At 43.0% G+C, this 72,089-nt stretch overlaps 1 protein-coding gene across 1 annotated transcript; it reads right to left on the reverse strand.

Annotated features, from left to right (window-relative positions):
* Nucleotides 1–2,462: 2,462 nt before the first annotated feature.
* On the reverse strand, nucleotides 2,463–32,543 carry LOC121277790 (tudor domain-containing protein 6-like). Its single transcript, XM_041187426.1, has 4 exons — nucleotides 25,886–32,543; nucleotides 17,203–17,295; nucleotides 13,729–13,812; nucleotides 2,463–2,782 (listed from the first exon to the last, which is right to left on the reverse strand). Exons 1-4 carry the CDS (start codon nucleotides 32,541–32,543, stop codon nucleotides 2,463–2,465), a joined length of 7,155 nt encoding a protein of 2,384 aa, XP_041043360.1.
* Between the last annotated feature and the right edge of the window lie 39,546 nt (nucleotides 32,544–72,089).

Below are 72,089 nucleotides of genomic sequence, written 5' to 3' on the forward strand. Positions count from 1 at the left end.
TGTCACGGCAAATTGTCACTCATTTCAATTTTTATTCTTTCATGAGACATGGGTGTTGCTGGCCAGCATTTGTTGCCCATCCCTAATTACCCTTGATAGCAGTTAAGAGTCAACCACTTGTGTGTCTGGAGTAACATGTAGGCCTGACAAAGGTAAGGACAACAGCTTTCCTACCCTAAAGAACATTAGTAAACCAGATGGCTTTTTACAACAATCGATGTGCCATTACTGAGACTAGCTTAGAATTCCAGATTTTCTTTTATTATCGATTAAATTTAGATTCCATGGTAGGATTTGAACTCAGGTCCCCTGAGCATTAGTCTAGTGATATTACTACTTCAACACCACCACCTCCCCACTGAATCCTTTATGCCATAGAAATAAAATTCAAATTGTACCTTATCACACAAGCTTGTCAAACAAACCTTGCCCCACAAATTGTCTTTTTGCCTGTTGCAAAGGAAAAACGTGGAATTGTTTGCATCTATTGCTGCTTTTATATCTACAACACAAGCACGGAGTTCATAAGCAAAGATGACTTACCAACTGTTGAGTATGTACTAAATATGTTTAAGTGTTTACTTGGTAACTTCACCTCGTAACCATGGCATCTTACTATTTAATTGGAGTACCCCCCCACTGTTATATCTTTCACCTGAAGTGTCTCAGCTTACTGGAACTTTTGACTTGTGTTACCACCATCAAGGCCTTACTGCCTACAAATGGCACAGCAGAAGGAAAAAGGGATTGAGGAAAAGGGCCACTTGGAATCACATGTATCGCTTTAGTGTAGATAATCTCCCTTCATTCTTGATACATATTAGTAGCAGAGCACTAAACACTACGAAAATCAACATTACTGCTATTCAACTAGAATGTCTTAGCCTATAAAACCAGCCTTCACCACCGAGATTTCTTTTTAGCCATTCATGCTTCTCATATCAGTAGTCTATGCCATGGAAGAAATTCAAAACTAAAAAAAAAATGAAGTGAACATGCTTTAAATGAAACATTTGGTGCAATGCTCAAAATCAAAGCTACATGATGTACTAAGTAAAACAAAATAAATTTTAATCACAAAATTTAAAAGATTGTTTAGAATTGTCAAGAACCTTGACAGAATGACAACTAAGTAGGAAATTACATGTGGAGTTAATATGGTTTGTATAGTGGTCACAGGAAATTTCAAGTATATAACTGAGAAAACAAACGTTCATAATTTGGTCTTGGCTATCAAAATAGGTCATTGTGAAAATGGAGAATACAAATGAGAAACAATAATCCAGTGATCTGATCTTCAAGGACACGAATTATTACACAACAGATTATGAAAAATAAAGTAGTAAGCAACTTCTAGCATAAGAACAAAAAAAAAAACAAGAAATAGGAGCAGGAGCAGACCCATATGGTCAACTTTTCAAAATTTAATGAGCCCTCACAAAAATGTCTGCATAAACAAGCTTTTATTTGTCATTTCAATTGAACACATTTTAAACAGGCTGCAGTGTACATAAAAGTATTTTGATGACTACTACTTTTGGAAACATCCTGTTTGGTTCTAGGATGTAGTTATAGTTGACTCACATTATAATCCATAATTTAAAGTTTGTGAAAGGACCTTTTCCAGGAACCATGGGTGATTACATTTTTGGCTGTAACATACATACAGAAACAATTCTAAGGCATTGACATTCTTGCATACTGATCAGGTTTCAGCAAGATTCACTACAATGTTTGCTTAATAGGTTTATCAAATTTTACAACTTCAAGTATCTATGTTCACCATTACAGATGAAACATGGTCATTTTCTAACTGACTGGTACCAGCAGTAACCTTTTGATTCAAATTCTATCCAACAGGCCACACACCTGTCAATAAGACTCTTTCTACTGCACCATTCCCCCCCACCACCAACCCCCACCCCCAATGAAATTTAGGCATCTTCATGCAGACTATGAAAAAAAACTGGGTTTTGCCAAGTCAATTGAATGCAAGTTTGAATTCTAAACTTAAACCTCCCTTAGACTGAAATACTGCAACATCTCAAAATAAAAATGATCATTTATCTCTTTTAGGCACCTGATCAACCATAAACATGCTATATTAGTTTCTGTATTTTACAGCTTGGGGTTTGATTCCAGAGACGAAGCATTCTTTTCCAATATAGCTTTAAAATCAGTTGGACAATGCAAGGGGCTAAACGAAATGCTCATTTTCTAGTATTTGTAGCCATAGTATTTTTAACAAAAATCTTCATGAGCAGGAATAACCAGTATATTTCTTTACAAATCTTCCTTAAAGACTTCTGATGACACTATTGAAGGGAATCCACAGATTCTGCTGTAGGTGTGCCCTCTACAGCGATGCAGATATTAGTTTCTACATTTTTATTTGACAAATTTTCAAACTTGCTTAATTTTTCTGATGCTGAAAATGCAACAAAAGGCATCGGTTGGTGTTTTTAGTTTTGATCTATTTGTTTAAGAAATGCAACTTCTGATTCGGTAGAAGGTAGCACAGCATCAGTAACTTTGATACTGGCACCGTGGATCAATTGTTCTTTATCTAATGCAACACTATCGACAGCCGTTGCTGCCACATGTGAATGTAGCATCTGACCATCTTCTTCCTCACAATGAACTTCAGAACCAACAATTTCCTTCTGGGAGACATCAGCACTGATATTTGGATAGTTTGACCCACTGCTCTGGTGTTCATTCTCACTTCGAACTTCCATACAAGTTATATCACTATTAGCCTGAAGTATCAATAAGGGTGATCCTATTAAAAGAAAAAATATAAGCAACACAAGGTATTGGAAAAAGTCAGAACTTTACTTTTCTAGTCAACGAGGCATTTATGGGATTGCGTGCACAGCAACGGAGCTGTGAAAAAAAAAACTATTACACTGATAAAGGCCACAAACTCGATAGTGGATAACAATATGGTGTAGAAGGACACTGGCACTTGATCAAATCCCAGTTTGAATTGTTCAACCTCTGGCCTCAAATTACTCAAGTACAATTGGGTAAGCTAAAAAAATGCTGGAGAGTCAAATATATTGGGTTATAAATTTAGCAACCAGCTACATTCAAGATACCCTGCAAGCGCCTGTAAACAATGATAAAGAATGCTCTAAAACAGCCTAGTTACAGTTCCAAGTTTAAGGAAAAGCATATCTAGATTACTAGCAAACCTGATTCCTATAATCAGGTCAACTCAAACCCTCAATGTAGATTTTCTCTCTGTAGTGGATTAAGACCTGAAGGAAATCCACTATATTATGGTATTTTACAATCATTAATTGTTTGAGGCGGTTTATGATAATACTGCATCTCATCATGGTCTGAGAGATTATTTACTCCCTGCAGTTACCTAAACAGTTGTGCCAACTTGGAAGGGTGCAGATGAGTGAAAACAGCTAGAGGTTGTGTATTTTAACAAAAAATGGCAAATTAAATTAAATGCACAGAAAACCATGTAAAGCTTGCAATGGAATCTAACAGATTAAATGAAATCTCAAAATAAGGCTTTACTTATCTTCAGCTAACAGGCCAGAATGCAGAAAGCATTTTGAGAACCAAGACAATGGTCAAAGCTGGATTGGATATAATCTGTTCCTGACTGCAGCTTCGTTGTGCACTCAAAATAAAAGTAAAACCCACCATGAGGCAGGAAGCTGCTGCTTCAGGTAGAGACAGTCAATCTCAATCCAATAAGGACCAAAGTAGGGCAAATGAACACTTTAAAAATATGTAGGAAATGAGATTAATTCATTTGGCATAAGTGTTACTTCATACACACACAAAAAAGGTAGCCACCCAATAGGGAGAAGTTAGTTTTCCATGCATAAAGTTTTTTCCACTCCCAGCTTTGTCAGGCAGGCCTGAGCTGAATGAGCTCGACTGGGCCTGTATACATACCTAAGTCAAGAATGTTTCAGGCCCTGAACATGTGAGCAAGGGAATATTACCGTGATTAAGCTTGGTATAGTTATATTTGTGTAATCTCTCCTAAAATTATGATTGTGTCAAATCAATTTTATAACAATTAGCGTTGATGTTCCTTCAGACTGCAAATAAGTTAGATTGTCTGTTATCAGTAAATGCCTCATCATCGTGTTGAACTATCCAGTGCAAATTGCCAGAAAATAAAGCAAAAATCACTGATTCCAGCAGAGACAACCTTGTTGTTAAAACCAGGACATTGCAGCCTTTAGCTTGACTGCATGCCCAGGGACAGGGTCCCAGAGGAGTTAGGAAATCAGTTTTAAAGTAAAACTACATGACCCATAGTGGAAAAGCATGCATAGTCATTTATTTTTCTTTGCATGTTCATTATTATCATACAAGTTTTGATAGGAAATAAATGAATCTTATAACTTTTCTGTATACCCACCTGATATGAATCATTATACTGCTTTATTTCCTTTCAAATCTCGACTCACCAAGAGTTTGTTCAAGTATGCTTTTGGAGAAATTGAAGAAATATGTGTGCAAAAGACACAAATATCTGGTCCATATCACAAACAGTGCTACTGGTTTTATTTCATAAGAGTAACCACTGAAAAAGCAAACAATTCACCCATCAGGACCATTTCTTCTAAGACGTCTTTACAAATTCAACCATTCACTTACACAAATCGATTGCAGAGGAAAGTAGTTATTTCAAAAGGAGAACTTCCCTAAAAATAAAAACTCTGGGGTGTCAATTCAGCTCATCTGTATGCTTTTCCAAAGTCACAACAGAATTGCAACTTTTTTCTTGCAGAGTACTTAATCTATGCCTATATCACCCCATGACCTTCAACATTTTCTAAGTGAGGTACTATGTTACAAAGCAGGAACAAATGTCACTTCCTTCCCAAGGGAGACTGCCTGACTGGAATCTATATAACTCGCGTGGTGGTCACCCAAACACTGGAATCCCTTGGCAGTAATCCCCCTAGTTAGAACCCAGGAATGAAACGTCAGCACAACAGATACAATTTAACTTCCATTTCCTTTTTCAGCAAACAAATAATTTTCCCTCTTAAAGTTAAATAAAACTAAAGAAAAGCACATTACTCACTCTGGTAAACTGGCTGTTTAAAAAAGCACTTTACAGTCTTCCGGACTTAATATTGAGTTCAACAATATCAGATCATAAACTCTCCCCTCCATCCCCACCCCCTTTCCAATCCCCCCTTTTCCAAGAATTTATAATTTTTTTTACAACTATATTTTTCTTTTTCCTATTTTTAAATTTATTTCGATCTATTGTTTCATCTCCACTTTTTAGCCCATTTCGATCCCTTCCCCCCCACCCCACCCGCACTAGGGCCATCTGCCACTAGGATGTCCTGCTTACTTCCCTTAATGTCCCCTTTAGCACATCCTTTGGATATCACCACCGCCAACACCCCTTTGTCCTTTTGTCTATGACATCTTTGGCAATCTCTTCTTGGCCTCCACCTATCACTGGCCCCCTATCGAGCTCTCCTGTCCCACCCCCATCTACCAGCTTATATTTCATTTAATTTCTATATGTCTTAGTTCTGATGAAGGGTCATACGGACTTGAAACATCAACTGTATCCCTCTCCGCAGATGCTGTCAGACCTGCTGAGTTTTTCCAGGTATTTTTGTTTTTGTTCTAGTTTAAAAAAACTTGGAACTACAGTAAAATATAGTGAGGTTTACCAGATAGGACTTTAATTTTGTCCAAAACTAGTCCACTAAAGACAATGCTTGGAATTCAGGGCTGCAATTGATACCTCAAGATTCAATTGACATCAGTGACTAGGTAGTCCGAGTATCCTGCCTTTATGCAGTTGGCCCGCACTGCCTTATGATTATTTGGATGGCAGAATTGCGGCGATAGTTAGATTCTGTCTTGTTGGAGATGGTCATTGCAGGGGACTTGTGGTGTGAATGTTACTTGCCTGTCATCAGCTCAAGCCTGGATATTATCCAGGTCTTGTGCTTTTGGACATGGAGGGCTTCAGTATCCGAGTTGCGAATGGTGCTGAACATTGGGCAATCACCTGCGAACACCCTAACTTCTGACCTTATGATGGATGGAAAGCATTTATAAATTTACAATGAAATTGCATCAAACTCACCCAGGCTCCTCAGGCAGCACCTTCCAAACCACTACCGTCTAGAAGAACAAAAGCAGCAGATACATGGGATCACCACCAACTGGAAGATCCCCTCCAAGCCACTCACCATCCTGGTTTGGAAATATATTGCTGTTCCTTCACTGTTGCTGGGTCAAAATCAACATCACAGGGGCTGCAGCAGCAGAAGGCGGCAACTCACCACCATCTTCTCAAGGGCAGTTAGGGATGGGCAATAAATGCTGCCCTAGCCAGTGATACCACATCACAAGTGAATTGAGAAAAAAAATTAACATCTCCAGAATTACACTTTAGTTCTGAAATTTTTGGCTTTGGGCCAAACAAATATACACAAGGTATATGAAAAATTATGTTTTTAGGCCAAAGATCACTTTTACACAGGGATCAACTTTTATACAGGAACTTTTTTTTAAAAAGTGACGCTAGCATATGTTGGTATTCCGAAGGATTTTTGCGCCCTTGGATACAAATCAAAGTAAACGACAAGCAATTAGGAAGACAAATAAAAACAAAGAGGAGTAGGCCATACAGTCCTTCAAGCCTGCTCTGCCATTCAAGGAGATTATGGCTTATCTTCTACTTCAACATCATTTTCCTGAACTATCCCCATATCCCTTTGTTTTTAAAATGTAGAAATCTATCGATCTCAATCTTGGGCGTACTCAATGACTGAGCTTCCATAGCCCTCGGGGAGAATTCCAAAGATTCACCACTCTCGGATTGAAGAAATTCCCCCTCATCCCAGTTCTAAATAGCCTACCTCTTATTCTGAGACTATGTCCCCTGGTTTTCAACGCCTGCCCCTCCCCACCCCCAACCAGCCAAGGGAAACATCCTTCCTGCATCTTCCCTGCCAGGCCCTGTAAGAATTTTGTATGTTTAAATGAGATCACTTTTCATTCTTCTAAACTCCAGAGAATAAAGGCCCAGTCTATTTGATCTTTCCTCATAGGTTAATCCCTCCATCCCAGGAATTAATTTCATGAACCTTTGTTGCATTCTCTCTATGGCAGGTATATCTTTCCTTAGGTAAGGAGACCAAAACTCCAGGTGCGGCCTCACCAAGGCTCTATATAACTGCAGTAAGACATCTTCACTCCTATACTGAAAACCTCTTGTAATAAAGGCCAACACACCATTTGCCTTATTGCTGGCTACACCTGTATGTTAGCTTTCAGCAACTCATGAACAAGGACAGCCAAGTCTCTTTGAAATTCAACACTTAAGAATAATCTATTCTGCTTTCCTATCAAAGTGAATAACCTTTTTCTGCATCGTACTCCATCTGCCAAATTTTTCCCTCTCGCTTAGCCTCTCCAAATCCCCTTGAAGCACCTTTGCATCCTCCTCACAAGTGTGAGAGGTGGTATGTTAGCCTTTATTGCATGAGAGAAGTGAAGAACTCTTACTACAATTATATAGGGCTTTCATGAAGCCACAGATGGAATATTGGTGTAGAGCTTTGTTCACCATACCCAAAGATTGCTGCTTTAGAAGTGGTCGAGCAAATTCACTAGAATAACTGAACAAATAAAAAGAAAAGTTAAATTCTCTACAAGAGAATGAAAACTGCTAACTATTTAGAAGGCTGCAGGAATGGGGGAAACCAAGCTGACTGAAGGCCTTCTTCATGACAGAGTTCATCTGACCTCAACACTGAAGTTGCATGTTTCATTCACGTATTTTCTTAAGAGCAACCTTAGCCCAACTCAATGTTTTGCATTCAGTAAAGTCCAAATACAGAATTCCTAGTTTCACAGTGCTGCAACACAATTTTTTATGCATGAAGAAAGGTAAGATAAGAGGTAATGTTGCCGTATCATTTATTTAGATACTAAATTAATCTGTTGCCTGTTGGTAATTTCCCCAAGTTAATTGTGTTTAGCAATACGCTAACTTGGAAGACAACTGGTTTTATTAATGTGTTTAGGTAGACTAACGCCCAACCTAGAACAAAACTTGCTAACTTCTGCTCATTATAATGACAATTCTAACATGCACGTCGACAAAATTCAGGTCTATTGTCATATCAAAAAGATTCCATCAAGCATGGGTTCAAGCATCCCACCTGCCAGTAAGAGCAAATTACATCAGCAACAGTGAAATTGCTGGAGACGGCAGGGAAATTCCCAAATCGTACTGCTTCTCAGATCACATTTCAGTTTTTAAAAAAAATTTCTCACAGGATATGGGCATCACTGGCTAGGTCAGTATTTTTGTTGTCCATCCCTAATTGCCCTTGAGGTGGTGGTGGTGGTGAGCTGCCTTCTTAAACTGCTGCAGTCCATGTGGTGTAGGTACACCCATAGTGCTATTAAGGAGGGAGTTCCAGGATTTTGACTCAGTGACAATGAAGGGACAGTGATATAGTTCCATGCCAGGATGGTGTGTGGCTTGGAGGGGAACCTGCAGGTGGTGATGTTTCCATGCATCTATTGCCCTGGTCCGTCTAGGTGGTTGGGGTTGTGGGTTTGGAAGGTGCTAGCGAAGCAAGATTCTCAACATAGATTTGATTATCAGCATCTGGGACAATAGGCCTGCTGCATGATATTGCAGATTCCAAACAGAAGCCACAAAGTCACCAGCAAGAGAAGCAAGATGCTCTGCTGTTGTCCAGTCTTCCCAAGATTTCAACATTCCCAGAATAGTCAGTGGACAAGAAGGAGAGTTGGATGCAGGAACCCATTTCAGACATCCACGATAGAGATTCCAGCTGAGATTTAATGGTCAAGAATTCCAAACCTTTTAGAATGTGGCAAAAAAATTATGAAACATTCTTTGAACTGCCATCTACAGGGTAAACATTCAAATGCTTTAGCCATATTTATTTTTCTACTGCTATAAAGATCTCAATCCTAGATAGCTAGTATCAACGGTACCTCATCTCCAAACCTTTCCAAAACAGGACAGTCTTAACACTAAACCTGGCACAGTTTCTAAATTAACTAGATTTATTTCCTGAAGTTAAAATTTGCTGACTGGTCAGAAAAATCACAACAGTTTAGAGTTCATAAATTGCTCCAGCAATAGCTTTGGTTTCCATTTCATCTAGGACTATTTTGGCTCTCATGCTCATACTTGACTGCATCTCAGGCCACAAATTAAGTGACTCATTAGCCTTTGAACAGCCTGGAATGCACAATAGTTACATTTTTCTTCTGACAGTTCCATTTCCAAGATGCATTAGCCATGTATGCATGGTGCTCACTTCATCCTAAAACTATGCATTAGCCATCTTCTAGAAACCAGGTATGCTGGTTGGAAATTTTAGACATCCCCCAGATTTACACCTTACACAGAATAGATTACCAGAGGCTAGTTCTGCATCTATTTGCCTCCATACAATATCATGGAATGCATCTTGAGTTATGACCTAGAATGTTGAACCTCAGAAGTGCTCTGCGATGATATGGAAGTATGCACCTTGGGAGGATTCTTGAGCACTTTGAGCTGAAATCAATACTTAAGCAAGGTTAACATAATGGGATCAGAACCACCTTGCTACTAACAGAAAAGCTAGGTCATCAAATAATAAACTCAAATCATCTGCACTCGTATGTATTTGAAGCTTATTTAATCTGCATTCAACAATCTAGTATACATGTCGTCAGGTCTGGACTAATCCATGGCAGCATCCATGTCAACACCCATCTAAGGCTTCTGAGATCCTAATCTAGGATCAGAACTGTTTTTGATTGGGGCCAGTGTGAAATGGGAAAAGAAGGATAATAAGTTATACACAGAAGTGTGCATGATGAAAGAGAATACGAAGAGTTTAGGAGAGAAGTCAAAAAGCAATTAGCAATTCAATTAGGAACTATGACAAATTATCAAGGTACATCAAACAAAATATTTACAGACCCAAAAGGAAGGTTGCGATGGGAATAGGGCCATTAAGGGATAAACAGGATGATACCACAAGGTAATGACAAAGAAATGGCAGAAACATTAAGTCATTATTTTGCTTTTTTAGTGATAAAACAAGTAGACATGGCATTGAATGGTGAAATAAATAATGATACACATGCAGTTAAACACAAACATAGAAAAATAGATCATTCGGCCCTTCGAGTCTGCTCCGCCATTCAATATGATCATGGCTGATCCTCAACATCACACTCCCACTCTCTCCCCATACCTCTTGATGCTTTAGGAGTCTAGAAATCTATTCAGAAATCACCTATATTCAGTGACTTGGCCTCCACAGCCTTCTGTGGTAGAGAATTCTTCAGGTTCACCACTCTGAGGGAAGAAGTTTCTCATCTCAGTCCTAAATGGCCTACCTCGTATCCCAAGATTGTGATCCCTTGTTCTAGAACCCCCAGCCAGAGGAAAAATCATCCCTCCATCCAGAACTGCCAGAATTTTATACGTTTCAATGAGATCCCCCCTCATTCTTCTAAATTCCAGTGAATACAGACCTAATCAGCCCAATCTCTCCTCATATGTGATAAACCTGCCATCCAGTAATCAGTCTGGTGAATCTTTGCTGCAGTCTCTATGAATTCTCTGTTTCTTAGTAAGACCAAAGCTGCACACACTGCTCCAGATGTGGTTTCACCAAGGCCCTGTATAGCTGCAGCAAGACATCCTTGCTCCTGTACTCAAGTCCTATTGTAAATGAAGGCCAACATCCATTTGCCTTAACTGCTTGCTGCACCTGCATGCTTGCTTTCAGTGATTGGTGTAAAATGGCATCTCTGACACTGCATTACACCCTCAGTGGTGCACTGGACTATCAGCTTAGATGGCATGCCAAAGTCCCTGACATGAGTCTTGAACTCACAGCCTTCTGACTTTTGGAGGCATGAATGCTATCCACTGAGCTATGCCTGGCACATTAAAGAAAAGGGGATGCACAAATAAACTAAAACTCAAAAGAGGTTAAAGCCCCTGGTCTGGATGAATTTCATCCACATATTTTAAAACATCTGGGGATTTAAGGGGGATAGGAAACTAGAAAGTCAGCTTAACACTGGCTGTAGGAAAATAATTGAGTAGAACAGAAGAACACCTAGAAATGAGAAATAATGAATTGTTAATTAGCATGGATTTTAAAAAGAGACAATCTTGCTCGACCACCCATACTAAATTTTTTGAGGAGATAACAGAGCGAGAACACTGTAATGCAGAAGATGTAATTTATCTTCAAAAGGCTTTCAATGGGGTGCCTCATAATAAACTAATGGCCAAGGTCAGAGAACGTGGATTCAGGGACAAGTGGTAAATGGATCTGGCATCAAAACAATAACCAGGGAGTAGGAGTAAAGGCCAGTTATTCAGAGTGGCAGAAAATAGAAGGTGATATTCCACATTTGGACTTCGGAAACAAAAGCAATTTCTACATTTGCGGATGACACCAAATTTGAAGGTATGGGGTGGGTCGGGTAGGGAGTCAGTCAGTGCTGAGGACTGTTAAAAAAAAACTACAGGACATTAATAAACTTGCAGGATGAGAAATAATTGTCAAACCAAGTTTAACACATATAAATGGTGAAGTAGTACATTTTGGTAGAGAAAATGCCGTGCCCTTGGACAAGCTGTTCCAGCACAGCTACAACACTGGCGTCCACGCAGCAATGTGAAAAAAAATCACCCAGGGTAGGTCCTGTCCACAAAACGCAGGACAAATCCAACCTGGTCAGTTACAACCCCATCATTCAACTCTCAATCATCAAAGTGATGGAAGGGGTTGTTAACACTGTTATAAAGCAGCACTCGTACAGAAATAACCTGCTCACTGACGTTCAGTTTGAGTTCTGATACAGCCACTCAGCTCATTACAGCCTTGGTCCAAACACGGACAAAAGAGCTGAACTCCAGAGGTGAGTTGAGAATGACTGCCCTTGACATCAAAGCCACACTTGACCAAGTGTGGCATCAAGGGGCCCTAGAAAAACTGAAGTCAATGGGAATCAGGAGGAAAACTCCAGTGGTTGGAGTCATACCTAGCACAAAAGGAAGATGTTTGTGGTTGTTGGAGGTCAATTATCTCAGTCCCAGGATATCGCTGCAAGAGCTCCTCAGAGTAGTGAGCCAAGCCAACCATTTTCAGCTGCTTCATCAATGACATTCCGTCCATCTTAAGGTCAAAAATGAGGATGTTCGCAGAAGACCGCACAACATTCAACACCACTTATAACTCCTCAGATACTGAAGCAGTCCGTGCTCAAATGCAGCAAGACCCAGACAATATTCAGGCTTGGGCTGAAAAGTGGCAAGTAACATTCGCACCACACGTGCTGGGCAATGACCATCGCCAACAAGAGAATCTAAACATCTCCCCCTGATGTTCAATGGCATTACCATCACTGAATCCCCAACTATCAACATCCTGGGGGGTTACCATTGACTGGAAACTTAACAGCATCAGCCATATAACCATACACACTGATTACAAGAACAGGCCAGAAGCTGGGAATTCTAGAGTAACTCACCTCCTGACCCCCCAAAGCTTGCCCACCATCTACAAGGCACAAGTCAGGATTTGATGGAATATTCTCCAATTGCCTAATGAATGCAGATTCAACACTCAAGAAGCTCAACACCATCCAAGCCAAAGCAGTCCACTTGCCTGGCACCTCATCCATGACCGTTAACATTCACTCCGTCCATCACTGATACATCATGGCAGCATTGTGCACCATAAACAAGATGCACTACAGCAATTCAGCAAGGCTCCTTCAACAGCACCTTTCCAAACCCATGACCTTTACCAGCAAGAATGACAAGGGCAGCAGATACATGGGGACACTACCACATACAAGTTCCCCTACAAGCCACACACCATCCTGACTTACATTGCCTTTCCTTCAATGTCACAAAATTCTGGAACTCCCTACCTAAAAACTCTGGGTGTTCCTACAAACACATGGTCGGCAGTGGTTCAAGAAAGCACCCACCACTTTCTCAAGGGCAATCAGGGACGGGCAATAAATGCTGATCTAGCCAGTGATGCTGCATTGCATGAAGAAATAAAAAAGGTTACTTATTACTTGCAAGGTGCAAGTCTAGGTGAGGCAAAGGAACAATGAGATCTTGGAGTGCAAATACAACCAATCCATAAAAGTTGCACCACAAGTTAGCATGGCCATAAAATATGCAAACCCAGCACCAGGCTTTATTCCTTTCGGGATAGAATTGAAATAGGGAAGTTATACTCCACCACAGTTCTGGTCGCCATATTATATAAAAGACATAGAGGCACTAAAAAGGGTGCAGAGAAGATTCACACTGACGATACCAGAAAACTATATTTGAAAATCACATTCGATGCCGCACCATAACAGGATCCAGGATCAAAATTGCTTAATTTCCCCTCCAAACACGATGGGTCATAACATGTGCAAGGTAGGAGAAGAGGGATTATGGTAAAGTGTACCAAAGGTGGAATAGAATCACAATGAATGAAAATGTCTTTTAAAGTTGAGGCTGCATGGGCTCAAGTACATCAAGAATATGTTACACATCATACAATTTGTTTGCAAAGAAAATAATGCTTTGTAAAACTGTACGTGGTTTGGTGACAAGTTACATTTAAGTGCAACAACATAATGCTCAAATACACTAATACTAAGCTGCAGAAACAATTTCAAAACCTTACGTACCTTTTTCCGTGCCAGTAATTGTATCTTTCAAAGAAATGTTTTCTTCTTTCCCAGAATCTCTTTCAGTCATAGCTATCTGTAATCCTGAGGGAAAAACATTAAAAAGTACCATCCACTCATTAAATCTAACCAACTAGTACCCAAAAGGTCAAAAGGTGCAATGTGCAAAAGTCGGACTTTTTTTTTTTAATTTTACATCTGCAGAGGGGACAGGTGAAGCTGACTGCCTGTCATTTATATAACTCCTCTGATTTTTGCTCCAGTTCTATATAAAAAAAATAGACCAACATAATGGACAATGTCTCACTGTAACAAATTCAGAAATACATAATAAAATTATTTTCACTTGTAAGGTCTTCCATTGATCAAGTGAATTAGACTCTATGTTACTCAAGTTCACGATTTATATTTGGACTAATATTTGCATTTAAAGCATATCATTTTTTCTCATCTTACAACAAGCAAGTTATCTTAAAGAATAAAGGCAAACCTGTTAGTCTGGTCAGATACTTTTAAACATGTACCCTCAAAAGTTCCCAATTGTGCAATGTACAGGTTATTGCAAATAGTAGCTTTGAAGAGGTTTTCCAGGGATCAATGTTCCTTAGAATCTCGCCAACTTGGTCACCATGAAGCCCTTAATTTATCCTGAAAATGTGCCTCTCAGCAAAATATTGAGCAATGAATTTATGTTTTCAACCACTTTGGCAAATTTGTCTGAAAATTAGTCACACCAATGTGCATGTTCCAGGACTCAAGCTTCTGTTTGATTTTCATCATTTGGTTTTGATTTATTGATAGTGACACGACAGAATGTGGTCCATTTTTAGATATATTAAATTTTAAATACTTTTGAGTGGGGGGGGGGGGGGGGGGGGGGGGTGGAGAGAAAGAGGGCAAGAAAAAAAACGAAACTAGACTAACTTTTCTTCATGAATTAACTAGTCTACTGACAAGTTGGAGACTGGTGCCTGCAAAATAAAAAATGAACCACCTAGTCATATTTAAACGCCATTGCATATTATCAGAAGATTTATTGGAAAAAATTATTTTCATGTCAAATGCCTCATGTTGAAAGCTTACCATTAACCCTTAAAAGGGAAAGAAAAAAAGGTTAAGCAGCACCAAAATCAATATCACCAGGTTTGTTAAGACTGATTAGTAGACATCTCCTGTTCTATTATGTCTGTACGCTCAATGCCATTTTTCAGCAACCCTGCTGATAAGCCAAATACAAGACCCCTACTTTTCATAATCCTTAAACTATTCCATCCGCGAAACCCTGGTTCACTCTTCAGTCCCCCAATAATCTCTCTATCCTTTGGAAGGTTTCAATGGAAGCACAGGAGATGCAACATCTGCCCTTTCACCTCTTCACTGTCCAATGCTCCAAACATTCCAAGTGCAGCAGGAATTACTTCTTTGAAGTTATAGCATACTGCATGTGCTGCTCAAGATCCTATATTTTGGGGAGACCACAGGCCTTCACCAAGTCATTGTAACTTAGTTACAAGTCGATTTGGATAAGAGATATTCAAACAAACTAAATTCTGAGATGCAAAGGGGAGAAGTGGCAAGAGCCTGAAATAAACGTGATGCATTTGACTGAGCACCCAGTTAGTGCAAAGGGGCTAATGTTGTATTTGAAAAAGTAATGAGAATATCTGAGGCTGAGCAGCTGACAAATTTTTTTCTGTTTTGTTGGTTAATTACAAGATTTATTTGCAAAGTTAATTTTTTAAACTCAAGCTGTTCTGCTCACAGCCACACAATTAATTGCTTGGTAGGAGAAAATGCAACTTTGCTATATGTGCACAATATATAAGTGTGAGGAAAAGTATAGAACAATTTATTCAGCCACAAAGCAACTAAGTGCACATGTTCTACACCCCCCCAACTCTCTCAAAAAAAATCTAAGTTGCCTGTAAATGCGTTGCTCATTTTTATTTTAATCAGGTTCCACGGTAATGGAAATGATTCATTCCTTCCAGATTATGGAATGATTGATGCCAGTGTGAACCTACGTTAATTTAGCAATTTTCTATGCTGAGACCAAGAGCTACTTGTAATAAGTACTGCAAGTGCACAAGACAAAAAGACAACTTCATGACGAACTGCACGTAGAAGAAAGGAGGTTCACAATAACAGCAGATATTCAGTGTCAATTATGTTTATCTTGGAACATTTTTCCAGTAGAGCCAGACAACACAGATGATCAGTAACATGTTTGTTATTCGGGAAGTCAGGGGGCTGGTGGGGGAAAGAAAAAAAGGAAGAATAGTCTTAAGCAGGGTCTGTTCCCTCTACAACACCCTGGTTCACCCATCATTTCCAACACCCTTCTTCCCTTTCATCTGCCACCTTTCTATACAAGCACAGGAAATACAGCACCTGCTCTTTTGTCCTCCCTTCTCCCTGCCCAAAGTACCAAACGTCTTCCACGTGAAGCAGCAAATTACTTTCAACTTACAGTATATGGTATTCGCTGTTCTTTGTCATCTCCCATACAATGAAGAAACCAAACACAGGTTGGGTGACGGCACTGCACCACACTTTTGTTCAGTGTTCCGTCTGCAAGTGTTACCAAGTTCCCAGTTGCCTGCCATTTTACTTCTCCACCTTACTCCCATTCCGATGTTCTAATGAAGCCCATTACAAACAGCACCTCATCTTTCAACTGAACACTTTAGTCTTCTGGGCTCAAATGAGTCCAATAACTTGAGATCATAAAATCAGTTTTTTTCTGATGGTATTTTTCCTTTTGTTTCTTTTTCAGTTACCTTGCGTTTAGAAGGCAGCTATCCTACCATTCACATCTCCTCTAGATACATCTTTTGTTTCTTTACTTGTCCCAAAACCATTCCCTTCGACCTCACACCATGAAATCTTTTGTCAATTTAATCTCTCCTGCCCTCTACACTATCTTTCCCTTTGTTCTGCTGCCTACACAGCCCACTTTCATCTCCTTTAAACCTACTACATTTCTAAATTTTTGCAGTTCCTACATTAACATTGTTTCTCTCTCCACAGATGCTGCCTGACTACTGAATATCTCCAGCATTTTCAGTTTTTATTTCAGATTTCCAGAATCTGCAGTATTTTGCTTTTGTAACATTTCTATCAACTCGTTTGAGTTATAGCACAAGATGTAAGTGTGTGTCAGAACATAATCTGGCTGCTGCATTTGAAAACAAGATGTGGAATAATTCAGAGCTAGATAATAAATACTAAAGTTGCATGACTAAAAAAATATCAACATAGTATTATGCAACAAAGCAGTACAGAAGGACTCCGAACACATCAGGCATGAACTGAAGATGAAAAAGAACCAAAACAGTTTAGACACCATATAGGAAATATAAACAATCCTACTCTTAAGTGCCTTAAACAAAATAACTTTGGAATGTAAGTCGGCAGATTAAGTTTATTTCCATAGTTTTGTTGAGGGTGCAAAGAACAACATTAACCATATACCTTTATTCATAACACCACTAAGAGGACTTGTAGCACAGGGAAGAATTTTACTTTCATCTTCTTCTGGGCAGATATTCAACGTAGCAGTTGGAACTATGGAGTAAGCAAGTGAAAAAAAGTTAAGATAATGCTATTGACATACTATATAACACAAAAACAAACATGAAATACATAATCTACAGAACAAAGTAGTAACGTGCAGCATAATGCCACCAATCTATACTGGTTAAGATTAAGCTGGACTAGATCCTTTCAGGTTAATGATTACTCAGTTTTAATTCCTTTTTGAAACAAAAACAGCCAACTGTAAGAGGAAAATAAGCTGGAAATAATCTTGGCTTATCTTTCAGGCTAGGTCGAAGAATGGCTTATAATTACAGCAGGACCCAAGTGTCAGAAACAGTAATGGGCCAAAATGCACAAGATCTGCCTGGTTGGTTCTGTGAAGCTAATGGACCTTAGATAAAATGGCTTGATCTCTGTGGGGAAGAGAAGTTGCTAAAATACATTTTTTTTGTACACACACTACTCAATGATAGTTTCAAGCAGTTTCATACTTGGAACACACCCAAAAAACATTTGCAGTCAACTTAGTATTGTTATTGCAACAATATCTCTAAATACAGGAGACCTAGTTATTCTTTCACTGAAGACTTAGAAGAATCAAAACATCTCTCAGGAAAAAGCTACTGTAAGCTGTTTATGTGTAACAACAGGTCTAGGACCATAAATACAAATGTTGTCAAAAGTCTGGCCTTGTGACTTGTTTTGGTCATTAAATATCAAAGTCCAATTGGGAAGTGCTTTTTCCTGAATCTTTATATCTAATGGCCTCAGTATTAAATCAAGGAATACAGACTATACTTCACTGAAATAAAAACAAAAAAACTGCGGATGCTGGAAATCCAAAACAAAAACAGAATTACCTGGAAAAACTCAGCAGGTCCGGCAGCATCGGCGGAGAAGAAGAGTTGACGTTTCGAGTCCTCATGACCCTTCAGCAGAACTGAGTAATGTTAGCAGAGGGGTGAAATATAAGATGGTTTAAGGTGGGTGGAGGGGGGTGATGTGGTTGTAGGGACAAGCAAGCAGTGATAGGAGCAGATAATCAAAAGATGTCACAGACAAAAGAACACAGAGGTGTTGAAGTTGGTGATATTATCTAAACGAATGTGCTAATTAAGAATGGATGGTAGGGCACTCAAAGTACAGCTCTAGTGGGGGTTTGGGGGGACATAAAAGATTTAAAAATAATGGAAATAGGTGGGAAAAGAAAAATCTATATAAATTATTGGAAAAAACAAAAGAAAGAGGAAAGAAACAGAAAGGGGGTAGGGATGGAGGAGGGAATTCAAGATCTAAAGCTGTTGAACTCAATATTCAGTCCGGAAGGCTGTAAAGGGCCTAGTTGGAAGATGAGGTGCTGTTCCTCCAGTTTGCATTGGGCTTCACTGGAACAATGCAGCAAGCCAAGATCAGACATGTGGGCAAGAGCGCAGGGTGGAGTGTTAAAATGGCAAGTGACAGGGAGATTTGGGTCATTCATGCAGACAGACCGCAGGTGTTCTGCAAAGCGGTTGCCCAGTTTACGTTTGGTCTCTCCAATGTAGAGGAGACCGCATTGGGAGCAACGAATGCAGTAGACTAAGTTGGGGGAAATGCAAGTGAAATGCTGCTTCACTTGAAAGGAGTGTTTGGGCACTTGGACGGTGAGGAGAGAGGAAGTGAAGGGGCAGGTGTTGCATCTTTTGCATGGGCATGGGGAGGTGCCATAGGTGGGGTTTGCGGAGCAGGGGGTGATGGAGGAGTGGACCAGGGTGTCCCGGAGGGAACGATCCATACGGAATGCCGCCGGGGGGGGGGGGGGGGGGGGGGGGGGGGGTGGGTGGGTGTGTGTGTGTGTGTGTGTGTGTGTGTGTGTGTGTGTGTGAAGGGAACATGTGTTTGGTGGTGGCATCATGCTGGAGTTGGCGGAAATGGCGGAGGATCATCCTTTGAAAACGGAGGCTGGTGGGGTGATAAGTGAGGACAAGGGGGACCCTATCATGTTGCTGGGAGGGAGGAGAAGGCATGAGGGCGGATGCACGGGAGATGAGCCGGATACAGTTGAGGGCCCTGTCAACGACCGTGGGTGGAAAACCTTGGTTAAGGAAGAAAGAGGACATGTCAGAGGAACTGTTTTTGAAGGTAGCATCATCAGAACAGATGCGACGGAGGCGAAGGAACTGAGAGAATGGGAGGGAGTCCTTACAGGAAGCGGGGTGTGAGGAGCTGTAGTCGAGGTAGCTGTGGGAGTCGGTAGGCTTGTAATGGACATAGGTAGACAGTCTATCACCAGAGATTGAGACAGAGAGGTCAAGGAAGGGAAGTGTCAGAGATGGACCACGTGAAAATGATGGAGGGGTGGAGATTGGAAGCAAAATTAATACATTTTTCCAAGTCCCGACGAGAGCATGAAGCAGCACTGAAGTAATCATCGATGTACCGGAGAAAGAGTTGTGGAAGGGGGCCCGAGTAGGACTGGAACAAGGAATGTTCCACATACCCCATAAAGAGACAGGCATAGCTGGGGCCCATGTGGGTACCCATAGCCACAACTTTTATTTGGAGGAAGTGAAAGGAGTTGAAGGAGAAATTGTTCAGTGTGAGAACAAGTTCAGCCAGACGGAGGAGAGTAGTAGTGGATGGGGATTGTTGGGGCCTCTGTTCGAGGAAGAAGCTAAGGGCCCTCAGACCCTTAGGGGATGGAGGTGTAGAGGGATTGGACGTCCATGGTGAAGAGGAAGCGGTTGGGGCCAGGGAACTGGAAATTGTTGATGTGACGTAAAGTGTCAGAGGAATCACGGATGTAGGTGGGAAGGGACTGGACAAGGGGAGAGAGAAGGGATTCAAGATAACGAGAAATGAGTTCTATGGGGCAGGAGCAAGCTGACACGATCGGTCTACCAGGACAGTTCTGTTTGTGGATTTTGGGTAGGAGGTAGAAGCGGGCCGTCCGAGGTGGACGACTATCAGGTTGGAAACTGTGGGAGGAAGATCTCCAGAGGAGATGAGGTCAGTGACAGTCCTGGAAACAATGGCTTGATGTTCAGTGGTGGGGTCATGGTCCAGGGAGAGATAGGAGGAAGTGTCTGCGAGTTGACACTCAGCCTCCACGAGGTAGAGGTCAGTGCGCCAGACAACAACAGCACCACCCTTGTCAGCAGGTTTGATGACAATGTTGGGGTTGGACCTGAGAGAATGGAGTGCAGTGAGTTCAGAGAGTCTCATCCGATGCCTCAACAAGAAACTTTTTCTCTTTCTCTCAAGTGCTAAGGAACACAACCTCCAACAACTCATCGACACCAACACCCATCTAGGACACTCCACCCCTGCCTGTTCCTCCGGCCCCACCCAATCTTCCAATCCCAGCCCCAGCTGTGTATTCACTATACCCCCCCAACTTTCCCCTCTCCGACGCTGAACGTTCAGTGCTCAGCAAAGGACTTAGTTTCATACCCTTACGCCCTCATCTCAAAGAATTTTGGGCTCGGCACAATGCTGAACTCTTCTTCCGCCGACTTCTTCTCCGGGCTCACTTCTTGGGCAGGAGTCCTCTCCCCATTCAATGGATCGTTTCACCCACCTCCAATATTCTCCCTCCACCTGGACCCCTCCCTCTGGATTCTTACCTTCTCTCTATCTTTTCATTGAGAACTGTCAGCGCGACATTAGTCGTCTCAATTTCTCTGCTCCTCTCATCCATTCTAATTTGTCTCTCTCTGAACTTACTGCACTCCGTTCTCTCAGGTCCAACCCCAACATTGTCATCAAACCCACTGACAAGTGTGGTGCTGTTGTTGTCTGGCACACTGACCTCTATCTCGCGGAAGCTGAGCATCAACTCGCAGACACTTCCTCCTACCTCTTCCTGGACCATGACCCCACCACTGAACATCAAGCCATTGCTTCCAGGACCGTCACTGATGTCATCTCCTCTGGAGATCTTCCTCCTACAGCTTCCAACCTGATAGTCACCCAACCTCGGACGGCCTGCTTCTACCTCCTACCCAAAATCCACAAACAGAACTGTCCCGCTAGACCGATTGTGTCAGCTTGCTCCTGCCCCACAGAACTCATTTCTCATTATCTTGACTCCCTTCTCTCTCCCCTTGTCCAGTCCCTTCCCACCTACATCCGTGATTCCTCTGACACTTTACGTCACATCAACAATTTCCAGTTCCCTGGCCCCAACCGCTTCCTCTTCACCATGGACGTCCAATCCCTCTACACCTCCATCCCCCACCAGGATGGTCTGAGGGCCCTTAGCTTCTTCCTCGAACAGAGGCTCGAACAATCCCTATCCACCACTACTCTCCTCCATCTGGCTGAACTTGTTCTCACACTGAACAATTTCTCCTTCAACTCCTCTCACTTCCTCCAAATAAAAGGTGTGGCTATGGGTACCCACATATGCCCCAGCTATGCCTGTCTCTTTATGGGGTATGTGGAACATTCCTTGTTCCAGTCCTACTCCGGCCCCCTTCCACAACTCTTTCTCCGGTACATCGATGATTACTTCAGTGCTGCTTCATGCTCTCGTCGGGACTTGGAAAAATTTATTAATTTTGCTTCCAATCTCCACCCCTCCATCATTTTCACGTGGTCCATCTCTGACACTTCCCTTCCTTGACCTTTCTGTCTCAATCTCTGGTGGCAGACTATCCACCAATATCCATTACAAGCCTACCGACTCCCACAGCTACCTCGACTACAGCTCCTCACACCCCACTTCCTGTAAGGAAGCCATCCCATTCTCTCAGTTCCTTCGCTTCCGTCGCATCTGTTCTGATGATGCTACCTTCAAAAACAGTTCCTCTGACATGTCCTCCTTCTTCCTTAACCAAGGTTTTCCACCCACGGTCGTTAACAGGGCCCTCAACCATGTCCGGCCCATCTCCCGCGCATCAGCCCTCACGCCTTCTCCTCCCTCCCAGAAACATGATAGGGTCCCCCTTGTCCTCACTTATCACCCCCCAGCCCCCCACCAGCCTCTGCTTTCAAAGAATCATCCTCCGCCAACTCCAGCATGCCACCACCAAACACATCTTCCCTTCACCCCCCCTATTGGCATTCCACAGGGATCGTTCCCTCCGGGACACCCTGGTCCATTCCTCCATCACCCCCTACTCCTCAACCCCCAACTATGGCACCTCCCTATGCCCACACAAAAGATGCAACATCTGCCCCTTCACTTCTTCTCTCCTCACCGTCCAAGGGCCCAAACACTCCTTTCCAGTGACGCAGCATTTCACTTGCATTTCCCCCAACTTAGTCTACTGCATTCGTTGCTCCCAATGTGGTCTCCTCTACATTGGAGAGACCAAACGTAAACTGGGCAACCGCTTTGCAGAACACCTGCGGTCTGTCTGCAAGAACGACCCAAACCTCCCTGTCGCTTGCCATTTTAACACTCCACCCTGCGCTCTTGCCAACATGTCTGTCCTTGGCTTGCTGCATTGTTCCAGTGAAGCCCAACGCAAACTGGAGAACAGCACCTCATCTTCCGACTAGGCCCTTTACAGCCTTCAATACTGAATATTGAATTCAACAACTTTAGATCTTGAATTTCCTCCTCCATCCCCACACCCTTTCTGTTTCTTCCCCCCTTCCTTTTGTTTTTTTACAATAATTTATATAGATTTTTCTTTTCCCACCTATTTCCATTATTTTTAAATCTTTTATGCCCCCACTAGAGCTGTACTTTGAGTGCCCTACCATCCGTTCTTAATTAGCACATTTGTTTAGATAATATCACCAACTTCAATACCTCTGTGTTCTTTTGTCTGACATCTTTTGATTATCTGCTCCTATCACTGCTTGCTTGCCCCTACAACCACACCACCCCCTCCACTTCTCTCCTCCTACACCCCCCCACCCACCTTAAACCAGCTTATATTTCACCCCTCTCCTTGGATTCACCCAGTTCTGTTGAAGGGTCATGAGGACTCGAAACGCCAACTCTTTTCTTCTCCGCTGATGCTGCCAGACCTGAGTTTTTTCCAGGTAATACTCCACTGACATCTGCCCATTATAATTTCAAAATCTATCCTCAGAGAAAACAGCTTCCTAACTACCAATTTTGTTCTAATAAAGTTCTTGTTAGGATTCAAATTTCATAGCACTCTACAAAATGCTCCTTCCTAGAGTCTCAGCTTATGCAGTGGCATGTCCATTGCAGTTAGATTGTATAGAAACTCTGGAAAGTATAAACTGTTAACTTTTTCATCTGTCGAATTGACACTGAGGTATTCTATTAATTCAACTTTTTTAGTTAAATCTAGCAAATCTTCACATTTTTAAATGCAAAGAACTTTCAATTAATGAGTTGCATTAAATACAACAATGGTTTCACTAAATAGGAAATCAACACAATTTGACTCCTTATAAAAATAATTCTCCAGTATTTCAATTGAATCTCCCATTTTTCTATCCCCTAGTTTAAGAAGCCAATCTGCAAACTTCTTCACCGGGTGTTACCAGTGTGTTCTTTAATTTGAATTTCCTCATTTGTGGCCATATTGCTTTCGCTGATACAACTTCTACAGCAAATATATCGTCTCAACACTTGGTGCCCCCTTATAAGATTACTTCCATGAGAAAATATGCAATAAGGCCAATCATCCCCTTTAGTTTGCATTGTTCCTAACTAGGGAAGACACAAATGGTTTACATCTATTATTCATCACTCGAGTCTTTCAAATATCCCAAAGTACCTCACCTAGAAGCAATTATCTGGTCACTTCTGAGAGATAAAGTGACAATATTGTGCACAGCAAGTTTTCACAAACAGTAGAAAGCTTTATAAGTTGCAGTTAGCAACCACTTTCCTGGAACAATATTTTGACAAATTTGGATTTCAACATAATTTAACTGACCAAGCAAAAAGTACGGACAAAGGCTGCGTATCTTCATAGATATTTAATATTCTCAACAGGAAATTGCTACTTTTACAAAAGGGAGAGCAGTTGGCCCAGCTTATTGCTACAGAACCAATATAGGCAGAGCAAAATGTTTCTAATATGACAACCTGATGACCTTGAAAGTTACTAGGTCTCCAATACTTACTGAGGCAGGGTGTGGAGAGGAACGATATGGCAGTTTTCTGAATGCAATGGAATTAATTTTTTGTAAAAAAAGATTCCCTGCTTGTTTGATAAAGAAATGTGCCACAAAAGACCTAAGCCCAACAGAAGAAAAGTCCAATGGTTGGAGGCAGTAGGTGTGGAGATCACAAAGGATGGGGGAACCCTGAAGTCATCTGATGGATCCACCCGTCTCACCTACCTTTATCAGCAGAATTACCAAGGCCTAGAAAACTTAGAAAACTCAGCCACACGGATTATAATAGAACACCTGATAAAGTGAAAAAACACAGCCTCCTCAATAAGGAGGTTTCAACAATTGACCAGCATCCTAAAAGCAGATTCGTCTCAGATTTAACATTTTAAGTTTCCCATCCGTTTTGAGGCATTAGTGTTATCCCGATACCCTCTTCATATTTACATCTACCATTCATAAATCTCATCTACTTCTAGTAAAATGATTGGTCGAGATTTGCACTGTGCAGCCATATGATGGCCAAATGAAAGGAAGAAAGGTGAATTGAGTGAGAGATTGGGAATAAAGGACAAGGGAGGGAGAGAGAAAAAGATACTGAAAAAATACAGAGAAATTGAGCAAAGTAAAATGGCTTAAGTCATCAAAGCTGAAGGGAATTTCAAATATCAGTTTGAATTCAAGTGAATTACATTTGGTAAACATACAGATAGTTGAAGATCTTTTAGCAAATTAGAAAGGGTGGATGGGAAGAAAAGCACTGAAGGGGTGAAGGGAAGGGGGAAAAATTGAGTGTTATGAAAATTTTAACATTAAGGGCTGAAATGATGTCTGATTACTGAATACATTTGGTTTGAATACAATTGAAGATCTACAAGATATTAAATTACAGATTACAATTAGTAATGCAGAGGATTACATAGCACACATGGCAGAAACAGGTATTAAGCCCAATGTCAGAGCGCAAAAATAGATTAGAAGCATGATTTCATCCATCATGTATTTCACCTGAAGCTTAAGAGTGTGCTCAATTTTCCCAATGATTGAATAGTTATAATCCATTCTACGCATTCAATGACTGTAAAAGTATATCATAAGCTTAGACCAGTCTATACGCTGGTACATGGTAAATACTTACAGCTACACAAACGGGTAGTGCAAACATTTTTCCCCACATATTAAATGCAAGTTCATGAGAACATTCAGGAATCAGACTTCAAGAGCAATGGAATTTGTGCTACATAGATCAAGCAATAGCCAAACCACAAATTATACCAAGTAGTAATGAGATGTTAACACAGGTGTCAGTTACAGGTTCTGCAAGTTGGTGGGAGTTTTAAATTACGTTAAAATAGTTGCAACACCATCACACTGAAATAGTCCAATTCCCTTGTATTCACCAGCAAATACATCTTCTGCAACATAAGAAAAGCAGCAAAACTTGGAACTAGAAAACCAGTATTCATGGCACCCAGGGAGTGTCATATTATTTTGTAATCAAGTCTTATTTATATTTTAAAACGTGCATTTTAAATTCAATTTAAACCTGTAATGATTAGGATCTTAACACAAAGGTCTTACCCACCCCTCTCAAACTGTTCCTCTGTTTCACTGCTGTTCACCTGAGCTTCTGATAAGTTTTGATCTTCATAGTAGTCATCATCGTCGTCGTCATGGGAGATGAGAATACGGGTCATGGAATCATCACCAATCTCCTCTGTAAAAGGCTGATCCTGTTGGCATTTAAAAATCTCTTCATACAAATCAATAGTCTGCACAGATTCCTGCAAATATTCACTTGTTTTCAGTGTCCCTCGAGCTTCTTCAAGATCTGCATCTTCAGTCTGGTTGCTTAAAGAGTATTGATCCATACCAGCCTGTGTTGTAGGCATTCCTTCATCTGAAGCAGACTTAGCATCTTCAAATTTGTCAACCACAACAGTCTCAATGGTATCTTCAGTGGAAATTGTAGACAATGCAGCAAGCTGATGGGTCTTTAACGTATTTAGTATATGTACTTCATTATCTATACCATCCACTACTGGAGACAGCTGAATACTCGGAAGGTTAATTATGCATTTGTTATTCTCTTCTGGTATATTTACAGCTGGGCTTTTAAGATGCATCACTTCCTCATTATGCAATTTACACAAATTGACAAAGTTTTCTGCATTTGGTACTTCAGACGTTATGTTTGAAGTTATAGGCTCCAGCAATAGTTTATCTTCTAGATTTAAGCCACCAGGGCTAGACATTATATGGGTTAACTGACCAGTACTTAATGAATTATCACATAACTGACTGCTTTCATCATGTTTATCAGTATGCGGATTCCAGAAATTTCTCACTATATCATTGATTATACCATTAACATACTGAATTTGGACATACAATAAAGGCGGTAAACTGCCGTTTTTGCATTCATTTGCTACCACAGTAACTTTTAACAACTGATCTGAAAGATTAAGGAGAGCATCCACAGCACCATCTTTCCAAGAACCATTAGATAAATCATATCCTGAAAGGCAACACAGAAAAGACTGTGTGGGAATCTTCAGTAGCTCTTTGGGCATCTTTTTAACTTGTTCTATTCCAACATCATCTTCATTCCCATAGTCAACATATTGCAGAGTAAGCATGTTTCCATTTATCTTTTTCACTTCAGCTCTGTACCATTGCCCATCTTCACAATATTTACAAAAACAACTGTCACCAACTGAAATGTCAGATAGTAATTCCCTGTTGGTAACACCAAGCACTCCAACTTCTTTCATTTTTTTACATAAGATGTGAACTTCAGGGGATGAATACTGACACCAAAAATAACTAGGACTTTCCGCTGCAGTGATATACCCTTCAATGGTTTGCCCCACTAAAGGGAGTTTCTTGATGTATCGCCCATAACTGGCTACGTCAGGTACACACACATTCAGTTTTTCAATACCCAATCCTGAAGCAGTTAGTCTGTTTCTCACGATGTTATCCAAGTGGTCATATATAACCACTTCCAGTACATTATCTTCAGAAACACTAATTACTTTTACAGTTACAGTTTTGTACAAAACCAAAGTTTCAAAGAGTTCAATTGCTTCTTTAGACCAGATATTTCCATCAATTGGAAACAAGCCATGCAACTTACATTCATAACTTAATGTAAATGCAGGAGTTACCTCAATTATATCTTCACTGTTTACTTCTTCCTTAATGCCTTCCTTCAGAAAAAGTACCTCAATAACTTCATTACAAACCTGCACAATTTCACATGTAGTCCAGTTATTATGGGCTTTACTTTTCGCCATACAAAGATTGCCAGCCTTTGGAGTCAAATCATCTTTGGACTGTAAATCATTGGAGTCATCTTCCATTTTCTCAAGTGACTCAATAAAAATGCCATCACTTGTAGTTTTAAACTGACACCAAAACTGCTGAGGAGACTTTACTGCAAAGACATATGCGTTGAACTTTGAAGCAGGTCTTACATCAATTACAGGATATTCAGTTGGTTGCTGAGAATATTGCGTACCACTGCTAAATTCAAAGTTATTCAGCAAATTGGCCATTGATCCCATGTCATCATAAAGATGAACCTCCCACAGTTGCCCACATCGTTGCATAAATTCACATGTTATTCCAGTTTTACTTGTTCTCTTCACGAATTCAGATACAGCTTCTTTACTGCTTTCTCTGGAACTCGAATTCTGAAATCCTGCAAGAAAGCATGGTATGCTAAGTCGGTGGACTTCTAAGAAATCTTTAGAAAGAGGAAAAACTTTTGATGCATCGACTGTTGCAGTATTACCATAATCTATATATTCCACAGAAACCAAGTCATCACAAATTTGAGTTACAACAGCTCTGTACTGAGAACCATCTTCAGGAAACTCTGCACAGACTACATCACCTATCTGAAAATTTCCAACTTTTCTGTCATTTGTATTACATGTGTTCAACTTTTCTTCCATCGCAGTTACTTTATCTTCATTTTGGAGAAGCTGAACAAAAAAGTGTGATAGATTGATAACATGTGAAACAGATACCTCACTTTTAAAACCACGATTCAATGCCATCAGAGGGAGATCTGTCAGTTTAGGCCAAGGTGTAGTTAGGTTAGTGTTTTTTTTACTAGGATTTTCAACCCAATTGCCATCCAACTTGTGATCTACAATTTCCATACTGGATTTGAAATCTGAAGATTCTTTTATATTCTTTGTACATATTTTGTTTTGAACACATTTCTTTAGCCCAACCTCGTCAGTCTGTGAAACAACCTCAGTTCTATTCTTCCACCTGTCCTCTTTGCAAGTAGACACAGTTATCTTCTCAGTTTCACGATTATCACCTTGGTCCTCAACTATACGTCTTTTGAGAGGCAGTGGCTCATGATCACTCTTTGCCACGTAAGGGGTGCATGACTTTTCATTTTTATTTTTTTGCCTTCCTGCACTTCCATTTGTTTTTGTTTCACTGGTACTCTGCAAGCATATCTGTTCCTTAATCTTTGCATTAATTTGCATGTTTCCATCATATAGTTCAACAATCAGTTTTCCATCAGTCTCTTTTGCTACAACTACAGCTTTTAAAGGCTTATCCATAACAGCTTTTTTAAACCAGATAATAATGTCAAGGGATAAATCAACTGGTATATCAGACAACCCACATTTAATTGCTTGCATTGGTAGAAATTTAACATCTTTTGCACTGTTAGGTATTGGAAGCAAGTCATCTTTATCAATATCTAATTTGTTGCCATAGTCCACAAAAGAGACCCGAATTCGGTCTTGTATGGGCCATGCCAAAGCACGATACCACCGGTTATCAGTATATTTTGCAAGACAAATGGGATCTACACCCTGTGAAAAAGTATAGCCCTGCATTTTGGAAGACAGTTTATTAACCTTGTCTGCAAGTTTATCTAGAATGCCCAGGTTTCTACCAAGCAGACAGTAGAATTTTGTTGGGCTTGCTACATGGCTCACATACATTTCTTCTTCGCTACCAATTTTCACATCATGAGTTGAATAGTAATAGGTATAAAGACTTACTGATGGGGCAAGGACACTAGGCGATCCTACAAATTTGGCTAAGCCTCGCTCTATAAGTAACTGGCAAGCACTCTGAAAAGGAGTGTTCAAATCCACAACATTACACAGACCTTTGCCTTCTACAACAGTCAATGCATACACTGTGCATTTGAGTTCCATATATAAGCTTAAGGCATTATCAATAAATTCCTGGAAGGCAGCAATTGAATCTTCATTCCACATGAACGGATCAGGACCCATGGGTTGAATTATGTTATAAAGACTGCACCTAAACGCCTGACCTTTGAAAAGAAGAAACTCTGGTTTTATTAGACGCAGGTCACTTATGGGCACTCTCTCTCTATTTCCATAATCGATATATAATACATCCACTTCCATTGCAGTCACTTTTCCAAGGATCAGTGCTCTGTACCACTTTCCATCTTCGGAGTACCTTACAATGCAAGCAGGTTGACCAGGCTGAAAATTATCTTCATGTGTGTTATAATATTCCTGTATTTTACTCATGAGTATCTTCAATTCATGTGTATTTTTAGTCATTTGACACCAAAAGTCACCAGGTTCATCAATGTAAGAAACTTGTACATCCACAGTGCTTCCCACTTTAAGATATTCTTGCTTATAGGGAGACTCTGTAATTACAGATTCCATCATTTCTGTTCTATCATTACATTCAAATTCTCCCTGACTAGAAAATAATGCAGTCAGAGAATCACTTAAGCCCACTGTTGGTGTACCACAGTACTCGGTAAATGGTTTAATTTTTTCAGGAGTCACTGGTCTTTGCTCCAATTTGTCTTTTTTGCTTCTATGTGAGTGAACAATTTCTTCAGAAGAATGTGAAATATGTAAATGGCCCAATAAATCCAAATTCTTTGAATTGAAATTTGAGACTTTAAATTCTTTGCGATCAGCATAACCTGCCAACAAGATTAACTTATTCACACTGGGTTCTCCTTCATCTTCCACATCTAGCAGTTCAATCAAGTATTTGTCCATTTCCTTCTCTAAAACGTGAACCACAAGATGTTTTTCGAACACTGCCTTTTCAAAATAGGTAATAGCTTCTCTACTCCAAGTCCCCTCTTTGGGTGCGAGGTCAGCAAGGGAGCACTTCACTGCTAAGGCAGGCAATTTTCTATATTCTGGAAGTAATGCCTTAACATCATGCCAGTCCACAACTTCCATGTTTCCATAATCAATGAAAAATACCCTGAAGTTGCCATCAAGAATCTCAGTAATAACAGCTCTATAAAATAAGTTATCAGCCCTGAATTTAGCACAGCATAACAAACCCGGCTCGGGCTTCTTTACTAATCCTTCATTTCGACTCAAGTTTCCATATTTTTTGGCAATGCTGTTCATGAGTTTTTCAAACTCGCTCGCCGTCTCCATGGTTCGGATCCAAAACTCTGAAGGATCTTTCACAAATTCAACTAGGACATCATAAAATGCATTCAGTTTCAGATTCGCGTTCTTCAGCAGAGAGATGCGATCCTTGGGTTTGGCGGAGGGCCCTTCGGGCCGCCTGTCCCCGATGAGGTAGTCGCCGCCGCACTGAAGCGCGTTGAGCTTCTGGCCATCCGCCCTCGGCCGACCCTCCTCGCCGTAACCCGACAGCAGGCTCTCAGCCTGGGCGTTGAAAGCCGCGTTGACGGTGGAGCCATCCTCCTGGTACAGGGTCACGTAGTAGACGTTCTCCACCGAGTTGTAGAACTCCACCTTGGCCTGCAGCACCCGGCGCAGGATCAGCGACTTGAGCAGCTCGACGTGCCGCGCCGACCAACCGCGGCCGTAGTCGGAGGCATCGCGGAGCGCGAAGGGGTAGGTGACCACGGGCATCTTGAAGTAGCCGGGGCTGAGCTTGCGGACGACGCGGGCCGGCACCACCTCGCGGTCGCCGTAGTCAACGTAGAAGACCTCGAGCACGCCGTCGGCCAGGGTCTGCTGGATGAGCGCGCGGTACCAGCGGCCGTCGGCGCTCTTGGCGGCGCAGGGCGAGCCGAGCCTGCGCGGAGCCTCGAGCGCGCGGCTGTTGTCATAGTAACGGTGCATGCTGTCGTGCAGCCGCTCAAGCTCCGGGCAGTGGCACCGCAGTTGGCAGAAGAAGCGGTCGGGGTAGCGCACGTGGGTCACCCGCACCGTCACCGTCTCGTCCACTTGCAGCAGCGGGTAGAAGTAGTTGAGGCTGTAGCCCGCCTCGCCGGGAGGCGGCAGGCCCAAGGTCGAAGCCGCTTCGCCCCCGGAGGAGGAGGAGGAGCAGCCGCCGCCGCCGGCCAGCGGCGCCGGGGCGCGCTCTTTCCTGAAGGAGGCGGAGACGGCGGCAGCGGCGGCGGCGCAGGGCCGGGAGGTGGACATCTCCACCATCAGCCGGAAGGCGCTCCGGTCGATGGCCCTGGCCAGACCCAGTTCGCACAGCTGCCGCGAGACGCGGGCCACCTCCACCAGCACCAGGCGGTTGGGCAGCACGGCCTCCACCTGCGTCTCCAGGGTCCGCCCTTGCAGGGCGCGGAAGAAGGAGAGCGCCCCCGGCGGCCAGGAGGCCGCGCCGCCCCGCTGCTTACCGCCGTCCTCGCCGTCCTCCGGTACCTTGTCTTGCTCCGCATCCTCCCGCTCCTCCACTTCCTCGACGGCGGCGGCGTTGCAGCTGCTGCCGCTGCCGCCACCGGCTCCGGGCCCAGTTGCCGGCACCAAGTTGGCCAGGATGCAGCAGACCACCTCAGGTGGCAGCTGGAACAGGTCCTTCTTGCCTCGGTCCAGGCTGCGGGCTCGGACTGGCAGCGCACGCCCCTCGTCCAGGGTGAAGACAGTATAATCGTCGCCGACGCGGCTCAGCACGCGGGCCCGGTGCCACTCGCCGCCCATGTCCACCAGGCATCGTTCGTTGGCCTCCAGGGGAGGGACCGGCACGCTGCGCCCGGCCCCGCCTGCTCCGCCGACCAGCCGGGCCGCCTTGGCCCAGCTCTGTATGTCGCTGTGCAGCCTCTGGTACTCGGGCTGCCTTTCCCGCTGCTGGAAGCGGCCCCACAGCCTGACCAGCACGGAGCCGGACCGGGGCGGGTCCACCCGGGTCACCCGGAAAGCGAGGCAGACGCCCGTGGGCGGCAACCCGGCGGTCGAGCACATCGTGATGCGACCGCGGCGCACGGCTCCTTCTGCCGTCTCCTTCAGGTGTTTTTCTTCACAAACAGGCAGCCCCATTCACGAGCCGGAGGCCGTTAGTGTTTTGAATTCGATTGGAATCCCCCATCATGGCGGCAACAATCCAGCGGCTCTTTCAAAAGTGGCGGCGGAACACGTTTCAGTTAACCCCGCCCCCTTGCTTAACGCGGTCCTTACCGCGCATGCGCCAGATGGCTCAGCTCATTTGGCGCAGCGGGCGGGCGGAGGGAGGGAGCGAAAGGGAGAGTTGAAACGATTCTTTTTAAAGCTGTTAAGATTTAATTTTCTTCTGTCATTTTTTTGAGCTGAGTGATATTACTAATTATCCGCGCGTTTAGTTTCATCTTTTCTGAAGACCGACTCGATTGGAACAGCTGCCCCTGTCCTTTCAGCAGTTGGGCTGTGCTCGGATGCCGATGTATCACGTGCTCTTGTTCCGCACATGCGCAACAGAACATGAGTTCTGTCGCGAGATCTCTTGACATCTTGGTTTGTGTGTGTATCTGGAAGTGTCTCATTGGAAAAATGTCATATGTTGCAATGAAACAATCAATCGCGGTTGTTTTTTTTGTAACAAGGTGACTTTTTTGAGTGTCTATTCACTTTTTGTCGCCTGTCTTCTATTTCTTATTCTTAAAACAGGTTTCAGTGCTGCAACTTGGTGCAAATTGATACTTATGTCAAGATTTGTTAAAACACTGGAGCAGTATGTTGAATACATATCACATCCAAAGGCAATATGCTTCCATGCTCTAGAATCTTTCCTAGCGTCACGAGGATATCTGTCATTTAAACCAGTCCATGTAAAGCAGATGATTGACCCCTTTATCACTTTCCCAAGTGGAAAAGACATAGAACTTTTACTGGCTGGCTGAAAGGTTTCCCAAGTGTAGGCAGTGAACCCATAGCGCCATCAAACATGCAAGAACAGGAAAGGATACCATGTAGGAATTATATATACGTGGTATATAATTGTAAGCTAGGGGGAGCCTCTGATACTTTTATGTTCATGATGCTTCATTTACTTGAGGGTTATAAACAATTAATGACTTTACAGTCATGGTTGATGACTCCATTTACAAATTTCCACACCTGATTAATAAAATTAAGAATATCTACTAAGTTTGCCTCTCCATGCTTCCCTTCAGTGACCAAAGTATCGTTTCCCTTTGTGCCCTTGGGGTGTAACTGCTTCATGGAAAATGTGGGTGTAGGAAAACAACTTTGGTATAGAAACATAGAAAATAGGAGGAGGAGTAGGCCATTCAGCCCTTTTAGCCTGTTCTGCCATTCATTATGATCATGGCTGATCATCCAACTCAATAGCCTGCTCCCGTGTTCTCCCCATATCCCTTGATCCCTTTTGCCCCAAGAGCTACATCTAACTCCTTGAAAACATACAATGTTTTGGCCTCAACTACTTTCTGTGGTAGCGAATTCCACAGGCTCACTACTCTCTGGGTGAAGAAATTTCTCCTCATCTCAGTCCTAAATGGTCTACCCCGTATCCTCAGAATGTGACCCCTGGTTATGGACTCCCCATCATCAGGAACATCCTTCCTGCATCTACCCTCTCTAGTCCTGTTAGAATTTTATAGGTTTCTATGAGATTCCCCCCCCCCCTCATTCCTCTGAACTCCGAATATAATCCTAACTGACTCAATCTCTCCTCATATGTCAGTCCCGCCATCCCAGGAATCAGTCTGGTAAACCTTCACTGCACTCCTTCTATAGCAAGAACATCCCACCTCAGATAAGGAGACCAAAATTGCACACAATATTCCAGGGGTGGTCTCACCAAGGCCCTGTATAATTGCAGCAAGACATCCCTGCTCCTGTACTCGAATTCTCTCGCTATGAAGGCCAACAAACCATTCGCCTTCTTTACCGACTGCTGCACCTTCATGCTTACCTTCAGCCGACTGCTGTATGGAGGACACCCAGGTCTCGTTGCATATTCCCCTCTCAATTTATAGCCATTCAGATAATAATCTGCCTTCCTGTTTTTGCCACCAAAGTGGATAACCTCACATTTATCCACATTATATTGCATCTGTCATGCATTTGCCCACTCACTCAGCTTGTCCAAATCATAATGAAGTATCTCTGCATCCTCCTCACAGCTCACCCTCCCACCCAGCTTTGTGTCATCTGCAAATTTGGAGTTATTCCATTTAGTTCCCTTATCTAAATCATTAATACAAATTGTGAATAACTGGGGTCCCAGCACCGATCCCTGTGGTACCCCACTAGTCACTGCCTGCCATTCAGAAAAAGACCCGTGTATTCCTACTCTTTGTTTCCTGTCTGCCAAACAGTTTTCTATCCATCTCAATACTATCCCCAATCCCATGCACTTTAATTTTACATGCTAATCTCTTATGTGGGACTTTGTCGAAACCCTTCTGAAAGTCCAAATAAACCACATCCACTGGCTCCCCCTCATCAACTCTAATAGTTACATTCTCAAAAAATTCCCGTAGATTTGTCAAGCATTTTTGTAAATCCATGCTGACTCTGTCTGATTCTGCCACTGTTTTCCAAGTGCTCAGCTATTAAATCTTTTATAATGGACTCTAGAATTTTCCCCACTACTGACTTCAGGCTGATTGGTCTATAATTCCCTGCTTTCTCTCTACCTCCCTTTTGAAATAGTGGGGTTACATTAGCTGCCCTCCAATCTGTAGGAACTGTTCCAGAGTCTATAGAATCTTGGAAAATGACCACTAATCCATCCACTATTCCTAAGACCCTGGGATGTAGATTATCAGGCCCTGGTGATTTATCGGCCTTCAATGCCAACAATTTCTCCAGCACCATTTCCCTACTAATACTGATTTCTTTTCAGTACCTCCCTCTCACCAAACCCTGTGTTCCCCAACATTTCTGGTATGTTATTTGTGTCCTCCTTTGTGAAGACAGAACCAAAGTATCAGGTTGCAGTTGTCCTTTCTGGCCATTTTGGAGACGTTGGGGCATTGCACCTTAGGGTGAAGATGCATGGGTTCTCCCTGTAACAGCTGGAGCCACATTCAACAAGACAATAGCTTCCCATTCTCAGATCCTTCTCACTCTTAGATACTTCCCTTAGATACTTGGGTGGAGTGGGAAGATGTCAGCCACCTTCAGAGAAAGCCACCTTATCTGGTCTTTCTCTTGCATCATTGCTGTTGGTGGGCACCCATCTGATGTACAGCAATTTACAGAGAGTAATCATAGAGTGCTGTTACCACAAATCTACAAGTGAGTAACCAAGGAGTGTTCCCACTCTAGGTTAAGCTTGCTGCCAATGTTATTTCTAAACAATGTCAGTTCATCAAACCCTGCAGTGATGGACTCCTGCAAGTGGGTATCAATACCACTAGTCACAAGGCTAGTGAGAGAATACTATTGCTCACCCATTGCTTTAGGACTGGAAGATCAAATGCGGTAGCTTTCTCTGAACATGGAAGTACCTGAGAGTGGGAAGTTGTAATGTTCTCTATGGCTCCAGTCATTGCACAAACAGCCCATGAACCTGCACCCTAAGGTTCAAGGCCACCACCACGCCAAAAAGTGAAGCTGTAATTTTCTCCGTGCTGTTCTGTACTTTTTGAAAGCCTGTCAGATATGACTGAAGTTAAGTCAGTGATGCAGTGCTATACATTCTTCACAAGTTGCTGCAGGCTGTATACAACAGACCAAAATAAAGTGGTAGGGAAACTACTGGAAAAAAATTCTGAGGGACAGGATTAATCTCCACTTGGACAGGCAGGGATTAATCAGGGATACTTAGCATGGCTTTGTCAGCAGGAGATCATGTCTAACAAGTTTGATTGAATTTTTCGAGGAGGTGACTAGTTGTGTAGCTGAGGATAGTGCAGTTGTTGTAGTCTACATGGACTTCAGTAAGGCTTTTGACAAGGTCCTGTATGGGAGAATAGTCAAGAATGGTTCATAGGATCCAGGGCAATATGGAAAATTGGATCCAAAATTGGCTTTGTGGCAGGAGGCAGAGGGTGATGGTCAAAGGTTGTTTTTGCAATTGGAAGCCGTTGACGAGTGGTGTACCACAGGGATCAGTGCTGGGACCCTTACTGTTTGTAGTGCACATTAATGATTTAGACATGAATATAGGAAGTATGATCAATAAGTTTGCAGACGACATGAAAATTGGCAGTGTCATAAATGTTGAGGAGAAAAGCCTTAGCTTACAGGACGATATCGATGGGCTGGTAAGATGGGTAGAGCAGTGGCAAATGGAATTTAATCCTGAGAAGTTTAACGTGATGCATTTTGGGAGGATTAGCACGGTAAGGGAATACACAATGAATGGCAAGACCCTAGGAAGTACAGGGGATCAGAGGGACCTTGGCGTACATGCCCATAGATCCCTGAAGGCAGCAGCACAGGTAGATAAGGTGGTTATGAAGGCATATTGGATACTTGCCTTTATTAGCCGAGGCATAGAATATAAGAGCAGGGAGGTTATGTTGGACCTGTATAAAATGCTAGTTAGGCCACAGCTGGAGTACTGTGTGTAGTTCTGGTCACTATACTATAGGAAGAATGTGGTTGCACTGGAGAGGGTGCAGAGGAGATTCACCAGGATGTTGCCTGGCCTGGAACATTTCAGCTATGAAGAGAGACTGGATAGGCTAGGGTTGTTTTCCTTAGAGCAAAGAAGGCTGAGGGGGGACCTAATAGAGGTATTCAAAATTATGAGGGGCATAGGTAGAGTAGATAGGAAGAAACTTTTCCCCTTAGCAGAGGTGTCAATAACCTGGGGGCATCGATTTAAGAGGCAGGAGGTTTAGAGGGGATTTGAGGAAACAATTTTCACCCAGAGGGTGGTTGGAATCTGGAACTCACTGCCTGAGAGGGTGGTAGAGACATGAACCCTCACAACATTTAAGAAGTATTTAGATGAGCACTTGAAACGCCATAGCATACAGAGCTATGAGCCAAGTACTAGAAAATGGGATTAGAATAGATAACAAAAACAGAATTACCTGGAAAAACTCAGCAGGTCTGGCAGCATCGGCGGAGAAGGAGAATAGATAGGTGCTTGACGCCAGCAAGGACATGTTGGAGCACAAGGCCTTTTTCTGTGCTGTATGACTCTGACTCTAAAATAGAAAGTGGAAATGCCTGCTCTTGCATGAATTACAGCCTCAAGTCAGATCCAGTAGGATACTAATTCTTTGCCAGTAGGGCAGAACCATATTGTGTCATGTAACCCTTCTCTGATCTTTCTTCCTTTCTTGCAATTCCATTTGCAGCTCCTCACATGTGGATTATGTAATGTGCCATTCTTATACTCATGACTTATACTGCCTGTCTTGCTCGAGTCTATGCTGGTGTTTTGGGCAAACGGTGGGCAAGAGGCAACTTGCGCTGAAGTGTAAGGATTAAGTGGTGTCACTTCCTTTCCTCCCTTCATTTGAAAAGACCCTGAAGAAATCAAAAAGGAATACGATTTACAATGTATCCCCCGGACAATGGCTGTAGAAATAGGTAATATATACATAATATAGGTCATTATAAATGTCTTGCAACTGCTTTGCAAATGTAGGTCCTGGTGTTACTGTATCAAAGATCATAACAAATGGAATATACTTGATGAGTTGTGGGACTACCTCTCCCACTTTCTTTCGCCAATTCCTTTGATAGATTCCCAGCCAAAAAGTATGAACACCATCTCCTCAATCTCTGTCAGTGTTTCTAGTATGATTGGCCTACCTGTCCTTGTTTTCTCTTGATGGTTATGAGCTGCCCTGTTCTGTAAGCAGATAACAAGTTCCTGTGACTGTGTCCAAGTCAGGTGCATCCTTGTGCCAGATCTTTTCAAATGAACTTTTTCTTACCAATATTAATTTGCAAAAGAACCAACAAGTGCTATGTGCGTGCTATCATTATTCACCACCACAATTATGCATTGTGACTTACTTTCAATAATGGAGTGTTCCAAGAAGGTTACATACACTACAGGTTTATGCAGAATATCTATCGGAGAGTGCAGGAGGTGAACATTAACAGTAAATCTATGCTGTACAAAGGAAAATCATGCATAGCCTATATACAAAGGTGTTTATACTTAGTTTGGTAATTGTACCATTAAACTTCTTCACCATTTACTCCTCAGTGTGGTGAACCTGAGAGGTTAGATTAACTCAACCAGCCATTATAACTTGCATCTGGAATTGCTGAAACAATCTTTTTTTTTCTCTCTGGAGGGTAACTTCAGTGCTTTCCTTCACTTCCTGCATCATCAGTAAATCTGGTGGTACATGTTCTGACCTGAAGATAGGTGTACGGAGAACTGCCTTGTCCGAGCTCCTATGCACTCTCTCCTGAGGACTACACATATCGGAGGAGGTGGTCGTGTAGGGGTTCCCCTTTTCCCTCAGAAACCCTCCCCACACTCAAGTTTATGACACCAGGTTCACAAGTGTATGGCTTGAACAGAATAACCAGCAAGACAAGTTTCTTTTGATAATTCACAATTGCTTTATTGAATCACCCACAACCCCACAATACAAAACCCCAAAATTTAAAATAATCCGTTCCCAGTACGCGACACAAAGTCACTGCAACTCGGGCTTAAACTTACAAAAATGTTAACTCCACACAAAGGCCCCACAACTCAGTTTAAACTAACAAAAACACAGGCAAAACACCACGTCTTGTCCTAAAACCTTAAGAAAAAATCCCTCAGACCAATATCACCAAGTTACAAGTCACCAAGGTACCGGCAAAAAAACACCAAATTTTTGCTCCAAACCTTCACAAAATTTTCGGACCAATATCACTACGATTTGGCTGAAACTTACAATCCCCAACACGGCTGGTCTGTCCAGTGTAGGCCTGAGTCAAGGTGACCAAACTTGACCCCTCTTCTGACTGCAGCTCAAAGCCTTCAGGCCAATATCACCACGATATGGCTGAAAACACTTACAATCCCCAATATGGCTGGTCTGCCCATTGTAGAATGTAGGCCTGAGTCAAGGTGACCAACCCTGACCCTCCTGCAGCCCAGACACTCAGATTTTCTCTTCTTTTATAATAGTTTAATTCTGGCATGTCAAAACATATTTCCTGTTGTTTCAATGTCCATTTAGTTGATTCCATGCAAAGTCCAGACAAACATTATCAGCTCCTGCTGGTTGAAACAATATTGCGTTTTCTATGGAAGATGTATCCAGATGAATATCATCAGTTCTCATTGTATGAGCAATTCTCCTGCTGCTTGAAATGGCACAGTAACAGCACCTGGCTCCAAAGTTAATGAGGGTTTGTCGAAGGGTCATGAGGACACGAAACGTCAACTCTTTTCTTCTCCGCCGATGCTGCCAGACCTGCTGAGTTTTTCCAGGTAATTCTGTTTTTGTTTTGTTATTAATGAGGGTTTGAATGACCCTAATCCAATCCTGTGGTGCAGGCCTTAGTTGCGTAATTCTTTGAGTGTATTGTATTGATGATATATCCTTTGTGGGTAATCAGACTTCTTGGTTGCATTAGTCAATGTCCAAACCCTTTTCATGAGTCACTGTGTTTTTACTAAATGTCCAAATTAACCCATTGCTACCCAGCCCTGTACTGCTGACTGCAGCTTGGCTTTTTGTAATTTATAGTTCCAATTAAGAGGCCAAAACATGGCTGTGGGTTTGAAATTATGTTCCATAAATTTCCTAGTTGGAGGGGATTCCAATCCTACAATGGGTAGGGTAATGCTGTACACAGTATCTGCAGGGTATGAGAACAAGTGCAGAAGAAGATGGCAAACCTTATGAAAACTAGCAAAGTAATACTAGCGTCAATCGTGCAACCTGGATATCTTTGCCTGTTAAAGTATTGAGGGAATAAGAGGAGGTGAATTCTCAAATCTTCCCAACATCAGGGCTATCTTGTTCAATGTACACAGACACAGATATAATATTTCATTGAACTTTAAAGAAGTGTGAAGTGTTACAATTTGGAAAGACCAATGAGGAGGCCACATGCACATTTGAGTGGGATAGAGGAACAGAGTGATCTGGGGATACAGACGCAAAAGTCACTAAAAGCAATTGCACAGGCTAATAATGCCATATGTATATTAAAATATATATATATAATATATATATATGTGTATGTATATATAAAAAAACAACCAAAGCACTGGGGTTTATTTATGGAGGATAGACTTGAAAAGCAGAGAATTTATTTTAATCTTGTATAGAACCTTGGTTAAATCATACTTGAAGAGCTGTGAACTGTTCTGGTCACTTTAAAATAAAAAAAATATAGAGGCACTGGAGAAGGTGCAAAAAACATTTACTAGAATGATACCAGAACTGAGAGGTTACACCTATCAGGAAAGATTGAACAGATTGGAACTCTTTTCTGTAAAAAAGATGTGACTGAGGGGTGACCTATAAGATGTAGAGAAGATATTTCCACTTTTGTGGTAGACCAGTCATAGGAACCTTGAATATATCACTAATGAATCCAATAGCGAATTCAGGAGAAACTTCTTTACCCAGAGAATGGTTAGAATGTGGAATTTGCTACTACTTGGAGTAGTTTAGATGACTAGCATTTTATGAGAAGCTAGATTAATACATGGGGCAGAATTTAACGGGTGGTGGGGTTTCCGAAGAGTTGGTAGGGTATGCATCCCTGCTGATGCCAGATCTCCAGCAGCCATTTAATGCTCAAAGCTAAGGCGGGGTGGGAAATGACCCTTAGGTGGCCATTAATTGTGGGTATGGAGCAAAAAAATCTTCATTCATACTTTTCATAACCTCAGGACATCCCAAAATGATTTATTGCCAATGATATACCTTTAAATTGTAGTTACTGTTGTAATCTACCTAATGCAGCAGACAATTTGCACACAAGCTTATCCACACCTTCAATTAACTTTACTCCAAACGTATTTTCAGGGTTGCCTCCTCATGATGAGCAAATACTTTTAGGGTCCAATGATCATCTGCAATTCTTGTGTTCTTCCTTGAGTTGTGGGCTGCCATCTCCTTTAAAACGAAAACAAGACATGTAGCTGCTGACATCTTGTAGAACCCAGAGTGTCGTGGCACTCAGCCTAAATCCCACCTTGTCTGAATGCATGATAAAGCAACATACGGTACCTTCAGGTACATATCATGCCTGTTTGATTTAGTGCACAATGTACTACAGCTACATATGACATGACAGGTTGGATTTTCCATTCCATTACCACTTGAAATTGAAAACTAGTTGAGTAGCTGGGAGTAGGAAATGTGGTGGAGGAGTCATTTCGCCAAACCATCAATATGCACCAGGACTGCCAAGATTTTTCACATATGTGACAGTGAATGTTGAATACACTTCTTCCAAATGCCCCCTGTTGGGAAAGCCTTTGTTAAGGCAGCAGAAGAGTAGTTTGAAAACTATAGGATTGCATTGCCTCGTAAAATTAATCAGAACATTTTTGACTGAACTAGACATTCAGTTTTTTTTGAACCCCATGAGCTGCCAGCCACAATAGGCTGCAAATGCTGCAACCTTCCTCTCCCTTCACTCAATCCCAGGTGGGTGATCAAGAACGGTGAAAGCACTGCCACAGTCTGCTAAAAAACATTTAAGTGAGCCTGAACTTGGTTGATTTACTGATGCCAGTGTTTGTGGAGACCAACACAAAGCCCCCAGAGTAACTAATCCTTTCAAATTCCTGCCAATTGGAAAATCCAGATCTATAGCTCTAATTAAATATTAGTACATAGCTAGTTACATAACCTTAACCCTAAATCTGTAATATCATGCTTATCTATGCACAGTGTGTCAAATATCTAAAAGATTATGTCAATACTTTAAAATACGAACATATGAAATAGGAGCAGGAGTAGGCCATTCGGCCCCTCGCGTCTGCTCCACCAATCGATAAGATCATGGCTCTTCTGATTATGGCCTCAACTTCACTTTCCTTCCTATCCCCTATACCCTTGGACTCACTTGTTAACCAAGAATCTATTTAACTCAGCCTTAAAAATATTCAATGACCCTGCCTCCACCACTCTCTGGGAAAGAGACTTCCACAGACTCATGACCCTCTGAGAGGGTATTAATGGGAGACACATTATTTTTAAACTGTATCCCCTAGTTCTAGTCTCTCCCACAAGGGGAAACACCCTTTCAGCAGCCACCCTGTCAAGTCCCCTCAGGATCTTACATGATTCAATAAGATCAGCTCTCATTCTTCTAAGCTCTAATGGATACAAGACAACCTTTCCTTATAGGATGACCCCTCATCCCAGCAATCAGTCGAGTGAATCTTCTCTGAACTGCTTCTAATGCAATTATTTCCTGTCTTAAATAAGGAGACCAAAACTGTACACACTACTCTAGATGTGGTCTCAACAATACCCTATACAAACATCCCTAATTTTACATTCCATTCCTTTTGCAATAAACAACAATATTCCATTTGCCTTCCTAATCACCTGTATATTAACTTTTTCTAACCCATGTACCAGGACACCCAGAACCCTTTGTACCTCAATCTCTCCCCATTTGAATAAATAAAATGCTGCTTTTTTATTCTACCTTCCAAAGTGGACAAGTTCACATTATCCCACATTATACTCCATCTGCCAAATTTTTGCCCCCTCACTTCACCTATATATATCCTCTTGCAGACTCCTAATGTCTTCTTCAAAACTTAATTTCCTACATATCTTTGTACCATCAGCAAATTTAACAACAATACATTCAGCCCCGTCATCCAAGTTATTAACATAGATTGCAAATAGTTAAGCCCCAGCACTGATCCCTGTGATTCATTTATGCCTACTCTCTCTTTCCTGCTGACTAACCCATCCTCTATCCATGCTAATGTGTTACTCCTCCACACCATGAGCTCTTATTTTGTGTAGTAAACTTTAATGTAGCACTTTTTTTTATCCATTCAAGGGATGTGGGCTTCGCTGGCTAGCCCAGCATTTATTGCCCATCCCTAATTGCCCTTGAGAAGGTGGTGGTGAGCTGCCTTCTTGAACCATTGCAGTCCATGTGGTGTCGATACACCCACAGTGCTGTTTGGGAGGGAGTTTCAGGATTTTGACCCAGCGACAGTGAAGGAACGGTGATATATTTCCAAGTCAGGTTGGTGAGTGGCTTGGAGGGAACTTCCAGGTGATGGTGTTCCCATGTATCTGCTACCCTTGTCCTTACATACGAATAAGGAGCAGGAGTAGACCATTCAGCCCCTCAAGCCTGCTCTGCCAGTTAATAAGATCAAGGCTGATCTGATAGTAACCTCAAACCTGCAACCCATCTACCCCTCTGCCTTAAAATATTCAAAGACTCTGCTTCCACTGTCTTTTCAGATAGTTCCAAAGATTTACAACCATCTGAGAGAAAAAAAATGGCCTCATCTCTATTTTAAATGGGCAACCACTTATTTTTAAACAGTGACCCCTCGTTCTGGATTCTCCCACAAAGGAAACATCCTCTCCACATCCACCCTGTCAAGTCCCCTCAGGAACTTATATGTTTCAATCAAGTCGCCTCTTACTCTTCTAAACTCCAGTGGATACAAGCCTAGTCTGTCCAACATTTCCTCATAAGATAACCTGCCCATTCCAAGTATTAGTATGGTAAACCTTCTCTGAAATGCTTTCAATGCATTTACATCCTTCCTTAAATAAGGTGACCAATACTGTATGCAGTACTCCAAATGTTGAGTGTTCTGTATGACTGAAGCATAACCTCCCTACTTTTGTTAGTCATTACAACCAACTGACTCCCACAGCTACCTCGACTACAGTTCCTCACACCCTTCTTCCTGTAAGGACTCCACCCATTCTCTCAGTTTCTTCACCTCCGTTGCATCTGTTCTGATTTTGCCACATTCCAAAACGGCGCTTCTGACATGTCTTCCTTCTTCCTTAACCGAGGTTTCCCACCCACTTTGGTTGACAGGACCCTCAACCATGTCTGACCCATCTCCCACACCTCTGCCTTCACACCTTCCCCTCCCTCTCAGAACGACAATAGGGTCCCCCTTGACCTCATTTTTCACCCCACCAGCCACCACATTCAAAGGATCATCGTCTTCCATTTCAGCCAACTCCAGCATTATGCCATCGCCAAACACGTCTTCCCTTCACCCCCTTGTCAGCATTCCATAGGACCGTTCCCTCCAGGACACACTGGTCCACTCCTCCATCACCCCCAACAACTCATCCCTTCCCATGGCACCTTCCCATGCAATTGCAGAAGGTGCAGCACCTGCCCCTTTAGCTCCTTCCTCCTTACTGTCCAACGGCCCAAACACTCCTTTCAGTGAAGCAGCACTTCATGTACCCCTCCTTCGGTTTGGTCTACTGCATTTGCTGCTCCCAATGCGGTCTCCTCTACATTAGGGAGACCAAAGGAAGACTGGGTAACTGCATTGCGGAACACCTTCGGTCTGTCTGCAAGCCATGACCCAGACCTTCCTGACACTTGCCATTTCAGCACACCATCCTGCTCTCATGACAACATGTCCATTCTTGACCTGCTGCAATGTTCCAGTGAAGCCCAACGCAAATTGGAGGAACAGCACCTCATCTTCTGATTAGGCACTTCACAGCTTTCCGGACTTAAAATTGAGTTTAACAATTTCAGACCATGAACTCTCTCTTCACCCCTTCTTTCAACTCTTTTTTTGATTTATTTTTATTTTTTATTTACTTATTTTTATTCATTGTTTTATCCCTTTTTATCCTTTTTTCTATCCTTTTTCCCCAACCATCGCCCCCTCCCCCCACCTCACCCCCAGAAGGGCCATCTGTTTCTTGTTCCATGTTGTTCTATCATAGGGTGCTGACCCTTGTTCTGCTATTCACACATTCTGCTTTCTTACCTTTATAGCACTATCAGCACCTTCTTCAGCCCTTACCACTACCATTAACACTCCCTTTGTCTTGTGTCCATGACATCTTTGTCATCTCTTAGCCCTCACCCATCATTGGCCTTCTATCTAGCCTCACCTGCTCCACCACCCCCCTTAAACAATATAAATTCCATCACATTTCTACTCTTTAGCTCTGAAGAAGAGTCATATAGACTCAAAATGTTAACACTGTTTCTCTCTCCACAGATGCTGTAAAACCTGCTGAGTTTTTCCAGCATTTTTTGTTTTTATTTCAGATTTCCAGCATCCACGCTATTTTGCTTTTATCCCCCTACTTTTGTAATCAATTCCACTCACAATAAATGATAACATTCTATTAGCTTTCCTAATTACTTGCTGTACCTGCATACTAGCCTTATGCGATTCATGCACTAAGATACCCAGATCCCTCTGCATCTCAGAGCTCTGCAATCTCTCGTCATTTAGATAATATGCTTGTCTTTTATTCTTCCTGCCAAAATGGACAATTTCACATTTTCCCACATTATACTCCATTTGCCGCATTTTTGCCCACTCACTTAACCTATCTATATCCTTCTCGAGCCTCCTTTTATTCTCTTCACAACTTGCCTATCTTTAGTGTCATCAGCAAATTTGGCAACCATCCCATCCATCCCTTCATCCAAGTCATTTATATAAATTGTAAACAGTATCACTCATTACATCTTGCCAACTTAAAAAAGACCCATTTATGCCTACTATCAACTTCCTGTTAGCCAGCCAATATTCTATCTATGCCAGCATGTTACCCCCAAGACTGTCAACTTTTATTTTTCGCAATAAACTTTAATGTGGCACCTTATCAAATGCCTTCTGGAAACCCAAGTACAGTACATCCACAGCACATGTTACTTCCTCAAATAACTCCAATAAGTTAGTTAAATATGATTTCCCTTTCACAAAACCATGTTAACTCTAGCTGATTACCTTGAACTCATCTAAGTGCCCTGCTATAGCTACTTTAGTAACAGCTTCTAACATTTTCCCTATAACAGGTGTTAAGCTAATTGGCCTGTAATTCCTCACCTTCTGTCTCCCTCATTTTGAATAATGGAGTTACATTTGCTATCTTCCAATCTAATGGAACCTTCCCCAAATCTAGGGAGTTTCAGAAAATTAAAACCAATGCATCAACTATCTCAAGAGTCACTTTTAATAAGACCCTTGGATGAAGTCCACCAGGATCCAGGCACTTGTCAGCCCACAGCTCCAACAGTTTACTCAGTACCACTTCTCTGGTGATTGTAACTTTCCTGATTTCTTCCCTCCCTTCCATTTCCTGATTTATAACTGCTTCTGGGATGTTACTTGTGTTCTCTCTAGTGAAGACGATGCAAAATACCTGTTCAATGCATCTGCCATTTCCTTGTTTTCCATTATCAATTCTCCAGACTCACTTTCTGGATAGTAGTGGTCGTGTGTTTGGAAGGTGCTATCTAAAGGAGCCTTGGTGTGTTTCTGCAGTGCATCTTGTAGATGGTACACACTGCTGCTACTGTGCGTCAGTGGAGGAGGGAGTGAATGTTCGTGGACGGGTTGCCAATCAAGCGGGCTGCTTTGTCCTGGATGGTGTCAAGTTTCTTGAGTGTTGTTGGAGCTGCACTCATCCAGGCAAGCGGAGAGTATTCCATTACACTCCTGACTTGTGCCTTGTAGATTGTGGACAGGCTTTAGGGAGTCAAGAAGTGAGTTACTCACTGCAGGATTCCTAGCCTCTGACCTACTCTTGTAGCCACAGTATTTATATGGCCATTCCATTTCAGTTTCTGGTCAATGGTAACACCCCCAGGAAGTTGATAGTGGGGGATTCAGCAATGGTAATGCCATTGAATGTCAAGGGACGATGGTTAGATTCTCTCTTGTTGGAGATGGTCATTGCCTGGCACTTGTGTGGTGTGCCACTTGTCAGCCCAAGCCTGGATGTTGTCCAGGCCTTGCTGCATTTGGACATGGACTGCTTCATTATCTGAGGAGTTCTGAATGGTGCTGAACATTGTGCAATCATCAAGGAACATCCTCGCTTCTAACCTTATGATGGAAGGAAGTTCATTGATGGAGCAGCTGAAGATGGTTGGGTCTAGGACACTGCCTTGAGGAACTCCTGCAGTGATGTCCTAGAGCTGAGATCACTGATCTCCTTTGTGCTAGCTATGACTCCAACCAGTGGAGAGTTTTCCCCCTTGTTCTTATTGACTCCAGTTTTGCTAGGGCTCCTTGATGCCACATCTTGTCAAAAGCCTTCTGGAAATCTAACAAAACTGCACTCACAGGTTCCTCTTTATCAATGTTACTTGTTACTTCCTCAAAGAACTCTAATAAATTGGCCAAACACGATTTCCCTTTCACAAAACCATGTTGAAAGTGCTTGATTGCACTGAGATTTTCTAAGTGCCTTACCATAACCTCCTTAGTAATAGATTCCAGCATTTTCCTTATGACAGATGTTTTGCTAACTGGCCTGTAGTTTCCTGCATTCTGTCTCCCTCCTATCTTCAATAGAGGAGTTACATTTGCTATTTTCCAATTCGATGGGACCCTTCCAGAATCTAGGGAATTTCGGAAATTTAAAATCAATGCATCTACTATCTCAGCATTCATTTCTTTTAAAATGAAGTCTATTAGGACCTCGAGACTTGTCTTTAGTTTTAATAATTTTCTCTTTTGTAATTGTTTAAAGTTCCTCCCTCTTTTTCACCTCTTGATGCACACTTATTTCTCGAATGTTATTTGCATCTGTCTTCTCTGTAGAGGATACAAGATATCTGTACAGTTCATCCGCCATTTCCTTATTTTCCATTATTTATTCCCCAGACACACTCTGTAGAGCACCAACGTTCACTTTACTTACCCCTTTCTTCTTTAAATACCTGTTGAAACTACTAGATTTCTTTGGTTTTTAGTTTTTAGATTTCCAGCTAGCCTTCTTTTGTACTCTAATTTCTCCCTCCTTATTATTACTTTTTAGCCATTCTTTGCTGCTCTTTGTATTCTGCCCAATCTTCTAACCTGCCATTAATCTTTGCATAATTGTACGCTCTTCCTTTCAAACGCACCTGGAGTACTGTGTACAGTTTTAGTCCCTGTATTTAAGAAAGGATATACTGGCATTGGAGGAAGTTCAAAAGAGATTCACTAGGCTGATTCCTGGGATGAAGGGGTTGACTTATCAAGAACAGCTAAACAGGTTAGGCCTTTATTCATTAGAGTTTAGAAGAATGAGGGGTGATCTTATTGAAACTTACAAGATTCTGAGGGGGCTTGACAGGGTAGATGTTGAGAAGATGTTTCCACTAGTGGGGGAATCTCGAACTAGGGGACATAGTTACAGAATAAGGGGACACTCATTTAAAACTGAGATGCAAAGGAATTTCTTCTCTCAGAGGGTAATAAATGTCTGGGACTCTGTACCTCAGAGAGTTGTGGAGGCTAGATCACTGAAAGTATTTAGCGGATTTTTGAAATATCGGGGAGTTGGAGGCAATGAGGAGCTGGCATGAAAGAGGAGTTGAGGTCTGGGATAGATCAGCCATGATCTTATTGACTGGCAGGGCAGGCTTGAGGGGCTGAATGGCCTACTCCTGCTCCTATTTCTTATGTTCTGTATAGGTCATTAGATATGAAATGTGTTCACCAAAAGAGGGCAGTGTACTTCTGTCCAGAATATACAATACTCACTGCTGCTCTCTATAAGTAGTTTTTGTTTGTCTCCTTCTTGCCAACAAAACAGGTTTAGGATCTTTTAGATAAAACGTTTAGAAATTCAAGTAGTTTGATTCCCTATTAATCTACATTGTATCTTGCTTAAATAAAATTGCTGGCTCTGTAACTGTCAGCATAGACTTTAAGAAATGAATAACGAGAGCAAGTAGTCATAAGGTTTTACTTAAATATCGATTGTTTTTGTAGAGTTTACTCACCCATCTTTGGGAGTCAGGAAAAACAATGATAGAACTTTCCTTCAGCTGATTATATAAATAGGATATAATCCATATAGGTGCAGATTGTAAGACAATGTTGAATTATCCATGTTACAAGACAATCGTACTCTGGTTCAGAACCAGACTCTGTGGAGGGCCACTTCCCCTGGATAGGAGATAGTTGGAACAGCCACACACTTACATTTGCTGCATGAGTAGAAAATCTTTCTGTTAATTAAAGTTCACTTGCTTCTTCCTCAATGGTCCTGATTTTGACTCTTGACTGCCCCATTTTTCAGCTTGAATTGGTAACAGCAAGACAAAAACAGCAATCTATGTAAATAGAACCTTCATGGCATTTTGATTATTATTATCATTCTGCCCACTTAAGGGTAAACCCACACACTAAACCTGAGTGGTACAGAGCTAAAAATAACCAGCAGCAGCTTCATGTCAGGACTTCACTCTAAAAACACCAATATTAAAAAAATTAACAATGTGTCTTCATGATGAGCTCAATTGCTCTCCCTAATACATCTGCAAAATCCTCCACCCCTTTATTAATGCCACCATCTCTGCTCTACCCCATTTCACTTGTCAGCCCTTTCTTTTCATATCCTATGAGAGGGCCATAGTCTATGGCTGCTTTGCTCTCAAAATCTATTAGTGCTTTAAACGCACAGGCAGTTTGCAAATTGAATTTAAATGAGGACCTACTGTCAAAGTGGCTAAGACCTCTCATTGACAACAATAAGTGGGTGTGGCAATCACTACTTCGACCACTCACCAACATAAATCACAGACTAAAATTAGGGTCCGGGCATTTGAGACTGAATACAATCTCCCTCAAAATCATTGTCTGTGATAAGAGTAGACTTCATGCTTTAAATGGTGATATCTTTTTGCATGTTTCATCATATGCAAGAAAATGATTTTTTTTTGCAAATCTATATAAAAGTATCTAAATGGTGCTGAAGTGTCATAATTCTTTCATGAGGTTCTATTTTAAACTAATATTACTCATGTTTTTACTGTAACTTATTCTATTTCTCTCAGTCCCCTTTTGCTGTGTAAGGGGATGATCCAATGCCTGCATGCTGACCTTGGCTAATGTCTCCTTTGACTGTCTGTTTAATACCACTTTGACTAAGATGTTCAATTCAATTTCCCTCCAGCCTGAGAAAGATCTGATAATCTAAGCCTGGCACCACCATGTTTACTGGAGCTCTGATCATTCTGAGAGATGTGGGGGACTGAAGATGAATTCTTCTAATTCAACTATCTCTGCACTACTGCCTATAATAATCAGGCTGGATTTCCAGCAACCAGTTTCAGATAAGTTGTAATTTCTTCCATATAAACATTGGAAGTATGAAAAGCATGGTCCTTGATCTCCACCAGTAACTGTAGCTCCAATAGGCACTGTGAGAGAGGGTATTAGAGCAGAGGGGCTTGGGAAATGCAACCAATTTCAGCACGTCTCTCTGTGGCATTTTAACACAGCCATCTCATTATAATTTTACTTCTGGGTTTGAGGTTGAATGCTTGGCAACGGGCATGGCGTGGACCCAAATAACAATAACCTAATTTGAGTTTTTAAGGGGAGAATCTAAAGGTAGCATTTGTTGGAGTTGTAGGTTTGGTCAACTATCATGCAGGATGGATCCCAGATGGTCAAAGTCTGCAGTCAGCTTGACCAACGCCACCTACCTTGCGCCTCTCCCTCACCACCCCCTCACTTCATGTACTGGTAGGGAGAGTGAGGAGTCCAAGAGAGAGATGCTGTTGCCCAGCAATGAGAGAAAAAACCTCCTGCAGCTACAAGGAGCATGAGACTGGAGATGGCCAATGTGGAGGTCAGGAGCAGGACCATGGGTGAAAAGGAACATATAACTGGGGACTCCATGCAAAGTGTTCCTATTTCTCACATGTTGGCACTCTAATCAGTGCCTGACACAATGCCTCCTCTCCCAATGGTCAAGTTATTGGGGGCGGGGCAGTCTTTGGTAAGGCCCTTAAAGACTCCAAAATGCAGCGGGCATCAGCCAAAAGCATCTCAAAATTTATAGCAGAGTTCCGAGCAGCTTGCCTCTATCTCCATGGAGGTTCCACCGCATAAGAGAGGTAAGGATAGGAAGAGTAGAGCTTGTAGTTGCACACAGGTATACGAGAAAATGTTGCATTGTTAAAATTCTGTATTTTAGTACAACCACATAATTTTTTTTACTTTGCACCACTTCCTGGGTTGTTCATTACTGTTTGTTGGGTGGCAACTCACCTTTTCAGTTCCTTTTTGGTAAATGGGAAGACATAAATTGACATGGACCAATTTGGGGATGGGTGCTGTGCAATTGTTGTTAGCAGACCTGCTTTGTTATATCAGTTTGGTTTTGGGGGGGTCGGGGAGAGGTGGTGGGAGCGGTGCAGTGATGGATGAAATTAGCCGTTCAGTTGTCACATGGATCCAGTGGTGGCAACTAACTGAAGCTTACAGCCGAGAGGGAATCCTTGGTATCCCAGGCTGGTCTGTGATGGGGTTGCCATCTTCCTCCCACTCCTCCTTGGATTTGTTCACAGATGATGTGTGTTCAGTATCTTGTTCCTCTTGAAGCTCCAATCATCACAGCTGTGCAATGTTGTGCAGAGTACAGCACATCAATCATTCTGGAAACCCTGACTGTTAAGCTCTAATGGATAACTACAAATTCGACCAGGTACCTAAAGCGCATCTTGAATGTGCTGATCGCTTGTTGAATGACACATTTGGTTGTCATATGGCCTGTGATGTAACACTTAGACTTTATTGGTTGAATTTCTCACTCACAGATGTCATCATCCAGGTTTGATGGGGATATACTTTGTTTTCTAGCAGCCACCCAGTTCTAAAGATGTGATGACTGCTTCAGGATGAAAGAATCATGGCAGCTTCCCAGGAATGTGCTGCACACCTGCAGAAACCATCTCTCGTGATTGCACTCCAGCTGCACGTTGATCAAATGGGACCCCTTGCCGTTTACGAATACTCCTGGTTGACCTGCAGATTGCCACATGAGCACGTTCAATGACACTCTGCCTCTGTGGGAAGCCTACCATGACTGGTGCCATCACAGGCAAAATTCACATAATTACCAGCCCTAGTAAACAACACATCAGTGACCTGTTTGATGCATTAATGTGCAGCCTACTGTGATATCCTGTATATGTTTCCAGTAGGCCCTGGAATGATCCAGAAGCTAAAACATTAAGGGCGGTGTCTACTTCCAGAGGCACTGGTAGAGTGTGACCACCAGGTTCAGCAGTGAGCGTCTTTTTGTAGGAGGTTGCAGATGTCTTCTACCACCTGAAGTGACAATTTGAGCCTCTGGAAACACTGCGCTTACGAGAGATCAAGGAAGCTGAGCCTCAGAATGTAAATCCAGTTAGAGGAGCGGTGCATCCTGTGCACTCAGCACTCCCCTGCTGCTCCCCTCTCTGCTTCTCCCCTGTGTATTGTTCCTCTCTGTGCTGCTCTCTTGCACATTGAACACCCACGGACCTCTCCACAGCTGGCTGTTGCTGTTGATGATGGTTATCCTGTTCCTTGTCTGAGGCTCCAATCTAAGGCAGCCATGGCATCACCCATCCTAATGTTGAGTCTCAATATGTACAAAGTGTAAAAATGAGCCTTTCACCATGAGTACTCTGAACAAATCCTTCCCTAGTGGGAGGTAAGAAAGTAGTTGTGAGCACCAATTATTTATTGCTGCATTTGCCTGACTTTTATGAGCCCAATGATTTGCCATTCTCTTCTTGGTTTGCTTTCAATAACTCGGGAAACATTGGATGCACCATTAAATGTGAATGTAAGCTGAAATATCGATCAAATCAAGTGATTAACATATTTAAATTGCTAACCCTCCTCTATGGAGGGCACTAACATGCAACCAGCCAAAAATGGCTAATTTAAACTCAGAAGTCAGCAAGTTGCAGTGGACTTCTGGATGCAAATTTATTTCCAGGCACTTTAACCTCCATGCACACCCCCTCCCCTGCATTTAAACTCACATCCTGCTTCAGGTTAAAATTACCTCTGGATAAATTCCTTATGCTTCTGTGGAGCACTTTGCCTCATAGTTCTAAGTTAAAGGTCCCATATAAATGTAAGTTATAGCTCAAGTTCTAATGCTCAGCGCTGAGCACCATTCTACTTTATAAGATTATATGCTTTATCAATATTATCAACAAACATCCTTTAGTCAACCCATGCATAAAACACACATCATACCAGCAGGAGACATTGTTTAGGAAATTGCTATCAGAGTTATGTTAAAGATATTGTTGGATAGCTATCCATGAACTAGACGTTCATCCAGTCACAGATTCAGATGATGAATGTCAATTCAGCAAAATTTACTATTATACCTAACCACATTGTAAGGTAAGATCCAGCTATCCAGCTCTACTTGTCCCATCCCCCCTTAAACCAGCTTATATTTCACCTCTCTTCTATTTTTACTTAGTTCTGTTGAAGAGTCATACGGACTCGAAACGTTAACTGTGTTCCTTTCCACAGATGCTGCCAGACCTGCTGCGTTTTTCCAGGTACTTTTATTTTTATTTTTGTTTTGGATTTCCAGCACCCACAGTTTTTTGCTTTTATCTTAGTGTTTAATTGACTGCCACTTCTCTTCAAGGAATGCCTACCTTGAAGAAGTATTGCTCTTCTCTCTAACAGGTTTTCCATATCTCTCTTTTGCCTTGTTCACCTTCATTGCTTTCCATTTCTCTCCTGGTGTTTGGTCCTTTTGTCTAATGACATCTTTTGGCTATCTCCACCTATCACTGGCCCTCTATCCAGCTCTACTTGCCCCCCCCCCCCCCTTTAAACCAGCTTATATTTCATCTCTCTTCTATCTTTACTTAGTTCTGTTGAAGAGTCATACGGACTTGAAACATTAACTGTGTTCCTCTCCGCAGATGCTGCCAGACCTGCTGAGTTTTTCCAGGTATTTTTGCAGTTTTTTGCTTTTAACATTGTAGGGTAGATGCTTAAGAAATTAATATGGCTGTGAAGATTATATAGTCCTAAGGTAGAAGGAAAAGGCAGAACAGAGCAAGCAAAAAGATCCAAACCAAAATCATGATGAAGAAAGCATTCCACCCAAAATTTTTTCCTATCTTTCTCTTGCTTTTTCACTTTCCAATCCTAGTGGATCTGTCATATATTTTCATCATTTCCTGTATTTATTAAAGGTACATGCTCCAATGGTAGAACTCAAATGGGAGGGCTGTTTAATACAAAATTTCAATATTGCCATCGAGAATTGTCACTACTGGTAGCGCATATTAGAAATCAAGGCAAGGCATAACACATTGTTTTCTGACCAATTAATGGTTTGAAAATCTTGGGCCATGCTCATTTACATTTTTGACATGCTCTATCAGTGGGCAAGACTCCCTGAAGGAACACAGAATTGGAAAGTTGCTTCTTGCATTATAATATTTTAAAATGCTTTGAAACATGTCTAAGTCTGATCCAGTCTGTAACTTGTTATTGTCATTTGTATGATCTCACCCAAAATCCTTAAGTTTGTTTCAGCTTCATAATTCAGGAATGTAGATCTGCTTGTTGTTCTTTCCTGCTTTAAATCTGTAACAAGCTATAATTAGAAAGCTGCAAATAACAAATATATCTTAAAATACTGCAAGCCATTTTAGATTGGATGAGACTTCTTTTATGCACGTGGAGTGCGATCTTGTTCTTTTTTTAATCATACTTTGCAGTTTAAAAATATCAGACATGGTTTAAAATTTATTTATTTTTGTTTGTGAAAGTCTCTCTAGAAATACCTTGTATCTTGACTGACAGCCTTGAGAACTCAACTGCAGCATGTTTTCCTGGCTTAGTGAGTGTTGGTAGAATGCATAATTCTTCAGGATGTTTGTGCAGTATTAGGTAACCGTCAGCGGGGGGAAATCAGCCACCAGTTCAAGTGAAGCAAAATAGAAAGACAGAATGGGAGTCAGGAGAATTAATGAATTCATTGTGAGTGGTTAATTAGTTATACAATATGTGAGTAGTTTATAATGGCAGCACGTTTTGAGAGCAGGATAAAAGGTAATTAATGCTAAATTTTCAAGGATAAAGTAGGTTTATATAATTCAGGCTGGAAAAATCCATTAATCCTCTTCATCTTCCATGTTTAAGTCAAGTTGTAACTACAGAGACACTACAGTGGGCACAGTGCGCTCCAGATGCATCATTTTTCACTGTCAATTTCGTATTGGCATTCACTTCAATAAGGCAAACTACGATTAATTTTACAAAACTGTAAGTAAGCATTAACAATTAACATTTCTGAAAATATGATAATAGGCAGAATTTTCTGTGCCCATTGGCGTGGGTATCATGGTGGGCATGAGCAGACAATATGGCAGGAAGGCCAAAAGTCGGTTTCACGTTGTCGTGAAACCAGTTTGCAATTGTCCTCTCCGTCCAATGGCAGTCCATGTTTCCCACTGCTGCATTTCAGGAACTTCATTTTAATATATCATGCCTATCATTATAAGCTCTGCTCACCGGAATCATCCCCTCACGCCGCATCATCTGGGTACTTTGGCATGATTGCACGCCGACATGTTTCACAACAGCATTTATAAGGCATGCAGGCAGCAAGCTGCACTTTAGGGGGGAACTCGGAGTTGAGTGCGCAGTAATGTTGCACTGAATCTGTAAGGCTCGCCTGTTGGGCTTCAAAGTTGAGGCGCCATGTATTCAGGCAAGGGCACAGGCAAATTGCTTTTTCCTGGCTGCTGACAGTGTAATGCCAGGACAAGGGCTCACTGGGGTTGGGGCGAGTTGGGTTGGGTGGGGGGAGGTCAAGAGCTGCACTGCTGTTAGGGTGGGGCAAGGCTGCATGGCCGTCGGGCTGAGTTGGAGGGGCAGCAAGGGCTGCACCGCAGTTGATGGTAATGCACAAGCAGGTGGGGGGGTGGGAAGGGAGTTGGAGGGAAGTGGCCCTCCAACAAGGGAACCCTTTGTATTAAGTGACAATTTCTCCCACAGCTGAGGCAGTTCAGACGCAGCCACAGTGACATGGTTTATCTGCCCACTCAACCAATACAGAGGCATGAAAGTACCACCAAATGCTCCAGAGCTTTTCACCCCTCAGCCACAGACTGCAAACTAAATGTTTTAGTGGACTGTAGAACGGCTGGACGGCTGGGCACATTGTACAATTTTCTTGCGAAAGCTGGCCATGGAGCAGTCACTGGTGGAGATGCTCACAGCCACTTGCAATGTCATCATTCAGGACTAGACCAGTCACCCCCATGGTTCAAGCTAACGGTGCAGCCTTGCAGCACGGGTTAGGAGAATGCCTGTGCCTGAGCTGAGAACACGGCATACAGTCCGATGGGTCAAGTTGCCACCAATCAGTCAGGTGAAGTGGGGTGGAGGATGGTTGGGTTTCAGGCAGCCATGCAACGCACTAAACTCTGGCCATCCAAGTGGCAGCCAGCACTCTCCGGGATGCATTAAGGGGCCTTCCCACTTATCCAGGGCAGGTTCTTAGTACACCCATGCTAACTCACACATCTCTCTCTTTCATCCTGCAGGAGAAGTACATCAGCAGCATAGAACCAGGTGACCTAGCTGTATACCCCATGGTGTACAGAGAGCGAACACAACAGAGGAAAGAGTGACAGGGGCATCTGGCTGGGCAAAGGGAAGAGCAGCACCATCGGGAAGAAAACGTGGTTGGGGCTCCCATGCACACCACCTGAAGAGTCACAGGCGAGCTGTCGCTGGTCAGCACCTAGCTAAAACCAGGTTCTACAGTCGGCACTCGTCATTCATGCAGATGACAGAGAACCAGTGTCACTGAAGACAATGCACATTCACGGAACTGGTCAGTTACATGTCCAACTGCTGCAGGATTTAGCACCACAGAGGCATGGAGGGCATCTGCCGCCAGTGTGCATGAAGGTGACTGCAACACTCAATTTTTAAGCCAGTGGATCCTTTCAGGGCTCCACAGGCGACCTCTGTGGGATATCGCAAGCCTCCACCCACAAATGCAGCCATGAGGTCATGTCGCCAAAGCACACAACTTTGTGCATTTTGCCCAGGATCAGGAAAGCCAGGATGCAAGAGCGATTGGATTTGCCCAGATCTCAGGTTTCCCCACAGGTGTAGGGTGCCATCAACTGCACTCACATGGCGCTCAGATCTCTGTGGCAACAAGTGGTCCACTAGGTCAACCGCAAGGGCTTCCACTTACTGAATGTTCAGTTTGCGACCACCACAAATGCATCCTACAGGTCCAAGCACAATTCCCAGAAAGTGTCCACAACTCCTACATTCTTAGCAGGTCTCAGATCCCTGACATCTTCCAGGGTCCAGAGAAGCTGCAGGGGCTCCTCGGGGACAAGGGCTACCCGCAGAGGAGGTGGCTGATGACACCCATGCTGTGGCCTCAAACTGCCATAGAGTGAAGGTACAATGAGGCTCATGCTGCAACTTGCACTTTGATGGCGAAAATCAATGGAATGTTAAAAATGAGGTTCCTGGACCAGTCTGGTGGAGCTCTGCAATACAGTCCACAGAGGGTGTCATACATCGTCATCATTTGCTGCGCCCTTTACAAACTGGCACTTCAACGGGGATTGGTGCTGACTGATGAGATGGAAGAGCTGCACGCCTCCTCCAATCAGGAGGACATCGGCAGGCATGAGGGTGAGGAGGTCCTCAAAGGCAAGGATGACGGCGATGAGGTAATTGCACTGGTCAGATGTGGCAAGCGCATTCGTGAGGCCCTCATAACTACCAGATTCGTGGAGGATGACGATGACATGCAGTGAGGAGACAACACAGATCCTCACATTGCATTTGTGAACGTTTGACTCCTGTCTGGCTGATGGCAGCACATACCCTCTGTGATAAAGCTCCTGTCATGGGGACGCAGTGGATTCCCATTTTCCTTATATTCCAGGAGGATGACGGCAACATACAGTGAGGAGACTCCATAGATACTCAAATAGCTTATGTGAATGTCTGACTCATGTCTGGCTGAGGGGCAGCTCACTTGCGCTCTGTGGACAGGGTCATATCATGGAGATGCAGCGGCGAAACTTTAACTTCTCCTGATCCTATGGCATCCTTCTTGAGCTGAGCCCTTCAGGACCACACTGTCACCGGACACAGATGCTGATGAGATGGGGGGTCCGGACCTCAAAGGTGCTCAGAGCAAACAGAGAGAATGATGGAACTCTGCGCCACTAGCCCAGGACATTCTGGTAACAATGATAAGCCCATCGAGGTGCAGGCTGATGTGTCCAGAGACAGTGAAGGTGCACCATCAGCATGCTGGGAAGGTTGTACAAAGCACAGGGAGGAGACCTTGGACTGAGACACCTGCCTTTATCTTGTGCAGGGACCAAGGTTTCACTTCTGAGTGACATGAACACTGCTCATCAGAACAAGAAGCCATAGGCAAGGAGACATTTTTGGGAGTTTATTAACATTATTAGCATTATGTACCAGTGATTAACACCCATGCCTAAGCTGTGTAAGTTGTAAGTTTCCTTTAAACTTTGTCCTTAGTTTTACAGCTGACCTGAATAAGGGGCTGTGCTTGATTTGTCCTTCATTTTGTTAATTTAGTTTAATTGTTTTAATTCTAAAAGAGTTACATCTTCTTAACCTTCCTAACCCTGACACTACATATTGGTGCTCCCTCAACATCCACAGCAGAGGTGGAGGCAGCCTACTGATGATGACCTTGATGGGCGTCCTCTGGAGGACCGAGGCCTGGAGGGCACTGACCTGCTTTGGGGGTCCTTCTGTGTGGCAATGGCACTCTCCTTGGCCTGTGGAGCTGGATTTGCTGGAGTCACAGGAAAAGGGGATTCAGATGGGCCGTACACTCCCAGAATCACCTGGGTGGATGGCCCTGAGGTGTGCACCTGCTAATCCTCCTCCTTAAGGGTGCTGGATGGCCTCTGGCTGACTCTTTGAGGACAAGGGGAAGCTGCGGTGAGATCAAGCTGCCAGGCACACCTCTCATGTTGATGCCAACTATGACATCAGCAGTAGAGTTCAGCCTGCACAGCAGTGCAGGACCAATGTGACGGACCAATTTCTCCCTGGCGGCCGCCTTCCTACCAGTGTTAACCTCAGTGCGTTGGCATGCCGGTGCTGTCACCTCAGAATAAAGGTGGACGGACTCCTCCATCATGCCTTGCATTCCTTCCTGATATTCCAAAACTTCCTTTTGCAGCTCCAGCCACTGAGGTATGACTGAGTCTAGAGGCTCGACATCAGACTAAGATTCAGTGGATTTCTGGTCTCCAGCAGTCCTCCAAGTGCCAGAAACCTGGGAAGTCCTTGCTGCCGCCTGCTGTGCATCAGACAGTGTGATGTACTCATCAGATTGTGACCCAGGGGCTACTCTAAAGCTTGGTCCCACTGAGGTGTGTGTCTCTGTGTCGGTGGAGGGTGTGGGTGAGCACTGTGACAGGTCTTCAATGACTGTTTCAGTAGATTCTTCTTCTGAGATGTCTTTGGGCATGAGTCGAGGACTTGGGTCATGGACTCCCCCAAAGGTTTCCTAGATGTGCCTGTGAAAGCAAGGAGACAAAGTTAGTGCATGGTAGTGGCCTGTGAAACAGGTCACATCATTCACAGTATGGTTGTCTGATGGATGTTGCACTGTTGGATCGTGCACTGTTGGTTGAGCACTGCTGACCACACCAGGAATGGTCCATATCTTCGACAGCCAGCTGGATGACTATTTTCAAAGTCCGTGAGCACCTTGATTTCTGGCATTCCTCCACCAGTCTGCAACCCCTTCCTTTTGTTGTGTGCCAGCTGAATACAGTTGGAGAGAGTGTAAGCAGAGTGCCTGCCAGGCCACAAGTAAGAATGCCTAGCATGTGTGGGTGGTGAGTGGTGCCATGGACGAGATAAGGACAATGAAGGTGTGTGTGAGAGAGTGAATGGTGATGTCCCTTGAACTGGCAGTGAGTGAGGGCCCTGTGGATGTGGAATGGATTTGCAAGTTTGTCAGTTGAGAGTGATGAGAAGAGTGATTTACCTGGTGGAACAAAGATCATTCATCCTCTTTCAGCACTGGGTGGCTGTCCTCTTTTGCAGTGTGATGGAGCTGACCATGCTGCCACAGCCTCCCATGCCGGATTGGTGACCTTGCTTGCTGGTCTTCGCCCAGAGTGGGAGTAGAGGACATCGCGGCGGGCCTCCATGGTGTCCAGTAGGTCCTCGAGGAAGGCGTCGCTAAATTTGGGGGCAGCATGTTTCCTCCCTTTGGCAGCCATGACTTTGCAGCAGCTTCCTATCCCATGAAGAGTGCTAGCTCTTTGCAGGGGTGGCCTTTAAATATTGCACCCGGTTTACTGAAGGCCTGAGGTGACAGCAGGGCGAATGAATGAGGACGCCCTTCCAGCGGCCCATCGTGTTTCCCAGGAATGCATGATTAATGAGGCGGGAGGTGAAAAGCATCTCGACCAATGGATAAAACATCCTTGTTCCTGTCCACCACCACACTTAGTGCAAACCTGGGATGATTCCGCCCAGTATTTCAGGTGCAAATTCCACCTTTTAAATTGAAGGATTTAAGGATAGATTTACATTCCTGATTGATTTGAAGAGACAGTTGAGGGTTTAAGTTCTTGCTTCTAAGATTTTTGTAGTGCAAAAATGATCCAATGATCTGGTTACATGTGCTGTGGATAAGGATGGACTGGGAGGATTTTGGGGAAGGAGGGAGTAAAGAAAGCAAAGGTAGTACAGAGATTGATAGACAATGCTGGAAAGAAGAGGAGGGACAGAAGTCTCTTGAGCCGTGATTACTGTAGGAATCCATGTTTCCTAGTGTCTTCAAGGTTTATAGGGAGTTCTTTGGGGCTTGTCTATTTTCACAAGGTAAGCTGCTTGGGTCTATAGTTTGTTAAAACCATTACTGTTTATTTACGGCTACTATGTACGAATCAGGAACTCTGCATGAGGCTGGAACTTCCCCTCCCTCCAGAGCTCTGTTGCTCAATTATCTGGTGTTACATCATTACATCAGCATCATCCAAACTTTTTCCAAGGTTGGCTAGCCCAACTCCAGCCTACACCTGCACCCTCACTATGTCCTTGTGGGCACTTTATGCGTGTCGAACTGGGAAATTCCCTGACTCTTTCTATCCACCTCAAGGATGAAATTCCAGCCAGTAATGTTTCCCATCTTCTGTCCTATTACAGACCTTACCTTTTGATCTTTTCCACCCTCCCCCATTTGACCCACTCAATACCTATTACATTTCTAACTTTTCTGTGTTCTGGTGAAAAGTCATTGATCTGAAGTATTACTCTGTTTCTCTCTCCAAAGATGTTGCCATACCTGTTGAGTATTGCCAGTATTTTCCATTTTTATTTCAGATTTCCAACATCTGCAATATTTTGCTTTTGCAGTAGTTTGCTTTTGTATTAGTATAAAATTGTGTAATGGCCGAATTACAGCGTGGTACCCTCGTGGTTCATCGTGTAAATGTTGTTTTCAATGGAAAGTTGGCAGTATTTTAAAAAATTTGAATCCTTGAAGAGTCACTTGGTCAAAATTTAGTGTCTTGCGTTCATCCTAATGAGTGCAAGACAAAACTTTGATAGGCTGTCTCATTTTTCAACAATCCTTAAGGACTTGTTTTTACTAGTATTAGAAGTATAAATGTACAAACTGAGATAGCAGCCATTAATTAACTTTATATTAGCAATTGTAGGAGGTCTTGTGGCGTAGTGGTCGCATGCCTACCTCTGGACCAGAAACTCTGTGTTCATGTCCCACTTCAGGATTTGATGGCCATAGAAGGTGGTCCATAATGTGGCAAGCAGGTTGATTATCAGCTTGTAAATCCTTCCAATACGCCTGATGGCAGGTGGTTAGAGTAAGAGAGTTTCCTGGTCAGCCATACTGCAGAAGTTACTGCAAGCCACTGCAGTACTTTGCCAAGCATAATTATGGACCAATCCATCAGAAGTCCATGGTAGCCAAAGCCCTCTTAGGGCATGGAACATGAAGGATGGATATTAGAAATTATGTAATTTGTCCTTATTTGATTAAAGTCTGTGCTGGAGACGTTTAGACAATGAATACCTAAATTGAACAAGCTCCTTTTTAATACACTGTAGAGTAGTAATAATTCATGAATTATAAAATTGACACATTCTTAGCATAAAACATGCCAAAAGAAACATACAGTTTAACTTAAAGAAATTAGAATCAGTCCCAAGGTAGGAGTGTGAATAGTTTTTATCAAAATGCATGTGGAGATCATTACTAGCACATTTTCTGCCCTCAAACTTCCTCGCATGATTTCTAATATAGGGTTAATTAATGGCTGTTTTCTCAAATCATCATCACCATCACTCATCCAGGCTGAAAGCTATTACCACTGAGGCCTCGGAATAGCCCTGCATCACTCTGCTCTCTCTTGTAATTGCTACTATATGGACAGGCAGGCAGGTTAGTTCAATCAGCCTCTATTTCATACCATGCTCTCTTATATTCAGATATAAAAAGCACAATAGCTTTGAAAGGCTTTAGTAAGTGCGTGTACTGCTTCACACTGCAGCAAATAATTCGCCTTACATCAAGCACTGGTTTTCTTCCATCATAGAACGAGGAGAGCTTTTTAAAACAAGTGGCCTAATTTTGAAAGGAAACATTATTCATGATGTCCTTGTCCAAGGTTATACAAATATATTTCATATATATTCTTTCTTGTGTCTGCCAAGTCACCAAGGACAATTCATATGGCATGGAATGCAAGTCAAGAATAGATAATATGAAATAAATAATCATACACAAGGAGTGCCAAAAACAAGGATCATGTGCACTAATATAACCCTGAATGTGATAGGCCATGTCAAATTCTACACAGAGTTATGTAGCATCTGTAGCACAAAAAGAAGCCATTTGGCTCAAATGATCTTTACTCATGGGCAGGGTCGCTGCCTAAGACTTTTCTGCCACAGTGCACCGAGGGGCTGGGAACTGTGAAGAGCCCCTTGGGATGTACAGCTCAAAATGAATGTCTGCCAATGATTGGAATATTCATTGTTTGTACTGATACACCTTGTGAATCATGTTGTAAAAGTAGAACCTGATTGTATTTTTGTGATGGTGATTTTGAAATGGTTTGAAATGTTGTTGAAGATTTATGAATAAAGTATATTTTTGCAAAAAAAAAGTTTATACTCCACACAAGCCTCCTCCAATTCTAATTTTCTCTTACCCCTCTCCTCTTTTGCTTTCACTCTCATGTGCACATCAAGCCTTCCCCAAATGTGTCAATGGCATTTACTTCAACCATTCCATGTGGCAGCAAGTTCTACATTCTCACCATTCTCAATGTGAAGAATTCCTTCTATTTTTTTTTCCTTTGAACTGAGTGGCTATCTTACATTTATTATCCTGTTGTGCTAGTCATGATCACAAGTGGAAATTGTTTCCCGAGGCACTTCACAGGAGTTTTATTTGAGAAAATTTGACACAAAGGACCAGAATTTTGCAGCGTGGTGGAGAGTCCACAGACCTTTAAAAATGGTGGGTGGGATCCAGATGTGGAAGGCCATTTCCAACAGATCCAACTTTTGCCAACAGGATGGAGAGGTTGGGGCGTGATTCACAGGAGGAAAACCCAAACTCAGTAGGGCAATTTGAACTTAGTGCTGAGTTCAAACAGATCCCATCTTGGCTGTTGCAAGAGCCTTAGCCTGCAGCTAGGGAGGCACAAATTGATGGATTAGATGTAAAAGCCTGTGACGGGTGGATAAGATCTGTTTATGTGTCATGATCTGAAGTTTTTTAAAAATCACTCATTCTTTAAACATGAAAAGAACAGGCTTAAGCTATCAGTAAGAGTTTAGAAAACCCTCTGCTGGACTGCTTTGATTGACAGGCCATCTGGTGTTTGCTCAGAAGAAATATTGCTATCTGGTCATGCAGATTCAATAGAATTCTTTATTGACATTTCCCTAAGTGTTATTGTTGTGTCATTATAAGTGTTTGATTGAGTTTCAAAGGCTACAACTCTCTCAGCAAGGGGTTATGGAATTCATAGTTTGATTGACAATTTGCGAAGGTTTACCAGATTGATTCCTGGGATGGCAAGACTGACATAGGAGGAGAGATTGAGTCAGTTAGGATTATATTCGCTGGAGTTCAGAAGAATGAGGGGGATCTCATAGAAACCTATAAAATTCTAACAGGACTAGACAGGGTAGATGTAGGAAGGATGTTCCCGATGGTGGGGGAGTCCAGAACTAGGGGTCACAGTCTGAGGATACGGGGTAGACCATTTAGGACTGAGATGAGGAGAAATTTCTTCACCCAGCGAGTAGTGAGCCTGTGGAATTCACTATCACAGAAGGTAGCTCTTGGGACAAAAGGGATCAAAGGATATGGGGAGAAAGCGGGAGCAGGCTATTGAGTTGGATGATCAGCCATGATCATAATGAATGGTGGAGCAGGCAGGAAGGGCCGAATGGCCTACTCCTCCTATTTTCTATGTTTCTATGTTAAACAGGTATTAAAGGGATAGCTGTCTTTGATGTGGGTTCTGAGTAGAACTTTGCTTGTTTTTATAAGAGATTAGCCACTTGAGATTTAAAAGCTTTGAATAGATTTCATGAATAGGAGTTTTTTTCACTATCAAGTAAGTGTGAGCGAGAGTTGTACCAGATTGTTAGAAGTTTATCTTTTTCATCTCCACATGGTTCCTGAGGTCTACCCAAGGTGTATACTTGTTAAGTATGGAGGTGGCATGTGGGTAGGAAGGAGCATTTGGATGGGTGGAGGGCATGAGTTGGCATGGAGATGGCAGGGGTGGAAGGGGGGTGAGGGGTGTGAATTGGCAGGGAGGAGCCATGAGGCTGGGGGGTTGATGGATTTGAGGGATGAGGTCTAGCAGGCCTAATAGATTCTAAAACAACTAGGGCAAAGTCCCAGAGAACCAACGCAAGCCTTCTAACCAGCCCATCTTGGCAGTTGCCTGCCCCCATGATGCCTAGGATCTGCTTCTGGGATTAGCAGGCCATATTTGACCCTGCCCCCTGCCTCCCCAGAGTGAAAATAGGGTCTGCTTTAAACCACAGGAGCCTGTCGAGTTGGGAAATTTCCCAATTCAAGCTATATGCCTCGGTAGTGAAAATTTGGACCTAAGTCAAATAAGGAGATATTAGGACAGATGACAAACTTAGTCAAGCTTAGCCATTTAGGTAGTTTTAAGGAACACCTTAATGAGAGAGGTAAAGAGGCAGAGAGGTTAATGCAGGGAATTCCAGAGCTTATGACCGAGACAACTGAATGGATGTCTGCCAAATGGTGGGGCAAAATAAATCAGAGATGTGCAAGTTGCCAGAATGGGAGGAACATGATCCAATGCCCTTAACAATATTAAAGAATTCCCATTAGGTCTCCTCTTATTCTTCTTATTTCCAGAAAAAAGAGCCCTAACTCATTTAATTATTCCTGACAGAAACTCTTTAATGGGCATTTCTCTCCCTGACTACAGGCTACTGGCACAGGAGAAACTTGCTCAAACAGTTTGATCCATGGTACAAATCATCATTTGGTAGTATAGAACTTGAGTATTGCTGAAGAAGGAGACATGTCAAAGTTTTTCATCTTGCAATTATCACTTCTTCCTGATGTGTGCAAGATGAAAAGCTTTGACATATCTCTTTTTTCAGCAATATCTATAGTACAATTGGCCAAGGAACACAAAATCTGGTAGGGCAGCTGCTCTTTTAGAAACAGTATCAGGGTCTCATTAACTCTCAATATTAGTACAGCATGAACTCTGCCATCTCCGATCTTTAGAGGACAATGTTAAATAGGAGCAGGAAATGACTTACCTTGTCAACCTGAAACATTAACATTTCTCAACACAGATATGTGGCGACATTATTTGCTTTAATGTTTGAGAGTTGGAGGTGTTGCTGCAGGGCTGCACCTAAGGAAAACAGCTTCACTCTATGAATGGAGTTGCCAGCTGGGTAAATGCATCAGTGAAACTCCTTGCATCAGCTGCAAAGGAGGAAAAATGTTTGTAGTACAGAGAGCAAGACAAAAGTGAGTGTGCTCCTCACTTTTGCACAACTGTCTTTTGGTGACTGTCAGAAGAAGGAAGAAGCCTAAATTGGGATCTGCCACATCCTGCTGGATGTAACTTTTGACATTGTATTGTAGACAACTATTGCCCCTTTACACACACTCTTTCATTGTATCTAAGCCTTTTTTTGGAGATGCAGATGGTAGCCAAAGATTAGCCAACAGATGCTGAAGTACCCAAGATGAGATGTTCCTCTACTGTTATGGGTGGGCCTTTTCAGTGAAGTCCGCGGCCATGAATGCGGAGGATAACTCTAAGAAATATCCATCCAGTGTTTGATTTTTAAATAATGTGGTTGTTGTGGATTGCTGCACAATGAAGCTATTATGGCTGCTTGCTGGGTAAAAACCACAGCTATGTATAATGAGTTGTAAGAGCCAGATGCCATCTGGACATTAATTGATTGTAAACTCTTTCTGTTCACTAAAACCACATGATCAAATTGAACTCACATGGATACCATGTGCAACAATCTACACTCAAGAAAACCCTGCTAGCCCTGAAAGCTGTGTCATGTCCAGTCAATGCATTGTTTTCACATGGAATGTGAGGACGCGGTTTCTCCTCAGACATAGTGGTTGTCACTTGCTTGGTATATGTGTGCACTGCATACTGCCTAACATGGCAATTGTCTCCTAGGTGGTTTGGATGGTTGTCTTGCCATGAAAGTTACCCACCCTCTTCTATGTGAAGAACAGTCCCTGATCCAGATGTTTTCTGCAGGTCACCAGGCAACATATGGTACAACTCTGTGGCAGCCTGTATCAGGAAGCAATATGGTGAAGGCATACCCCTTCTGATGTGTGAAACTATGCGGAAGGTCAGCAGTAACTAGGAATAATGAAGAAAATTATTTACGAGAAACAAAACAAGTGCCGCGTTATCCAACAAATGAAAATGTATGGAGCAAAATGTAGTAAAGGGATCATAATAGGTTAAAAAAAAATTATCAAAAATTTGCTTCAAGAAACTTGTCTTAACAAATCAAATCCTGGAACTTGTCTGTGCTCAGGTTTTCATGGGCAAGACTCAAACAGTATCCCAACCACTTTTATTATGTTGGCCATCTAATTTCCAATCCATATCTAACACTGCCTGTGAGTCACTGTAACACTTCACTAAAGCATAGTTTATAAATACTGATTAAAGGAGATACTAATTCTAGAAACCAACAATTGCAATTGTAAATGTTACCATCACTTTCAGTTTTAAGTGATGATTCCTTTTGTATTCTGATAAACTGTTAACCATTGTTACTCATGATAATCAGTGTTCTGTACATATTGAGCATTTTCTGTGCTTGCATTTGTATTCACCTGTATCCACTTTGGTCTAGATCAGACTAAAAGAAGATTGTCTGCAAATTGCTTGCACTCTAGCAAATTGCAAATCAGATCAATATCATTATGAAGATTTCTACAGAATAAAAAAAAGATTTGCATTTATATAGCACCTTTCACAACTTCAGGCTATCCCAAAGCTTTAGTGTCAATGAAGTATTTTTGAAGTGTAGTCACTGCTTTCATGTAGGGAAGGCAGCAGCAAATTTGCTCCCACAAACAGCAATGTGATAATGATAATGACCTGATAAGGTGTTTTCTTTAGTGTGATGTTGATTAAGAAATAAATATTGGCCAGGGGATAACTCCCCACCTCTACTTTGAGTTAATGTCAAGGGATCTTTTATGTCCACCTTAGGGAGCAGACAAAGTGTCCATTTAACACCTCATCGCCCAAGGACAGCACCTCCAACAGTACTTTCAGTAATGCACTGGGATGTCAGTCCTGATTTTTGTGCTCAAGAACTGGAATGGGACTTGAACTCACAACCTTTTGACTCAGAGGCTAGAGTGCTACCAACTGAACCCCAGTTGACCCCATAAAAACATACTCATACGGGCGAGTATAAGGGCAGAATTTTCAACTCAAGGCCCCAGTCAAAATGACTGGAGAAGTGGCGGGTTGGAAACCCATTGACAGTTGCAGTGGGCTTTATCATGGTTCTTTAACTGAGTCACAGCATTAACATCCCATCTCCAGTTTCCCCAGTCAATGACAGAGCATGGGAGGGATGACGCGCGATTGTGTCGAATGAAGGATTTCCAATTAAAGGGACCCTAGCATGGGTTGCAAGGGCTCAAATAGACATGGGCCTGAATTTTGTGCCTGTGGGCACGCGTGATCGGTGGGCCCAGAAGCAGCCACAATTTCCGCCTGCAGCCATAATCGGACCCCAAATCCATTTCACGCTGGCTGGCCAAATAAGGGCTGGCTGGTCAGTGTGAAACAGACCAGGACTTTGGCGAAGCACTGGCAGAAGGGACAGGAGCGTGGCGGGTGCCAGACCAATGGGATCCCAGCAGGGCATTTAAAATCAGCAGAGGCAGCTCCCTGAAGACTGCCAGGGTGTTGGTGAGGAGCCTCAGGGAGCTGACAAGGAGAGACTGTAAAAATTTGCTGCATTCATGGGCAGGCCTGGTAAGAGGCCAATGCCAGTGGGCACTCTGCACCACCCACCCCACCCCCCCCCAACCCTTGTTTCCCGGACAAGTGCCTGTGCACTCTAGTGGAGGCAGTGAGTGCCAGGCAGGACACTCTCATGCTGCGGCATAGCAAGAGGAGGACACCACACCAGACAAAGAAGGCCTGGATATAAGTGACAGTCCAGGTCAGCGGCATGATAATGTGCATACCTCCTGGATCCAGTGCCGCGAAAAGGATTAATGATCATCTGTGCTCAGCAAGGGTGAGTAACAAGTCGGCATGTGTAGCCAAAGGTATAGCCTCTCCTGCTGTCTATCGGGGTCACATGATGTTCTGGGAAGCTTTGACCGATAAGCCCTAAGCGTGGGCAATCCAGGGGTTGGGACTTCCAGTCAAGAGTCCTGATTGAGCATGTAGCACCTAAAAACCTCCCTGTAATAATGTTTATCTGTTTCTTGTTGAAACTTGTCCGCTCCATCAAGTCATTACATTTGCTGATGAGGGTAAAATATCTCCGATGTTGCACCTTGCCTGGTTACCCTAAGTACATTAAATCTCAAGAAAAAGAAAAGACTACTCATCAGTCATGCCACTCTTCGGCAGAACTGATCCTTATGATGCGAACAATGGAAGACTGGAGCCAGTATGTCGAGTGCCTTGGATTTTATTTTGTAGCGAACAAAATTACTGCGGAGGTAAAGCAGAAAGTCATCTTTTTGAGTGTGGGTGGCAGTAAGACAGACAATCTCATCCGCAACCTGACAGCCCCAAATGTGCCCAATTCTAAGTCCTTTAATGAAATAGTGGGACCTCGTGAAAATGCACTTCCAGCCGAAGCCATCTGTAACAATGCAGCGTCTTAAATTTAATTTCAGAGTTAGGGCCCCTGGAGAGTCCATCACATCCAATGTAGAGAGCCTCAAGCAGTTGACAGGACATTGTGATTTGGGAGCACATTAAATGATTTGCTGTGGGACCGATTAGTTTGTAGAGATCAGGACGACACCATACTGCACCATTTACTCACTGCGGTCAACATCGACTTGAAATGCGAGCTAGAAATCTCCCTCACCATGGAATATGCTTTGCAGCACATACAACATGATGCCATTCTTCATGTGGGGCGGGAACCTACCGCCGAGGTGGAGTGAAAACCAGAACCACAGCACTGAAGTGAGATGCAATGTCTGCTGTTAGAAACGTGGGCCTAAGTTTTCTGTTAGGTGAGCGGAGCTGAAACCGACGCGGCCGTGCCACCATTTTGCGCTGGGTGGGCCAATTAAGGCCTGCCCAGCGCATTTCCCATTCCCATAGAGAGCGGGAGTCTTAAATTTGTGGCGGGCGTGTACAGACCGCCGGGTCCAATGGTGACCCGACAGTCTGTATAAAAAAAGGCCAGGCAACCTCCATTGGGCTGTTCACAATGGCCAGCTACAGGTGGCAATGCAGGGGGTCTGCACAGCAGGCCATTGTAGAGAGAAGGCCAGAGGAGGAGGGCAGGCTGCAGGGTGTGGGCCAGGAGCAGGGTAGACGGCAGGGTAGGCCAGCGGGGGGCCAATGTGCCCCTCGGTTCCCTGATGACTGCCTTGCTGCCCTTGTGGAGGAGGTGGCAGCACGGCGGGAGGTGCTGTTTCAGCAGGATGGGAGGAGGAGGGCCCCCCACCTGACAAAGCGTGCCCGGGAGGAGGTGGCGGATGTGGTGAGCTCCCGCGACGTGGTGTGCCAAACCTGGATCCAGTGTCATAAGCAATTCAACGATTTGTTGCACTCTGGAAGGGTGAGTACCATGTTGGCCTTGGGCATTTAACCCAGCAGCTAGCCTTAGCCTTTGAATGCTCCCCCGCACCCGCCACGTCTTAGTGTCGTGACTGCATTGACTCAAGTTGGGCATTTGTCGCACACTGGGTGGTCAAGCAGATAGTGACTATGCTTACATCAACCTTAGTGGTTAATGAGAAGATGGATTCTCCCCGCACCAGGTGTTGGTCTTTGTCGCACATGAGTAGTCTGGGGGCAACCTGCAGGAGATGCAGCTAGGCACATACTTATTACCCCAACACATGTCCTATTCACGGTGCGAAATGGTGGAAGGGAAGCCTCAAGCTGTCATGGCCAAGAGCCATCTGGTGCCCTCGGCGCCGCACCTAGGTGCGCCTCCTTGCCATGGGAACTAAGACCGTGTGTGTCCAAGGTGGCCGTTGGGGGCGGGGTTGGAAGCAGTCATACTATATTTTTGTGACCGATCACCATTAGCCTGGACAGGAGGCACTGGAGGCCTCAGATGGGCCACTGTGGTTGGGGTGCGGCATGCGCGTGCAGAGTACATGAGCGATCAGCCCCAATAAATGGTCTTCTCTGTTCTGCAGGAGAAAATGTGCATAACGTGCACAAACATTCACACACTGGAGGTGGCCAGGTCCAGCTTGTCATCTTGAGCCATTTCGAACAGCAGGTCCTGGAGCTAGAAACCCGGCACGTGCCCAGGTCCACAGGTTTCAGTGAGGCTAGGGTGGAGCAGCCAGGTATTTGAAGCCCACGGTCCCATCTGCTCTGTCTTCCCACCATCCAACGCACTGATGATTGTTGCAATCATTAATGCAGCAACACTGCTCATTCACAGACTGATAGAGTCAGACGTATGGGTCATACACAAAGGTCCCTCAGCCCTTTGAGGATGCGTGTCTCTAGCACCTTCCAAAGTTGCCTTATCCCATTTCTGACCATTATCCCCATGGCCTAACATGCCATGGCATCACTACTGCACATACAAATACTTATTACATCCTAGGAGGGTTTGTGCCTCCACCACCCTTTCAGCCAGTGTGTCTCACATTACTCTGTCCAAACATTCCTCATCACCTCACCTGTCAACCTCATGCCCCTTACCTTAAATAAATACCACCAGGTTAGTCATCCATCCGCCAAGGGGAAACGTTGCCTTCTGTCCACCTGGTCTCTGCCCCTCATAATGGTATGAAGCTTAATCATGTCACCCATCAATCTCCTGTGCTCCATGGCAAATTTCATCAGTCTATGCTATGTTTCCTCATAACTCCAACTCTCCAGGCCAGCATGCATCCTGGTCATGAACCTCTGCACTCTCCCCACTCCAATCACATCCCTCCCATGAAA

This window comes from Carcharodon carcharias, chromosome 5 (genome assembly GCF_017639515.1).
Source record: "Carcharodon carcharias isolate sCarCar2 chromosome 5, sCarCar2.pri, whole genome shotgun sequence".
Taxonomy (NCBI): domain Eukaryota; kingdom Metazoa; phylum Chordata; class Chondrichthyes; order Lamniformes; family Lamnidae; genus Carcharodon; species Carcharodon carcharias.

Bases quoted from the DNA above. Each gene is read 5' to 3' on its own strand.
- LOC121277790 (XM_041187426.1), bottom strand. From the start codon at position 32,543: ATGGGGCTGCCTGTTTGTGAAGAAAAACACCTGAAGGAGACGGCAGAA. The intron at 17,296-25,885 runs GTGGGTAAGACC...CTTACTCCATAG, and splicing joins AGAGGAACAGTTTGAGAGGG to TTCCAACTGCTACGTTGAAT. The intron at 13,813-17,202 runs GTATATGGTTAA...TTTTTCCCTCAG, and splicing joins TAGTGGTGTTATGAATAAAG to GATTACAGATAGCTATGACT.